The 56538-nt window shown below is 53.2% G+C and overlaps 2 protein-coding genes and 1 long non-coding RNA gene across 5 annotated transcripts; 1 reads left to right on the top strand and 2 right to left on the bottom strand.

Annotated features, from left to right (window-relative positions):
- Positions 1-11684: 11684 nt before the first annotated feature.
- LOC144720405 (uncharacterized) lies at positions 11685-28397 on the bottom strand. Of its 3 annotated transcripts, none has more exons than XM_078597162.1 (7): positions 28198-28397; positions 25477-25580; positions 22295-23894; positions 13898-14014; positions 12913-13138; positions 12313-12416; positions 11685-12155 (listed from the first exon to the last, which is right to left on the bottom strand). In XM_078597162.1, exons 3-7 carry the CDS (start codon positions 22559-22561, stop codon positions 12150-12152), a joined length of 720 nt encoding a protein of 239 aa, XP_078453288.1. In that variant the 5' UTR covers positions 22562-23894; positions 25477-25580; positions 28198-28397; the 3' UTR covers positions 11685-12149. The 3 variants fall into 3 exon arrangements, with proteins under 3 accessions (XP_078453288.1, XP_078453289.1, XP_078453287.1); XM_078597163.1 differs by lacking the exon at positions 25477-25580 and having other exon boundaries at positions 22295-22554; positions 23812-23894; XM_078597161.1 differs by lacking the exon at positions 25477-25580.
- On the top strand, positions 19735-24153 carry LOC144720406 (uncharacterized). Its single transcript, XR_013585756.1, has 2 exons — positions 19735-19919; positions 22272-24153. It is a non-coding gene; the product is annotated as an uncharacterized LOC144720406 (long non-coding RNA).
- A 12457-nt stretch (positions 28398-40854) lies between the features above and the next one.
- On the bottom strand, positions 40855-47696 carry LOC144720463 (guanylyl cyclase inhibitory protein-like). The gene is made up of 5 exons (XM_078597266.1): positions 47617-47696; positions 45596-45731; positions 42568-42717; positions 42186-42288; positions 40855-40964 (listed from the first exon to the last, which is right to left on the bottom strand). The coding sequence occupies exons 1-5, from the start codon at positions 47694-47696 to the stop codon at positions 40855-40857; spliced, it is 579 nt and encodes a 192-aa protein (XP_078453392.1).
- Positions 47697-56538: the final 8842 nt, after the last annotated feature.

Genomic DNA, 56538 nt, shown 5'->3' with positions numbered 1-56538 from the left:
AGGCTCGCGGAGTCCCTGGACTCCGTCTCACGTGGGTGTTTGGCCAATGCCGCGGTTCTGGGCGTGTTGCTGCGTCCGGGAGAAACCCCGCGGGGATCTGACGCCGATAAACACTCAACGATCGTCACAGCTGAGTTCACGAACCTGCTTGCTGTGCTGCCACATCACGGCCGCCATGCAGCAGGGCGAGATGGGAGTCTCAAGCTGACAGGCTGCGTGTGGCGCACGCGAGCCCAGACCCTCAGTCTCAACTTCTGGACGCAAGGTGGAGTGGAGGCGCAATGGTTCGTACGTTGCACTATGAGCCCGGCCACCTGAGTCGGATTCCCGGCGGCGGCTAACTTCATTGGCGAGTGATTTATGAATAAATCCTGAGCCCATACTTCTTCACTGACAGCGCCCTGAACAGTAGGTCAAACAACCCTCACGGCATTGGGAGGCCTTCATCCAACAGTAGTCTGATCATCGTCGACGATGATGATGATGATGACGAGGCATTGAGCACCAAGGCCACGCGAACCCATCCGCACGGGCACGGTGCCCGCGAATGTAAAGACGTGGGTGGGAGTTGGAGGGCGCCACCAGCGTGGCGTTGAGGGTGAGGCCGCTGGACTCAGCTGCGCTGGATGGGAATGGATGGGACGGAGCCGCAGGGTTCCAGATTAGGGCCCTGGCAAGAAACAGAACTCCCCCCCCTCCTGCCTCCCGCCAAGAGGGCGGAAGGTCCAGAGCGAGAGAAATCGAGCGGCGGTAATGAGGTACAGGTGTGCGTGTTAAAGATGAGGTGCGGTCGTATGGCGCCTACACTGAGGAAGTTGAGTAGGGGGCAGCGGGGGGGGGGGGCGGTGGGGCGGTGGGGGGCATTTGGAGTGCGGGGAGTCGGCGGTGTGGAGGCAATGTCTTTTGGCCTCAATCCAATCCCATCTCGCACCACGACACCATCACGGCGTGGTGGGGGGGGGGAGTTTCTTGTGCCATCACGAAGGTAACGCGCGCCTTGACTTCTCGCGGCGCTCGTCACCCCCCCCTCCCCCCACCGCCGCGTGACGACGCAGCGCGAGGTGCGGGCCCACGCCCGCGACGACACCGGAGAGCGGACAGAGACGTGGAGCGGCGGTCCCTCGCTCGTTTGGCACGAAGTTTTGCTTCAGGCGTGGCGACCGTGAATTCCACCACTGGCGCGGGGTTGTTTTAGATGTGGTGGAGTTAACACCGCGGGGTTGTTTTTGTTGTGGCTGTTCTCGCGAAAAACGAGTGCGGTTGTTCGGGAAGAGCGCGCGCGCTACGAAGCGAATCTCAACGGCGACTCCTCGTGCGCGGAAATCAAGTGACATTAAAATAAAAAAAATCAATCACTCTTGTTGAACATAACACAATACCGCACCGCACTCTACTACAGCAATTTCCCTGCAGAGAGCGTAGGCCCAGTCGATCGGGTTTGACACAACCGTGCCCATGGCATTCGCAGTAAACACCCGAGGAATTTTTTTCTTTCAGACTGACAAAGACAAACACCCCCATTAACCACGACACCACCGCTCCCAGGTGGTGGGGGAGCGGTGGTGCAGTGGTTAGCGCACTGCGCTATTAACTCGGTAATTCGAGTTTCGATTCCCGCTCACGGCCACCAACACCGGTGACGATTATCTGCACCGGTCCTGGGCCTCCCCTAGGTAGACTCGACCTCAAATTAGTGTCTCGTGGGGTGTGTAAACATCGCCACTCGGAAGACAAAGGTGGCCGGGCATGATACTAGCCACCCATTTTTTCGTGTGTTTTTCCGGCCTCATTGGTGTTACTCGCTAACAGCACTTGCCCCACACAGTCTATTGCGGCTATAAGGGGGATCGTTGTCTATTTAGACTGAACACACACAAACACGTGTGTGTACACACGCGCACACACGTGTGTGTGCGTACACACACACGTGCGTATGCGTACACACGCACGTGTGTGCGTACACAAGCGCGTTCACCAACAGATGGTCGCCCTCAGCGGCATTACGAGCTGTGGGCGACGTCTCCCCTCCTCGCCCCCTCTTCTGGCCGCATTTGAATTTTCTTGGTGGTCGAGAGGTGGTAGGAGGAGGTGGGAGGAGGTGGCAGGAGGTGGAGGTGGGAAGAGGTGGGAAGAGGTGGGAGGTGGTGGGAGGTTGAGGTGGGAGAAGATGGGAGGTTGAGGTGGGAGGAGGAGGTGGGAGGAGGAGGTGGGAGGAGGAGGTGGGAGGATGAGGTGGGAGGAGGAGGTGGTCACAGCGGGCAGGTTGCAGCTCCCATGCCAGTCGCCCCCCACCGCGCCCTGCGTGACGCCTCCACCATCCTAAGGGAGGGGAGGGAGGGGGTCGCACATCAGCGGGACGCTCAGCTTCCTTGCCACGCGCCGCACGCCAATCCCTTTGTGTTTTATTGCCACTTCTCTTCCACTTACCGCGCTGTCGGGAGAAGACGAATCTATACGCAACTGTTGCAGAGTGCTATCGACGTGCGGGCCTGAACGACGGACTCTTAAATCCCACGGAGGAGCAGAGGTTGTGTACCATGGAAAATGAAGATGATGATGATGATCAGACGGATCTCAGGGATGCGCAAGACTGCATCGGATGAGAAATGAAGAGAGGAGGAAGACGGTGGGAGCGCTGGTGCCCATCTCAGGCGAACTGAATGAAAGTCGACTCAGGTGGCAAGCGTGATGCGTCACAAGGAGAAGAGAGGAAATCCGCACGGGGTGAACGTGGGAGCGCCAGAGGCAGGGCTAAGCAGAGGGGATGTGAAGAGGTGAACCGGTATGTGAAGGATCGTGGAGTGGACGTGGGGATGGTGGCTGAGGACAGGACTGGGGATAATGCCAAGAAGCAGAAGCACAGCAGTCGTCGGGAACGGACTGTGGCGTAGGGTTGCAATTGAACTCAGTCCACTGTTCGTGCTATGAATGAGGGCCATTGTCCGAAACGTCGCCGATATTTTCATTAAAGGCCACAGCGTTATGGACGAACGTGTTGATTGCACTTCACATTCACACGCACCTTTCCGTTCATTGCGTTACAGCCAAACCGAATGCATTCGCTCTCGGGAGCTGACATTTTTCCAAATTAAATTCGGAAACCAAATTGAATGCGATGGTGTTAATGGTGACCAGCCTGAGACCGTCACCTCCCTACGGTTAGCTTATCCGGGAGCGCCTCACTGCGTCTCAATTCTCTGATTCGGGAGGACTCTGCTACATGAGTATGTTTGGCAATTTTGTATGTATGTTGAACTTATTTCGCACCGTACGTAGCCAGACGTGCTATTTGGAAGTGCTGGGGAAGGACAACAACTTCTGATTGAAGGTGCACCCCTGTGTACGAGAGGAAGCTGGAGTGCCTGGGGGAACCCCCCCCCACCCCCCACGTTAGCGAGCGGAAGACTCTCGAAGATCTGCACCGACCGGCTCACGAACCCATTCAATCGCAGACCAGTTCGGATTCGAACCCAGGTTTTCGGTTCGTGGCGGCTTGGTGCTCGATTTCCGGAGCCGCCCAGCGTCCTGCTTTAAAGAAATGATACCACGCGCTGTGGGTGAACAGGTGGCGCGGAGGTCTGCAGGTGGGATCTGCTCGCCAAGAGAGCTCGGCATTGCAGACAATTGATGGTTTGATTGTGGGAGCCACCTAATTACTGCAGGAAATGAACAAAGTGCAACCATCTGCTGCAATGAGGGTATGAATGATATAAATAAATAATGATGTAAACATCACGATTTGCAACTGGCCCAGAGAGTTTCGCCCGAATGTTCGGACGACGACCGTGCGCGGCTCGGGCGTGCAGGCAGCCTCACGGCCCCCCGCACCGCTCGTCGGCACAGCTCTCGCCTGCGGACACACCTCGAGAAACATGAAAGACGCTCCGGCGAGGCGAGCGAGCGTTGTGTGATGGCAGTCGCAATCAAAATCCCCAAAATTGCTCAGAAAAGAGCCAAACGACTCTTTGCTCTGACGAACACTGAGCAGTTCCCATCTCAATCGGTGGCTCTGAGGCGGTGGTGGAAATTCCACATTTCTATGACGGCGAGTTCATGGGACAACCGTTGACGACTTCCCAGAAAGTGGAACTTAATTTTCCAATTCTGGAAGATGTACAGTGCGCAGTGAAACTGTCCGTTTCTAACTACCATGAGCTGGCAGTCAGCTGAGTTTGGTTTTTGTCAATCACCTGGCCACCTGCTTAAAGCAAACCAGGGTCGCGATCTGCACTACGCGGTGCTGAAACACTTGGACAGCTCCGCCTAGGCTCAGTGTGCACCGTGCCACACCCCCCACTCCCCCCCCCACCACCAGTGTGCACCGTGCCACACCCCCCACTCCCCCACCACCACCAGTGTGCACCGTGCCACACCCCCCACTCCCCCCACCACCACCAGTGTGCACCGTGCCACACCCCCCCACTCCCCCCCCACCACCAGTGTGCACCGTGCCACACCCCCCACTCCCCCACCACCACCAGTGTGCACCGTGCCACACCCCCCACTCCCCCCCCCACCACCAGTGTGCACCGTGCCACACCCCCTACTCCCCCCCACCACCAGTGTGCACCGTGCCACACCCCCCACTCCCCCCCCCACCACCAGTGTGCACCGTGCCACACCCCCCACTCCCCCCCCACCACCAGTGTGCACCGTGCCACACCCCCCACTCCCCCCCCCACCACCAGTGTGCACCGTGCCACACCCCCCACTCCCCCCCACCACCAGTGTGCACCGTGCCACACCCCCCACTCCCCCACCACCACCACCAGTGTGCACCGTGCCACACCCCCCCACTCCCCCCCCACCACCAGTGTGCACCGTGCCACACCCCCCACTCCCCCCCACCACCAGTGTGCACCGTGCCACACCCCCCACTCCCCCCCCCCCACCACCAGTGTGCACCGTGCCACACCCCCCACTCCCCCCCCACCACCAGTGTGCACCGTGCCACACCCCCCACTCCCCCCCCACCACCAGTGTGCGTGCACTGCGCTTATGGGGTGCAGTAGTGTCGCGGTTAGCGCGTTGCGCTATGAAGCTGGCGACACGAGTTCGATTTCCACTCACGGCCAACATCAGTGACGATTATCTGAACCGGTCCTGGGCCTCCCCTAGGTCGACTCAGCCTCAAATGAGTACCTGGGGCGGTGTGTAAACATCGCCACTGGGGAGACAAAAGCGGCCGGGCGTGGTCCTGGCCACCCACCCCCTCGTGTGCCGTACCGGCCTTCATAGGTACTCGCTAACAGCACTTGCTCCAACAGTATGTTAAGGCTACACGGGGGGTCTTTGTGTTAGGGGGAGGGGAGGTATGTGTGCATGTATGAGAGACGGAGAGAGTGAGGGAGGGCGAGACGGCTGCATGATTGAGTGGGGTGTGTAATCAGATCATCACTCGGAAGGCAAATGCAGCTGGGCATGATGTTGGCTCTGCCACCCCTTCGTGCGCCGTGCCGGCCTTCACAGGTGCTGCTCGCTAACAGCACTGGTGCCAATGGTCCGTTCAGGCTGTCCCCTGGTCTAACACCGTGTTGAGACTAGGCTCCAAAGAAAGCTGTCTCTGGTGTGTCTCTGGTGGGACCAACCAGTGTCAAAGCCAATGCATATATTATCAGAGTGCGTTTTTTGTTTGCATTCTGACCACAAGTATTGTGGTTAATGCAGACATGATTCCTTGTAAAAGGTTTCATTTTGGTGTTTTAACATCTTAACACCTGTTTTGTTGCTAGATAAAAGGCGAAACTCTATTCTCATGTACGGGGGATCTTTGTCTTTGCTTGCACGTGCGTGTGTGCGTGTGTGCGTATGTGCGTGTGTGTGTGTACGTGTGTGTGCGTGTGTGTGTGTACGTGTGTGTACGTGTGTGTGTGTGCGTGTGTGTGTACGTGTGCGTGCGTGTGTGTGTACGTGTGTGTACGTGTGTGTATGTGCGTGTGTGTGTACGTGTGTGTGCGTGTGTGTGTGTGTGTACGTGTGTGTACGTGTGTGTATGTGCGTCTGTGTGTACGTGTGCGTGCGTGCGTGTGACGGGCCGTGTGCCTCCACCGCGAGACGCGTTCCTATTGGACGGCGGAGAGCGATTGCGCCAGACGGAGCGAGTCACCTGTAGCCAGCGCTTGGCTCCGGAGGGCGGTTGCCACGGTCCTGCTTCTGCAGCTGCTCACTCTTCTGCTGCTGCTCATGCTCCAGCTGCTGCTGCTTCTGCTTTAGCTGCTGCTGCTCATCCTTCTGCTGCTGCTGCTCATGCTTCTGCTGCTGCTCATGCTCCAGCTGCTGCTGCTTCTGCTTTAGCTGCTGCTGCTCATGCTTCTGCTGCTGCTGCTCATGCTTCTGCTGCTGCTGCTCATGCTTCTGCTGCTGCTCACTCTTTAGCTGCTGCTCATCCTTCTGCTGCTGCTGCTCATGCTTCTGCTGCTGCTCATCCTTCTGCTGCTGATGTTCATGCTTCTGCAATTCAGGACTGTGCAGATGCTCATGCTTCTGTTTCTGCTGCTTCTCCTGTAGCTGTTGCTCCTTCCTCTGCTGCTCCTGCTGCTTCTGTTTCTCCAGCTTCTGCTGCTGCTGCTCGTGCAGACGCCCATGCTTCTGGTGGTGCTTCTCTTGCTGTTTCTGTTGCTGCTTCCCCTGCTTGTGGTGCCGCTGCTGTTGCTGCTGCTGCTGCTGCTGCTGCATCTTCACCGCCACCCGGATGCACGGTGCCGCCCCATGAGAGGTCATGGAATGAAAACACAAACATTGGCATCGTGAAGTCAAAGAAACAAATTGAAGATGTCACGCGTTGAGGACACTGCACGTTTAGCGCGTCTTAAACATCCGATCCAGCCGTGAACAAAGGACGGCACCGCGTCATTGTCACGCACGCGTACTCATCATACAGGCGACGGCGGGCTTGGGGTCCTTGTCGGCACCACTGCACTACGAACTAAAGAACACCGAGTTTGAATCCCAGTCACGGCCAATATTCTTGTCGAGTGATGTCTGGACTGGGGTTGGGCGTCTCTGCCCGACCCCCGTTACCCCCCTCCGCCCCCACCCTCCTCCCCAGCCCCTAACACCTCCACCAACCCGCACTGACCATTACGGTGAAGTATGGTCAAACACACCCCCAAGACCGACAATGAATATTGGGCTGCCTTCATCCGCTAGTGGATGAACAAAAAGGCTAAAATATGATCGATTTGATTATGATATATCATCATCAGCGATCAATAATTAAACTGTCAGGACACAAATCGAAATGACAGCGTCGATATGCTAATTCATATGCAGGCTGTTTTTTATAACAGGATCTTCATAAGCGTTTGACGATGCAAATCACTTCGGTTGAATTCACTTGTGAACGCATCAACACCACCACCACCATTACCACCACGCAGCCAAACCTTCTCATCCAATGGCGTGAGCGGCAGGTGCAACGATGGTGCAAGTTCATTACCACCTCCCACCAGCCTCGTCCACGAGTAACCGACAACCACTCTCAGTCGATCGGCAGATCACGTGCGGTGGGGTCAAGTGTGGGCACTCCCACGTGTTGCAAGACGTCTGGTCAGCGAGCAAGACGAGTCCAATTAACCTGAAATACGCCCTAGAGGAGAGGCGCTCGAGAGCTGCCTCGAGTGGAGGCGCTTCTGTCATCAGTGGCGTGAGCAGGCACTTTCGGGGCTGTGCCCGTACCTTACTATTATTACAGCCGTCACAGCAGGCTACAGCAATTCCAACACAATCACGACAGCCCGCACACTCATCAGTTTGTCGTCCTTGTCCCGCCCCACCGATTGGAGTGGTTGGCTACGTACGGCGCTAAAGAAGTTCAACATACATACACCACTGCAGACAACAGTAAATGTATATAGTTCATCAAGGTCCTTAAGATGGTCTGATCTCCAACTGCTCAGCACTCCCAGGTCTGGGTTGCGCTCTTTTGGTGATGCGGGTGTGGAACCCAGGCTATGGAACGCCTTGCTACTTGAAATCAGGCAAATCGGAGTTGGTAGTATTATTATTAAAGTCTGCTATGAAACCCCATCTCTTCAAAGTGGCCTTCCCTCTTTAGTTTGGTCGGTTGCCCCCTGGTTCTGTTTATGTTGTCTGCTTTTCATGCGTTGCGCATTGGGATAATCGGATGGAATGCGCATTATACATTTGAATTATTGTTACTATTACAGATATCTTGGTGCAGTTTACACATGTGACGTTATGAAAGGATCGGCGTGAATCCCACGCGTTCCGCTTTGCGAAAGGAGAAAAAATGAAAAGAATTACGACGACGAGACGCGGGAAATACGGGTCTCTTCGTCGCTGATTAAAACGTCAGGCACGGGCATGCGGCTGTGAACGCGCATTCATCCACAGCGGCGTCAGCGTGAAGAGACACCCTCAATCACCGCGGTGTTTGATCGCCCACGCGTTAATCACCTTCACGCGGCTCTCATTTGCGGACTTTCTCTCTCTCTCACTGCAGATCGCAGATTCATCTCGAATCCATCTCGAATCCATCTCGAATCCATCTCTCCGAGGTTGTGGCACCTGGGCCGCTATCGCACCTGTCCCCCCCCCCCCCACCCACCGCGACTCCATCACTCCCCCTGGGCCCCCGTGAGTAACGTGGCCTCGGGGACCCTCGTGGCTGACGTCCCTGAGATATGAACGTCCCGCCGGAGGCACTCTCCGTGAATCATCTCTCCACCCCCCTCCTTCCTCCCCTGTGGCGTGCGCTCGCATCCACTGCGTGGGTCCCTGTGGCGCTCTCTCTTCGTGACCCGGTCATTTCGACAAGAATCCCTGGACGATGGCACTCGAGAGAGAGCCCTCGAAAGACATTCCGTGTCCACCACCCATTATTTATTTAAGGCCAGGACTCTGCTCAATATGAACATGCCATAGTTGTTGTTGTTATTGCTATTGTCAGCCAGTAACTTCCCACTGCTGGGGAAAGGCTTCGGACACTTCGCCATGTTCTCCCACCCCTCGCCTTGCTGAGTCGCTCCTGTACAGAAGCGGACTCCAAACGCAACCGGGGCCCAGCACCAACAACAAGCACGACAACAACAACAACAACAATATTAACCACCACAACAACAACCACGACAACAACGACAATACAAATAATAACAACGACGAGCCTCTGTGACATCCGGGGCATCGTCAACGAGTCTCAGGGCCTCCTCCTCGTCACCCTCATTTTGTTTCCTACATTCGCTCAAACCGATGCTGCCGCGTGACACTTCCAGCTCTCGAGTGAATCCCGCGACCAGCCCATCGCGCGAGTCTCCTCTCTCTTGCTGCCCCCCTCCCCCACTCACCCCCCTCCCCGACCGCGTCGTTCACGATGGAACTGCGTCGCCTCCCATCGCCCCCACAATCGTGATTTTTGTCCTCGCGACAAATTGCGGCCACCCTGTGCAGGCGGGAACAGTACGGATAATAATAATAATAATACGACTAACAATACACTCAGGAGTGGTTTATACAGCAGACTGTGTGCTACGGTAAAGCCCCAGCCTACTTACAATGTCAACTTGACACCGCAATGTACTTTCGTATTTTCTGCACACGGTCCCCGACAATAGCTTTGTGCACATATAGCTGCATTTGGAAATTAGACATGCTGATGGGTTCTAATGAGGATGATGAAACCGTTATGCAATTGGCTTACTGTGTTAGTGTTGCTGCTGCTGCATTGAATGAAGAGGCCGCACTGTTAGCTAAGAGGGGATCCAATGGCTGTCGTCTTGACATCAAACGCAGGTTGGGACTGTCTCTTGCGCCTTTTCTGCAGTCCCTAACGCCTCGCCGCGTGTGTTTATCGCGCAGTCTATTCAGCACCATGGACAGAGCCTATGAAATGGCTTCGTCTACATTACTTCTCGTAGGTTTGGATTAAATGTTCATCTACTAAATCCAATTTAAATATCTGGCTTAGAATCTGAAGTGCTCCAGGAAGCCATAATAGGCCTCGCTTCTCTGAGTGCTAAACTCTTGTATTTTACCAGGTAAAGCTCACTAAGCTATGAGCTCTTTTTCCGAGGCGACCTGGCCCCGTACGATAGCTGATATCATCACACTTGGGAATTTATATAAGCAACCAATAATTCTCTAAACGCGTGTTGTTTCTAAACGTGGAAGGCAAAATCGGAGGACATGGAGAAAAACAATCCACGCGACCACCACGGGGAGAGAGAGAACACGCGGACGCTAAATACACAACAAGCATCTTCAGGGTCAGTTATCGAACCCACAACCACCTGCGTCACAGGAGATGACATCTCCTCGCCATGACATCTCCTGCCTGTATCGTTTGTGCCGCCAGCCCCGTGCCTCTCTGCGTTTCACAGCACACGACGCGTCCTCTCGTACGGCGGTTTCATTCCAGCCTGGTCTGTCTACGCCAGCGAGTATCCCTACACCCCGTCACACGGCATCCTGGACGCCTCCACTCTCGCTACGACTGTGGCTCTTACTTGTCGGATATCACGTGCTCCAGTCTAGCGCCTACTCCAGACTCGGAACATCTCCTGTACATAAATTAAACCCAGTGCGGCACCATCGCTGCACCGTGGAGAAGAGAGAAACAAACACTTCGCACGCACGCACGCATGCACACAACTGCGCACGCACACAACTGCGCACGCACACAACTGTGCACGCACACAACTGCGTACACATGTTCGCTCGCACTCACACTCCAGAGATGACAGCAATTTCTCATCCCCCCCCGTCTCCTCTAGAGCACAGTGACGGGAGAGAGAACTAAAAACAAAAACAAGAAATTGACAGTGGCACTTTTCTCGCTCGCTCGCTCGCGCTCTGTCGCTCTCGCAAGAAAATTGCGGCGTTTTGAGGCAGCTGTTTTGGCGGTGGTGGCCGAGGCCCTGACGATTATGGAGCCGCCCTCTCAACGCCCGCCCGCCCGCTCCGTCGAGATCAATGTCGTCGCCAGCACGCGGCGTGGCGTTAGCGCTCATCCCCAAAGCCCCCCCCCCACTCCCCCTCCCGCTCCTCCAGCCTCCCTCGCCCCCCCCCCCGCCCCTTCAAAGTGACAGCGCTCGTTACCGAACCGGGGCGGCGATGCGCCGTGCCACAGGTTGGCCCCAACTCAACCTTTACAGCATCTTCTCAGGTTTTTTCGGTAAAGTCACGTAGGTAAAAACATTAAAATTAATGAAAGTAAAATAAAACAAAACAAAATAAAATTCACGACGTTTCGGAGGCAACACAAGTCTCCGTCATCAGGTGGGACCGTCACAGCCGAATTAGCTGCATCAAGTGAAGCAATGATTCAAGATGTAATCCCTTATAAGCAAGTTGAAGGGAGGTGGAGAGCATCACCGCGTTTGTTGGCTGGCGACTCGGATTTGACACAGACACAGCCCCCCCCCCCTCCCAGCCGCCGCCACTCTCGTTAACCGTGTCCAGAATTAATGAGTGGCGCCTCCAATTAGTCACGGCCCCGTCTTCTGCCTCCACGTGAGAGCGACTTCACGTTATAATCACATTCATTAAACGTAACGGAGTGATATTTTTTTTTGTTCGGCCAATTTCTGAAGTAATCGCAGGGGCAATACCACGGTAGGCTTTTCGCTTTTTGAAATCAAAGCGCCGATTTAAATCAGAGACGTAACATTATGGTAATGATTTTCGCACAAAGGGAGAAAGGGGCAATTTATGGATCCTGAACGTAATTTACGCTGCATAGGATTTGTGTAAGATCACAATGTTTTCATAGAACTGCCATTGCCTTCTTGCATCGCATTTTCGGAAATGTCGCGCACGCACCAACGCGTTCCAAATCTGCGTTCAAATGTAGCGAGCGGCGCCGCGTGGAGAAAGGATGGCCACGGCAGAGACGCAGCAATGCAATCAGATCCTGTGCATGATGGATGGATGTTTGGTAGCAGCAATGGACCGTGAGGAGTGGCAACAGCATGGGGGGGTCTTCATCCAGCAGTGGATAGAGAGTGGCTGATGATGACGATGGTGAGGGAGAGATGGTGAGGTAGTGGTGGCTCAATCGTCGGTACATTGCATCACAAACTCCGCGACCCCATTTTCGATTGCCAGTCGTGAACAGCCATCCGAATCTCTTCTGAGCCGCTCCTCGTCCGACTCAGCCACGGATCAGTACCCGGTGCGGTGCGAAAGCAGCATCAACACTGGAAAGACAAAGACGGCCTTGTGTGATGCCTCGCCTCTCCACCCCATCGTGTGCTGTGCCGGCCTTACTCGGCGCTTACAAGCAGCGCTTAACACCACGACGGTCTAAACGGCTACATGGGGGAGGGGGGGGGCAGAGTGGTAGTAGGTGGTCACCTTGTGGGCTTCAGGGGGGGCTGATTGGAGAGACCCCCTCAGAATCTCCGGGCTATGCTCCAGTCCGGGGCACGTGGTGTCAGCGGCGGGCCCGTCCCCTCCTCCTGCATAGACCGCCACCTTAACTGTCATCCCAGCTCATCACGTGACCCGGTACATCACCCAGCGGCACCCCACACACACACGTCGCGTCGTCCATCAACAAAGCAGGGGCGATGCTTATTGGGAGGTTTACACACTGCACCAGGTACTCATTCAACTTGGGGAAGGCGCAGGACCGGCTCATATATCACTCGCCACTGATGCTAGCTACTGCACCACCGCGGCCAATCCACGTGTACAACGACAAAGATCCTCCTGATGATCATAGCAACTCGTTGGTTAAGTGCTGTGAGCCAGAACCTATTGTCAGTCGCGAGAGCCGCAGTTTACCGACAAGTGGCAGTGACGTCACCCACCAGCGTTCAGGCTCTCAGGTGACGTCTCGCGGGCCGGGGGTCACGGGACAGACCCAGGTGCTGCGGGTCAGCCGGCTAAGATGATTGGCAGGTGCAGCACCCGTTGATCAACACACGCGCACGCGGCGGCGGCGCCACTCACTGTGCCGCTGCGGTCGCGCGCGCTCGGCGCCGGCGTCCTCCCGGCTGGGCCCCCGCTCGCGTTGGCCGGGGGGCGGCTGCGCTCGTCTCCGCGGCGGTGGCGGAGGCGACGCGGGGAAGACGTTCCTCCACACGCGGGGCGCGATGTCCCTGGCCGGCGACGGCTCCTCCAGGCCGCTGACGCACGCCATGAACTCAAAGAGAGGGTCCGAGGTCTGCACAACACCCTGACCCCAACACACACACACACACGCGCGTGCGCGACTTCGCATATTCAGCTGTTGATTAATTGAGCCAGAGTCTAAGTCCGGGAGATGACAGCCGTGGCCGAGTGTCACTCCGTCTGTGGGCTGCATGGAGTCATTCCCAGCTTAGTGTTGGACGACTAAAGCAGTCACGACGTCAGTCAGATGTCAGTCAGACGTCAGTCAGACGTCAGTCAAACGCTCCGAGTCATTCAGTGTTGGGTGTGCGGGGTGTGCGGGTTGTGCGGGGTGTGCACTTGCCCACCCCCCTCCACCCAAACTCAACGTCACTCTACCTCTCTGGCCACTCTCTGTGCTCTGAAGAAGGGAGCTTGCTCAAAACGTCGTTGACAAGATACTTTTTTGTATTTTAAGGCCACGGTGTTATTGATAAAAGTGTTGACCTTCAAATATCATACAAGACCGGCGGATCAGAAGGCCTCAGTAAATCTCTAAATAAATGTCTCTAAATAATAAGTGCGCTGCAGACGTCACAGTGACGCTAGGGAACGGTGGCGGTGCCGTACCCTGCCGAGGGCCCGCTCGGTCCGGCCCGTCACGGGCGGCCGCGCGTCGTCATCGTCCACGGTCTCGGGGTGACGTCATCGTCGCGCTGCGCGATCTCCAGGCCACCCTCGACCGCCGTCGGTCATCGGTGGCCGAAATCGAATCGAACAACTTTTGTCGACGAATACTGTCGACGTGAACCCCCACGAACAAAGTCAACACCGCACCACGCACCTGGCCGCCCTGGTCCTCCGCAATCTTCTCCTCCCCTTCCTCCTTCTCCTCAACCTCCATCTTCTTCTTCTCCTCCTGCTTCTCCTCCTGCGTCTCCTTCTGCCCTGGCGTTCGTCCCTGGTGGCACAACGCATTCCGTGCAGGCGGGCGGCGGTGGTGGTGGCTATGCCGCGCGAGGCTGCATGTGACCCAGCACTGTGGACGCGGGGGTTGTTGGATCACCGCAAAGATGTTTTGTTCGTAAAACTCCTTCACAGTGGGCGTCGAGGAGGTGCCGTTCCCAGGAGAAGGCGATACAGAAAGTGGACTAGTCGCCATCCGCTTCCATCTGTGCGGGAATAGAGCATTGCCCCCTCGCACAACGCGTGACTTTTCTCCGGTTTCCTCCCACGTGTACGATACAAATGAACTCGTCGTTGGTTGGCTGAAAACATCTTACAAATCAAAACGCAACGCAGGAGCCTCCTGAAAAAGAGTCCTGCTATTCAGCGCGGCCTTCCTGGACAAGTACGAGAACGCGAGTAATCGTGTGGCTAGGCCGCCAGCCCACGTGTTCGGTGAAACCGGCGTCGCCTCGTCGCTTTGTCGCCCGCTCGCCGGAGTCTCCACGACGGAGAGGTGTCTCCCGACCCAGTGGCATCAGAAGTTGTTCGTCGGTGTCAAAATACTCCGTGCGGGACAAGCATTTTGAACATGACGGGGGCACGATCAGGCAAAATAAGCAATGCATCTATCGTGAACGCACACACCGAGCTACAGGCTATGCACATGCCGTATTAACAACAACGAAGACGGCAATATAAATTTATATGGCGTGTAAACATAATTGCATCTCGCAACGCTTTCTAAAATGAATTATAAAAAAACACTCAATTCGCATAGCAGGGGGATTATGGTGGGGGGGGGGGGGTCATGGCAGGCAAACAGAGGAGAGAGCGAGAAGCAATAAACGCACCACAGCCTGGGACCGAGCAACCGGGGCCCAGCATCAACAACAACAACATTAAGAACATCACAACAACATCAGCAACAACATCAACAACAACATCAACAACAACATCAGTAACAACATCAGCAACAACATAAACAACATCAACAAAATCAGCAACAACATCAACAACGACATCAAAACATCAACAATAACCACCACGACGAGCCGTGGTGGTCCCAGCCACTGAACGAAGACAGCGACGTCTGCTCCCTGCCTCTCCGTTCCTCTCCGTCTCTCTCCCTCTCTATCTCTCCCTCTCTCTCCCTCTCTCTATCTCACTCTCTCTCACTCGAGAGAGAGGGAGAGAAAGCGAAGTGGCGTGTCCCACTAAACGCTCGTATTTCGCAGATCAAACGCAACGCGGCCTTTCTGTTTATTGTTGAGCGAGGGATGGAACATTGAGGCATTTGCTTATCCTCAACGAGTAAGCGCACGCATCGGAAAGACAACGCCCGGCTCGTGCCACTCTCATCACGATGCAAAGTGCTCCGGCGTGGTGGGGCTCGGGCAGACATTGAGAGACACTGAGAGACACTGAGAGACACTGAGAGACACTGAGAGACGTTGGATAGACACTGAGAGACACTGAGAGACACTGAGAGACGTTGGAGACACTGAGAGACACTGAGAGACACTGAGAGACACTGAGAGACGTTGGAGAGACACTGACAGACACTGAGAGACACTGAGAGACACTGAGAAAAACTGAGAGACACTGAGAGACGTTGGAGAGACACTGAGAGACACTGAGGGACACTGAGAGACGTTGGAGAGACACTGATAGACACTGAGAGACACTGAGAGACGTTGGGGATACACTGAGAGACACTGAGAGACACTGAGAGACACTGAGAGACGTTGGAGAGACACTGAGAGACACTGAGAGACACTGAGAGACGTTGGAGAGACACTGAGAGACACTGAGAGACGTTGGAGAGACACTGAGAGACGTTGGAGAGACACTGAGAGACACTGAGAGACACTGAGAGACACTAAGAGACATTGAGAGACACTGAGAGACACTGAGAGACATTGAGAGACACTGAGAGACACTGAGAGACGTTGGAGACACTGTGAGACGTTGGAGAGACACTGAGAGACACTGAGAGACACTGAGAGACGTTGGAGACACTGATAGACACTGAGAGACACTGAGAGACATCGGAGCCCCCCCCCCACACCGTGCGCGGCGCTCGCCCAAACGCTCTGCTCGATCAATCAATCACCGCCACGGCGGAAATATTTCGCGGGGAGATATTCTACGCCCAGGGATAGTTTTTCCGCAGCCCTCATCGGATCACAATCGCCTCTCTCTCCCGCCCCCGCGTTGTAAACGAAACCATTTATCATTTTCACTCTTTTCCCACTAAAAACTGGGGGGAGGGGGGGGGAATTGTCATTTTTGTGCAGTTGCAGTACTGCGTTAGGTCGGCGATGGAGAAACGTTCCAGGCGCTTGGAGTTTCGTTTCAGAGAATAGATTGTGGGGCTATGTTTCGTAAACAAATCACGAGTGTAAGATGTCTTTAATAATTCGCACTGTTACAAGATCGGGGTTGTTTTCCCATTTCAGTTCAGATTTCAAGGATGTTAGCTATAGCCATGGCCGGGAATCGAACGCGGGTGGTGAGTTTCGAGGTGCAGTGCGATCACCAATGCGGCACCGCTACGCAACCCACGTGCTCCCACGCCACCTTCACGAACCAGCACTGACCAGCGTGGTGAAGTATGGCCAAATAATTATCCCCGTGACCTGTACGGCGTGGGGAGGCCCCCATCCAGCAGTGGAATTCATTGCTGGAATGTTTAACGACTGAATTTTGACGAGTCGCGTTTCGAAAGCGTTCTCCGCAACGACGCATTTATGTGATCCCGAGTCTTTCCTGCATTTGAATTACATCTAACAAAAAATATAAAATTACTCTCACTAATTAAGGCACGCAACAACAAGAACAACCCCCCAACGCAACTTCGCCGTCGAGGCAGAGAGGATCCGTCGAGCACAGCTGCACTGAAGGGACAGAATGTACGCCGTCGTTGAGGATAATTTATAAAACCCCAAATTATCATCCTCGTAATTATCATCGCCAATTACGGCATTCAAACGCCGTGGGGTCGCGGGCAGGGAGGTGCGGGGGGGGATGTTTGCTGGGGAAAGGCATTACGAGGAGAGTTGGCTAGATTAGGGGGTCCGCACACCCCCACTACATGTCTATATGTAGCTAAGAGACACCACTACATGTCTAGATGTAGCTAAGAGACACTCACTACTTGTCTATATGTAGCTAAGAGACACCACTACATGTCTAGATGTAGCTAAGAGACACCACTACATGTCTAGATGTAGCTAAGAGACACCACTACATGACTAGATGTAGCTAAGAGACACCCACTACATGACTAGATGTAGCTAAGAGACACCACTACATGTCTAGATGTAGCTAAGAGACACCCACTACATGTCTAGATGTAGCTAAGAGACACCACTACATGTCTAGATGTAGCTAAGAGACACCACTACATGTCTAGATGTAGCTAAGAGACACCACTACATGTCTAGATGTAGCTAAGAGACACCACTACATGACTATATGTAGCTAAGAGACACCACTACATGACTAGATGTAGCTAGAGACACCCACTACATGTCTAGATGTAGCTAAGAGACACCACTACATGACTATATGTAGCTAAGAGACACCACTACATGACTAGATGTAGCTAAGAGACACCACTACATGTCTAGATGTGGCTGAGAGACCCCCACAACTTGTCGAGATGTGGCTAAGAGACCCCCACAACTTGTCTAGATGTGGCTGAGAGTCACCTAGGGATGCTGCCGCAGTGGCGTCATGGCATTACACCACTGGCCGATGGTTCCATCTCCCGGCGCGGCAGTTGCGAACCCATGAGAACGCCTCTCGAACCCCTCAGCCTGTGCTCATAGTTAGTTGATCGACAGGCCGCGTGTGATGGGGGTAGTGTGTCGGTACCCCCGCCTTTTCCGAGACGTCAGGCCGGTGTGGAAGAGGAGGCCAAGTACCTCTAGAGGACTCCCTCAAGTGGAGGCGATTCTGCTAGCAGTGGCTACTAGCCACGACGTTTGAGACTAATTTCCTGGTTCATATGCTTGGTTCTTTCGGTAAAGTCACGTAGAAGGGAAATAATAAAATGATAATAATTAAACAATACAATTCTCACGACGTTTTGATTGCAAAAAAGCAATCATCATCAGGTGTGAAAACCACAGCAAGAAAATTTCTGTGGTTTTCAGATCTGATGATGATTGCTACGTGACTTTACCGAAAGAACCAAGAATATGAATCCCTGCCGTCACGAACGCTTTAAATCGAAATTTAAATCGAAAAATCCCTGGTTCATGTTGAGTCTGCGCTGTTCCCCCATCAGCGTTTCGGCCGATTGCGTTGACAACGGAGCCCTTGAATACACGAAGGCGCACGAGCAGTCGGACAAGTACGGGAGTCAGTATCCAGGAGTTGCATTGAACACGATAAAATTACAGTGCCATCGGGTCGGATGAGTAAAACACAACGTTCAATCGGGGTTCGTCGCGACTACATCGAGCGTGGCCACAGTCCTGAAGCCAACAACCACCCCCAGCTGCCAAAGGGTGGCTTTCAAGGGGGTTGCCACCCGTCCTGGTTTTGCCAGAATCGTCCTCGTATTGAGCAGGCGGCAACTGTCCTGGGAAATCTGTCATTCATCCTTGGCAAATTAAAAGTGCCGGATTATTTCAGTTGCATAATCGTCGTTTCCAGGTCCTTTGACATTTTAAATCTGTCCCTTGACTGCTTCGTCGCCAGCCGTGCCAGATGCAAAACTCCCCACTGCCGTTTCACCTCCATTATTTTCAGTTCAGGTGATTAATCGTGATGTACGAATAATACCGGGGCTTCATCATGGTTACGTTTCATTTCGGCACACGACCGGCAATAAAACTCATAACGCAGCGATGGCTTCAATTAGCGAACCGCACGCGGCACGATGATTGACAACAGCGCCCACGGTGTTGCATCTCAGCTGCTCGCTATTAGTCGCTGTCTATTTACATTTTGGAGGGCCCTTGAAATCCGAAGCCCTGGGATGCAGCCCCTAAAGCCACTGCACTGACCCGGCCCTGCTCAAGGCAGCGCGTGTGCACACACGCAGTTCTCCCCTCTTCCACTGTTGCACAAATTGTCTTCCATCTTAAATTTCGATTTCAGACGCTGTCTTTCCGACAGCCCTGTTCTTCACCTGAGGACGGCTGCTTGCGTTGTGGCCGACACGTCGTGAGAATTGTATTTTATTATGTTTTATTTTTTTTATTGTATTATTTCCCTTCTACGTGACTTTACCGAAAGAACCAAGAAGGGGGGTCTTCCATCTTGTACGTATATGTATATGTTGGACTTTCTTTCGCACCGTACGTAGCCAATCGCGCTACTTGGAGGCGCGGGGGATGGATAACAAACTAAACGCAAAGAGCATTTGTCGAAAGAAATGAGTTTTCAATTTAGATGATTGAAAAGCGCAAAGCTCCAGCCACTTCCTAATATCGAAAGGAAGAGCGTTCCAGACGGTCGCAGAGGCGCGTCCGAAAGCGCGCGATGATGCGGTGACCGCCGCCTTTGTCCGATGGCCAGCAGCCAAAAGCCGCTGCGAGGATGTCTCAGTTTTTGGACTCCAGAAGTGGCAACCCGCCTGCGTTGCGTGTTTGCGATAGGTTTGCTCTGGTTGGCAAGTGCGCTTCGTGTTTGGTATTCGGGTCTGGTTGGCTGCTGTGTCTGGGGGAAAGGTTGGGCGGATGGTTGTTGCGACATATTCGTGTTGTGCCCGTGTGTGCGTCCCAGCGCTGTGTTCGCGTAGCCAAGAGGTGTGGCAACCCTCGCCGCTGCGCGCCTCGCCCGGGTCGCTCCCACGCGGGCGGCATCGGCCATGGGGAGGGAGACGTAGGCGATGCAAACCCCACGGGGCACCCCGACGCGGAAAGCGCGAGCGAGTGCTCGCGCGGTGACATTCACGTGCACATGTAAGTATGTTGAACCAGGGGGGGGGGGGGCGGGGGAGGGTGTGCTCGTGTCTGGCTGCCGCCACAGCCCCCGCTCTCTCAGGACGAGGATGTTGCACGAGACTCAGATGCCCAGAGACCCAGTTGGACTCCCTGCCGCGGCTATCGTCAGCGGGAAGAAAGACCGCGCACGAGACCGCGCGGCTCTCCGCTGTGCTTTTGGGTCGTGCCGCGCGTTGTTCGGAACGATGTCCGACGTTTCGCTCCGCACGCCGGAAGCCGAATTCAGTTTCTGCAGGAGCTCCCGGCACACGTCGGAACTGTCATCAGTGAGCGACATTTGAACAAGTCCGGGGCTCCCCATCTACCCCTGCAATGACCAGTGTGGTGAAGTATGGTCAAACAACCCCCATAGCTGACACAATAGTAGGAGACCTTCATCCAGTGGTGTATTCATATATATTATTTGCGATGCAACATAACAATCGATATGAATTAACAAATCGATGTTTGGCCACATATTTGGTCTACAGGTCTCAGTATGGAGCTATAGTAAAAATTTAGTCTTGTTTTTAGTTTCTCTCATGCAGCCCAGCAGTGCAATGACAAATCGCTGTGAATTGTAATTTATTTATTTCGTACGATCATCGGCCAGAAGGGCGGGCGCCTCGGCGCGGGCAGCGCGCCCGGCCCGGCAGACGCCGAACTCGGGCATGTGAACACAAATTGCGCAAATTACTGCCGACAAGATAATGGAAGTTTCCGTACGAGGGAGACATTCACTGGAGGGGGTCCCTCCCCTCCACCCACCCCCCCCCCCCCCCCGAGGAATAAGCGGCACGCAGCGATGCCTCAATTCATCAAATCGATTCCCACGCTCCTGACGCGCGAGATGAGAGAGACGCATTCGATGTCGCGACGCCCAATTAGGCCGCAGCACATCAGCAGGTCGTGTGTGATGGGGGTATCGTTTGGGTACTCCCACATGGATGTACGTACATATGTTGAACCTCTCTCGCACCGCACGGAGCCAACCGTGCTAATCGGAGCTGCGGGAAAGACGTCTGGCCGGCGTGGAAGAGTAGGCCAAAAGCTCTCCCTACAGGGACCCCCTAAATTAGAGCTCCGTGTCTAGGGGAGACCCTTCTGCCAGGCGTGGTGTGAGCGAGCAGTTGTTGGGCTGCGCCTTTATCTAAACCTGCATGACGAGTAGCTGCTGTTGCCAACTCTGCGTTTTTGTCGCTGGATCTGGCGGCTTTTTGGATTTCTCTAAGCGACGAAATTCATTGTCAAAGCGACGAGTGACAGATCTCGGGACTCTCAGTGCAGGCAACATCCTGCAGAGTCGGGAGTGGTTTCCACGTGTCGATTGAGGACCCTGTATCAGTTCTAGCGACTCAGGCAGGAAACATCCTGGTTTCCATGTGTCGATTGAGGACCCTGTATCAGTTCACTTTGTCCATTAATTGGTTGTCTCGTGACATTGGCACAACCTTAGAAGCCGATCTCGAGACTTTTCGGGGATCGTTTGGCAACTTTCCGCTTCATGGAGCTGGCAACGCTGCCCAGCGCGCGTCTGTCTGGTCCTTAGTAGGCATCGAGTGATTCGTTCACCCTCCAGGCTTCCACGAATTGATACAATAATCAAAGGTCGCACATTTGATTGCAGAATGCAACCCGCTACATATATGTATTCTATTGGTGGTGGATGTGGCGCCTCTCATGGCCGTAGGGCGCTCCGTGAACGAATTACCCAGAACGGACTGGAATAATAGAATAACGTATGCTTTACACGCGCTAAGTGTCACGTGCATTCGTGAGTGTAACAGTCAACGTGGTGGATTGATGCATCGTCACGTGCTTATTATTCAAGAGAAACCTCCGCGATTCTCCGATGGAGATTTCAATTACCTTGTCGGCTGCAATAACAATTACGTTGTCTGCACTGACGTGATTCGTGATTTTGTGAGATCTTCACTTTGGCTCGTTGATCCGTAGGCACTTACAATAAATCCTGACAATTTATATAATGCCATTTTATTCGTTTTCATTTTTTTTACCTAGGAAAGCCCCACTGAGTTTCAAGACTGTTTTTTTCAGGAGGGTCCTGCCCTGTGCAATCCCCGTTCTATAATTTTTATTGCCATTTTCTTTTTGTTTACATTGTGATGTTTGGTCAATAGCAGTTACATTTTCGTTTTACTATGGGAGGAAACTGGAGAACCCAGAGTAAGCCCACGCACAACAGGTGGAGAGAACACAAAACCCTGCACGGAGAGACGCCTGAGTGCTACCACACTGAGTGACCCTGCCGCCCAAATATTACCAGGAAGTGTGGTATACATTCTAAAATCATGGTGGTGATGATGACAGACTGGAGGCTTGCTGACACTCACCTGGTGAGGAGGAGGAGGGTCCATGGGCAAAAGCTGCTCCAGGACCAGAGCCCCGACCAGGGTAGCTTCACTCTCCTCGTACGCGCATCTGGGGCCTTCTCCGGGGTCGGCTGGAATTCGCTGTGACCCTTGACCCGCGTCGCGGCGCGAGGGGCCGCCTGCACGAGGGGGCGCGTTCATCCTGCTTCGGCGCAGCGGCACGGTCAGCGTGACGTCAGGCGGCGTAGACCCTACCATTGTGACGTCAGCCGGCGTCGACCCTACCATTGTTGTTGTCGTTAGTATGATGATGCTCGTTTACTCAGGAAAGCCTCGCTGAGTCTTAAGATTATTTTTCAGGAGGGTGCTTCCACGCTATTATTTGTTTTGAGGAGGAGGGGATGTTGCTCTTAGTAAGGCCTATTTCACCTGTATGAGCTACGTCAAGCGTTTCACAGTGTTAACATTATATCTTAGCGTGGCAGGGTAGCAGAGGAGTGGCATTTATACTTCGCAGAAAAACGTTTGATTGCTGACTCGGGCACATTTCTGAGTGGAAAATGTATATTCTCAAGCTGATATCCTGGTTTGGCTGAAAAAACAGCAATGTAATTGGCGTTGGCCAGAAAATCCCAATAAAAATAGAATGAGTCTTGGGACTCAGTGTGGCGTTCCTGAGTACACAAGTGCAGTACAATGTTTTCAGACTTTCTAAGCAGACACAATTCAATGCGGGAATCATCTCAGGAAGATGCCTGCTGGCAGACCTGGGCCAAATATATCCAACATTCAAATGACAAATCACCAGAGGAAATGTAATTAGATATAAATGACCAATTAATCACGTCTCGTGTAGTTTAAGATTTCAATTACATGTTACAAATGTACTGGTATTACACATTTAAATTAAGTGCAATTTAGATACTCACCATCTATGCAATCATACATTTCAAAGCAGACAGGTAATATAATGCTACTGTTTAGTGGCATACACAACAGCGTCGTCATCACTCAAGCAAATTGCATCTCTCACAGACGAGCGGCAAGATAGCAGCCAGGCAGCGAGCTGGCGCGACCAACAATTGCCCAAGTTCTATGCTCCTCTGTATATTAAAATGCTTTCAGCCAATCAATGAGCGCTCATACAAACGCGAGGAAACCGGTTGCAAGTGCAAAACCCAGGCGTGCAAGGGGGCAACACTCTATCCCGTACAGAGGGGGACAGATGACATTCGTCTCCGCACGTTGCTGTGTACTTCGATCTCCTAGCGAACCAAAGTTTGACTCCTCGACGACCCACTGGCAGCGAGTATCGCAACAGCGCTGGATTTGAGGCAGCCACGCGCAGAGCCACAACCGTCCGGCTAGGGTTGCCAAAATACAAAAAAACTGGGACACATCATGGGAAGATCATCTCACAATTCAAGAAGATCTACACGTAAATGCATCGTCTTGAGCGGTACATCTTCATTATTGTTATGATCACGACTGCACAACTGACAAACACCGTGGATTTCAATCCCCAGAACATCAGCTACCTCGATACGGCCTGTCCTGTCCTGCCCGCTGCAGAGCTTCCAGCCACGGGGAGTCACAGACACTCACAGCCCGGGCAGGGCTTCTGCAGGCCCAGCACAAACACAAAATCGATGGCGTAATTATATTTCAGCAAAGATTCAATTCCCAAAATAACGCGTGGGGAGAGAGGGGGGGGGGGGAGGGCCCACTCCCCACCGCCGCTGGGCCCTGCTGGACTCACGAACACGCGGAGGGGAGCGGTTGGGAGTTGGCGCTACCGTGACCTCGGGCACTCCACCAACACCACGACACGAGCCAGAACCGCGAAGAAATAAATATTTGATGAAGCAATTATTCTCTAATGGAAATGTGTTTTGCCGTTTTTTTTGTTTAAATTTCTCGGTCTCCTAACTGCAGCGGCAACCTCTCTCTCTCTCTTTTTCCGGATCAATATCATTTATTAAATACATACCCATATTCCCATCACCATTAATCATTCTAAACAGTCCGTGCGTGCGTGTGTGTGTGTGTTTCCTCCTGTATCTGTGCACGAGCAGCCAGGCGGTCGCCCGGGTTAATGTCGGCGCTGCCCGGGAATTGGGAAATAAGGTTGGGGGGAGGGGGGCGCGGGGGCGAGTGGGGGGGGGGGGGGGGGGGCGCGGGGGGTGGGGCGCGGGGGCGGGGGGGCTCCCATTAAACGCGGCCAAATTAATCAGCAGTGACCAGGTGCTGCCAGCGATAACAAGTATCCGTATTCGCGCGCGCGCCTTATCGCCGCCGCACTCCCTTTATGAGCCATTACGGGGTTCTAAAAGTGTGAATTAATGGCTTCTCCCGCTCTCACCCTGCACAATGTTGGTTCGTGACTACGGTCAAGCTCGCAAACATCTCCGTTTGCAGCGGTCGACTCCGCGTGGCTCGATGCAGAGGAGGATGAGCAAGAGGCTACGAAAGTCCACCTATGGTTTTCCGGTCTCGGGTGACGACGCGTTCAGGTGGGGACGAATTTGTTAATTGGACCGTAATGGTGCCGATGCCGTGCGGTGGGGGTGGTGGTGGTGGTGCGGATTAGGGAGCGGTGTGTCTTTTTATGTTAATGACAATCGCCAGGAATTTTCTGAATTGCCCCGGTGAGGATGTTAATCACACAAACGCACAGATGCCTTGGGGCTTTTTTTTTCTCTCCACAGCGAGGTCGAATGACTCGACGAGAGACCAAACTGCGTCTGTACTTGTTAAATGCCAACCTATGGCAGGAGCGTGGTTGGCGTGGGGGGACTCCCCCTTTCCAATGCCAGACCCCCTCTTCAGCGCCTGGGTCCACTCCCGGCCCATGAGCTCGGTGCAATAGCACCGCTTACACACGCAATGTAAGTGTATTGTCGTCAGTGGGTCTTAATGTAAGCATACGGCTCTCTATGTGAGACGATGGCTTTCAATGGAAATCTATGGGCCTCTATTTCAGTCGATGCGTCTCTATGCAAGTGTACGAGTTTCTGTGTAAATCAGTGGGCTGACGTGGGCCCGCCCTAATATATCTCCCACCTCGGCAGCCCCGCTCCCGCACGTAGGCCCGCGGCGCAGTCGCACCGCCTGCGCACTCAATAACGTCCACAACCTCCCCCCAACACCAGAGATTAGCGCGGGCCATTGTGGGACGCGTGGGATGTCACCGTGAGATGTACCGTGAGATGTCACATTGAGATGTCACCCTGAGATGTCACCGGCAGATTCAACATCTCACGGTGGCCCCCACTGAGCGACGAGTTTTTTTTGCCGGTTGCCAGCACTGTTCATGAACACACACATACAAGTTCAACATAAACACAAAGACAATGATCCCCAGTATAGCCTTAGCAGACTGATGGTGCAAGTTTTGTTAACGCAAGAGGGGGTGCGAGGCCAGCAACACACCCGGCCGTCTTTGTCTCCCCAGCGGCGATGTTTACACACCGCCGCACCGGCTACTCATCTGATGCTGAGTGGCGACACACACACACAGACACACGACTCCACAACCAATGGTACCGCGCTTCCTGCAACATGAAGGCAAGAAGCACCGAACCCACTCCCTACCAAGGACAGGGCCGGCGGCTTCACACGGCCAGGTGAGTGGGGGGCCTTTAGGGGCTGCAGCCGGTGGACCTCGAGTGTTGAGGTTTGAATCGTAAATCGTGACACTGAAGCGCAATGGTAAATACTCCCGTGTCATTTCGCAAAACCGTGGCGTCGTTATGTCTATCACTGCCGGTTAACGTGTTAGAATTATAATTGGTGTGTTCCCCTTTGAGGTCCGATTGAGCTTTGAAAGTCGTACTGCATATCACATTTAAAAGTCAATAACCAAAGTTAAAAAAAAAACAATGCGGTGGTGTTTAACATCGGGCATGGGTGGCGATATATCTCGCCAGTGTCAATCACCACACGCCTGGCACCGCACGCGGCCCATTCTCACTGCCAAGGACCCACCACCCATTCTCACTGCCACAGACTCACCACTCATTATCACTGCCAAGGACTCACCACTCATTCTCACTGCCAAGGACCCACCACCCATTCTCACTGCCACAGACTCACCACTCATTATCACTGCCACGGACTCACCACTCATTCTCACTGCCACAGACTCACCACCCATACTCACTGCCAAGGACCCACCACCCATTCTCACTGCCACAGACTCACCACCCATTCTCACTGCTACAGACTCACCACCCATTCTCACTGCCACAGACTCACCACTCATTATCACTGCCACAGACTCACCACCCATCCTCACAGCCACGGACTCACCACCCATTCTCACTGTCACGGACTCACCACCCATCCTCACTGCCACAGACTCACCACCCATTCTCACTGTCACGGACTCACCACCCATCCTCACTGCCACAGACTCACCACCCATTCTCACTGCCAAGGACTCACCACCCATTCTCACTGTCACAGACTCACCACCCATTTTCACTGCCACAGACTCACCACTCATTCTCACTGCCACGGACTCACCACTCATTCTCACTGCCGCAGACTCACCACCCATTCTCACTGCCACAGACTCACCACCCATTCTCACTGCCAAGGACTCACCACTCATTCTCACTGCCACGGACTCACCACCCATTCTCACTGCCACAGACTCACCACCCATTCTCACTGCCACAGACTCACCACCCATTCTCACTGCCACAGACTCACCACCCATTCTCACTGCCACAGACTCACCACTCATTCTCACTGCCACAGACTCACCACCCATTCTCACTGCCACAGACTCACCACTCATTCTCACTGCCACGGACTCACCACTCATTCTCACTGCCAAGGACTCACCACCCATTCTCACTGCCACGGACTCACCACCCATTCTCACTGCCACAGACTCACCACTCATTCTCACTGCCACGGACTCACCACTCATTCTCACTGTCACGGACTCACCACCCATCCTCACTGCCACAGACTCACCACCCATTCTCACTGCCACGGACTCACCACCCATTCTCACTGCCACAAACTCACCACTCATTATCACTGCCACAGACTCACCACCCATTCTCACTGCCACAGACTCACCACCCATTCTCACTGCCACAGACTCACCACCCATTCTCACTGCCACAGACTCACCACCCGTTCTCACTGCCACAGACTCACCACCCATTCTCACTGCCACAGACTCACCACCCATTCTCACTGCCACAGACTCACCACTTATTCTCACTGCCACAGACTCACCACCCATTATCACTGCCACGGACTCACCACTCATTCTCACTGCCACAGACTCACCACTCATTATCACTGCCACGGACTCACCACCCATTCTCACTGCCACAGACTCACCACTCATTATCACTGCCACGGACTCACCACTCATTATCACTGCCACAGACTCACCACCCATTCTCACTGCCACGGACTCACCACCCGTTCTCACTGCCACAGACTCACCACCCATTCTCACTGCCACGGACTCACCACCCATTCTCACTGCCACAGACTCACCACCCGTTCTCACTGCCACAGACTCACCACCCATTCTCACTGCCACAGACTCACCACCCATTCTCACTGCCACAGACTCACCACCCGTTCTCACTGCCACAGACTCACCACCCATTCTCACTGCCACAGACTCACCACCCATTCTCACTGCCACAGACTCACCACCCATTATCACTGCCACGGACTCACCACTCATTCTCACTGCCACAGACTCACCACCCATTCTCACTGCCACAGACTCACCACCCATTATCACTGCCACGGACTCACCACCCATTCTCACTGCCACAGACTCACCACCCATTCTCACTGCCACAGACTCACCACTCATTCTCACTGCCACATACTCACCACTCATTATCACTGCCACAGACTCATTCTCACTGCCACGGACTCACCACCGATGTTTGTCCAGCGCTCTTGTGAAGGTGGCACTGTAGAAATGACTACGAACGTCAAGAAGGTAAAGGGAGGTACAGCGAGTGAACCCTCATAAACAATAACAGCTCTGGGCAGCCCATCAAACTGAAAGCGCCCTCTGATCACGGGCGCGCCGGTAACCACAACAGACGCGCACGTGGCACACACACGGACAGTGTTCGGGAAACAATGACAACATAACAGAACAAACTCAACACATTGCCCAGTAACGCAGTAGCCTTCACAATAACGGCATATAATAGGTGACGTTTCAGGCAATGGGCCTTCATCATAGCTAATAGATGCACCGGATGGGCGGTATTTCATGGGACGAGTGGGAATGTGTTCCCGCGTGCATCTAGCACCTCTGCTGCCCTTCGTGCCACCGACGAATCTCCATTCTTGCTGAATTTTAAGAGAGCGTGGCACAGCTAGAGCCAGTCCAAGCTCAGAGGCAGTGCCGGATTATCTAAGTAGTAGCTACATGTGTAACTACTTGTGTAGTAGCTACATATGTAGCTACTTATGAAGTAGCTACATATGATGCTACGGCCCCGTACTTTCAAGGGCCCCGCGATAAATGCTTTCAAGCTATCAATTCCGGTTCAGTGATGCTGCACTTGCTCTATTACTATAGTACTATACTGTCTTAAACTTTTATGAACGACTGGGTGTTTAAGGTTAGCGATTTGTCATATTATTTGGCTGTATATTAAATGAAAAAATACAATTACTTTACTATGCAAGTAATTAATTTGTGTTTTAATATTTATGTGTTTTAATATTATAATATGTTTTTTAGGGCCCCTTTATAACATCTGCTACGGGCCCCGCATTATCTGAATCCGGCACTGCTCAGGGCACAGCTGAAGCAGCTCGCACGTCGCATCGTACGAGCAGCCATCGCACCTCCGATCAGCACGGCTGGCTACATACGGTGCGAAAAAAGTCCAACATACGTACACGCAATTTAATGATGAACGCGTACGACCCGTGCACAATCTAAGCTGGGTTGAGATTGAAAATCATGAGACGCCTTTTATAACCATTGTCTAAAAGACGCCGTTCATAGAAAGGATGAAGATAATAAATAAATAAATAATATTCTGCCAAATAAAGGAGCCAGAGAGGAGCAAAACTCGTTAGAGGAAAATAATGATTTCTATTTATTTATTTATTTTTCATCTACGTGACTTTACCGAAAGAACCAAAGAGTATGGATCCTTGCAGTCACGAAAACTTCTAATCTAGAATTAAAGAGATCAGTCGTGTAAGGGGGGGGGGGGGGCACCAGTAGGGAGTTCCACAACCGGGGGGGGGCACCAGTAGGGAGGGGGGCCACCGCGGAAGCCCCCCACTGCCGGGTCCGCCAGCGCTCTGGAAGCGCGTGTACAATGTTTCTAACTAAATACTACAATCGTGGCCGTTACACCCCTAGATAAGCAAAGATCGAGGATACCAACAATAATAATAACAATAATCACTGATAATAATCGGCTTGAGTCGTGACAATTTCTCAAATTGCTGCTGAATGAGATTTGTTCTTACAGCCATGCGGACCCAACCGACCCCTCTCCACAGCGCCAGCAGACGCGCTGGGGGCGAGCGACGGCACCCGGCCACGTGCCACGTGCCGCGTGCCGCTGGAGCCGCGGCTCGAGAGAGCCACGCGCAATCTCCGCCACCGGGAGCCACTCAATTAGCCCGCCGTTAGCGGGGGTGGCGGGGCAAGTGCGTGGTCTGTGTGTATAGGGTGTGTGTGTGTGTGGGGTGTGTGTGGGGTGTGTGTGTGTGGGGTGTGTGTGGGGTGTGTGTGTGGGGTGAGTGTGTGTGTGGGGGGTGTGTGTGTGGAGTGTGTGTGGGGTGTGTGTGGGGTGTGGGTGTGGGGTGTGTGTGGGGTGTGTGGTGTGTGTGTGTGGGGTGTGTGTGGTGTGTGTGTGGGGTGTGTGTGTGTGTGGGGTGTGTGTGTGTATGTGGGGTGTGTGTGTGGGGTGTGAGTGGGGTGTGTGTGTGTGGGGTGTGTGTGGGGTGTGTGTGGGGTGTGTTTGTGGGGGGTGTGTGTGGGGTATGTGTGTGGGGTGTGTGTGGGGTGTGTGTGGGGTGTGTGTGGGGTGTGTGTGGGGGGTGTGTGTGTGGGGTGTGTGTGGGGTTTGTGTGTGTGGGGTGCGTGTGGTGTGTGTGGGGTGTGTGGGGTGTGTGTGTGGGGTGTGTGTGGGGTGTGTGTGGGGTGTGTGTGGGGTGTGTGTGTGTGGGGTATGTGTGTGGGGTGTGTGTGGGGTGTGTGTGGGGTTTGTGTGTGTGGGGTGCGTGTGGTGTGTGTGGGGTGTGTGGGGTGTGTGTGTGTGTAGAGGGTTAAAGGGGGGTAGTGGGGGATATAAACTTTGCGGTGCTCGTTACTACGGTCACGGACAAAACAAACTATGAGTGACAGGAAGGCGAGGGGGGTGCAACTGGGGGGGGGGGGGGGCTGAGTGAACGAAAGGGGGGTAGCGATGACGAGTGTGACGCCTGCGTGTGCGTGCCGGGGTGACTCACTAACAACTCCGCCGAGCGGAGAGAGGGGGCACAGTGGTGGGGGGGGGGGGTGAACCCAGTCTCAGGGAGGCTGGGGGTGAGGAGGAGGGGAGGCAGATTCCCTGCCCCCCGCCCACACACACCCCACACACACCCCACACACACACCCCACACACACCCCACACACACCCCACACACAACCCCACACCACCCTACACACACACACACCAAACACACACACACACCACACACACATCACACACACCCCACACACACACACACCACACACACCCCACACACACCCCACACACACCCCACACACCCCCCCCCCACACACACACACACCACACACACACACCACACACACACCACACACACCACACACACACACCACACACACACACCCCACACACACCCCGCACACACACACACCCCACGCACACACACACCCCACACACACACACCCCACACACACCCCACACACACCACACACAAACCCTACACACACACACCTCCCACACACACACACACCCCACACACACAAACCCCACACACACACACCCCACACACACACACCCCACACACACCCCGCACACACACACACCCCACACACACCACACACACCACACACACCACATACACACCCCACACACACACACCCACACACACCCCGCACACACACCCCACACACACAAACCCCACACACACACACCCCACACACACCCCGCACACACACACACCCCACACACACCACACACACCACACACACCACATACACACCCCACACACACACACCCACACACACCCCGCACACACACACCCCACACACACAAACCCCACACACACATATCTAAATGCTGGCCCCCAGGGATTGTTAGCCCACTCCCCCCCGTGGCTAAGCGACCTGGGACACTGTGTGGCTAAGTAAACCACCACCTCCAATGTGCAAATAATTCCCGATTGCCCGGGATTTGTAAAAAATTGCGTTAATAATTAGCCCAGACTAAGGCCCTAGAAAACGTGGGCAGAACATGCCACTGTTGTACTGCACTAAGCTCCCACGTCTATGCTCCGGGCCTTCCGCAGATTCGCGCTGAGATCTGACGAGATCGCACGCATTCTGGGTCACTTCGTCAGGAGTTCTCGAAATCTGTAACAGCACATGATGTTTATTTTCGGGGCAAGAAAATGATCATTTACGATGTAGACATTTGGTTACTAATGGATTTTACCAAACACGCATACAAAAAAGACAATTCATCAACATTGTCCAATTTATCCTAAATGTTTTCAAATCAATATAATTCAAGGCCGGATAAACACTGTGTTGTTGCCATGGCCTTGAGAGGGGGACACGCTTGTTCCAAAGGGAGGTAATATCTCGTTTTCTGTTATGACCTATTCAGTTTCCAATTTCTCTTCACTCGATTGCAAAACACTTACGCGAACAAAAAACGAAAGCAAATCGAGAAGGCGGCCACGGAATAGGAATAGGGACTCACGCACACACACACACAGATTGAATTGGAATAGAGACTCACACACAAATAATGTGTTCCGTATGAACGCCGTAATTGTGCCTCTTGCTTCGTATGTGAAGCCAGCGAAGGCTGCCTGTCTATTAGCCTCGTCTCTTTGTGCATCCTCATTGGGTTCTGCCCAAGACCATATGACCCGGAACGAGCTAAGAAGCTAAGCAGGTTGAGCCTGGATACTGCTGGGATGGTTGATGAGGATGTATGAAAGAGGGGTTGGTTTCGGCTGATGCTGCTGCAGCTGCTACTTGGAAGCAGAGGGCAATGCAGCGTCACCCTCATCGTTAAACAAGAGAGATACGTGGCCTCCGCCTTGGCAGCGGTGGGTGCATAAGCACACAGAGCAAAGACAACGTTACACATTCGCCAATAACACTGACCCTAAAATGAAACTAAATCTATTACAGGCGCCGTTTCTAGAAATAGCCGTCCTGCATAGCGCACTGATGGGAATCCAGTAATACCGTACGCGTTTGCACAGTTGGCTACGTACGAAGCGAAGGGAGCTCAACATACACACCCAGACTGACAGCATGGCGAGATTCGTGGTCTGAGTTGACCCGAACCGGTTAAAACAATCGTCACTCGTGTTGGTGGCTGTGAGCCACCAATCAGTTCAAAGCGTGGCATGCGCTAACCGCTGCGCCACCGCTCCCCATGCACAACCTGCTGGACATCTGTGAACAATAAGAGCTTCGTAGTGCAACGGATTCCTCCGGGAGTCTCAAATGAAGAATTTGATCGCGACAGTCAGACACACAATGCCTTGGGCGTGGCGTCCAACCAGGCAGGCTGCGTACAACGAACAGAGGTCAACTACGGGCCCAGGGTTCGCCTGGCATTTCAGGACCCCCCGCCCCCCCCCCCCACTATTGCAATTAAACTCACACCGCCAGCAGCAAAGGCGAGGGGGGGGGGTTGTTGGTGCCTCTTTCTGTTCCAGTGTCCCGTGGCGACGTTGCCGCGAGAGGCGAGGTTGATGAACCAGGTCGGCGTGGACGCGGTCGAAGGGAAGCGCTCACGGAGGCGCGCAATAAAAACCCCGGGCCGGCTCCCCCCCACCCCGCACAGCTCCCTGGCGGCACGGCGAGAGGAGAGGCGAGCCGCCTGATTGCGGAACCCGCCCGCTAATTAATCCGCAGCCGAGGGGTAATTAATAAACCTTCCCGCCGTGTTGGGGGACACGAGACGTCGCCAGATGATCAACGATGGGCTGAGGGGGCGTTCGGGTACGCTGGTGGGATATCGCGCACCAACTCCACATTCTCACGTCACCACTGGTCCTCCAAGGACGTCGCTCATGCAAGCACGTGGCTCAAACACCTCCGCGTACGACTCGACATCGTCATCAGTTGTGATCTATCCACTGCTAGATGAAGGCCTCCACACGCCGTGTCGGTCATGGGGGTGGTTTAACCATGCTTCACCACGTGTGCGCAGTGCCGGTTGGTGAATAAGAGAGTGGTGCGGGGGTGACATCGGTTCAGATATCACTCGCCACTGATGTTAGTCGTGGCCGGGAGTTGAACTCAGGTCGGCAGGCTTCACAGCACGCGCGGTGCGCGACATCACTGCGCCATCTCCATGAAGGTGTCCGTCGCTTCTGCCGTGGCGTGGCATCGCGGCCAATGTGGGTCAGACGCCCATGGGGAAATGCAACGCCGATGCCGAATGCGTCCACGGTTAATCCTCGGTTATTTAAATGCAATCGTTCCATTATGTGGGGTCATGAATAAATTAAACCTCTGCGCCTGATGCGGCCCTTCATCTCGACGAGTCTCCCAAATGAGGAACGCAATTAAAGGCGAGAGGCAGTCGCATGGCGACTCATCACTCGCTACGCCCCGTGCCAAGGCAGCGCCCGAAGAAAAAGTCCTGGAGGTGAGCAGACAACGAGAGGTGAGGCTCTTCTCGTGGGGGTGGAGGGGGTGGGGGTATGGATAGAGGGAGCGATGAGGGTGGGGAGGGAGAATGGGGGGGGGGGGGGCGGAGATGGGGCTGGGGAGAGGGAGGGTTGTTGATGGGGGGGAGGATGGATGGAGGGAGCATGAAAAGATATGATATGTTTATATAAATAATATATTCACATAAATAATGTTTATATTTATAATTCCGATTTTTTTTGGTTTTGTTTTATCCAGGAAACTCTCGCTGTGGCTCATGCCGTTTTCAGGAGGGCCCTACCAAGTTTTCACAGTAGGTGGGGGGGGGGTGGGTGAATATTGCTGTGTATAATTCAAATTGATTTGCGGAGGGAGACAAGGAAGATGGGATAGGGTGGACGAATGGATAGCGGAGGATGGAGAGAAATAGGAATGAGGATAGGTAGTGGATGGAAGGAGGGAGAGATTCATGGCGATGGGGTGGGGGGGTTAGAGAAATGAGGGGGGTAGAGGGGGAGGCTGGATATGGGGTGGAGGCGTGAGGAGACTGGGCTTGAAGGAAGGGTCTGCTCTGCCCGGTCACCCCGGGGCCCCGGTGATGAAGGGAGCCGTCAGCACCAAGGACGCGGGTTCCTCCAGGCCACTCAACTCTCTTCATCACGCGCAGCGCTCCGATGAGACGCGCGGCCAACAGTGAAATGAGAGCAACGCCACATGCAGCAGGCAGCGAGCAGCCGCGTGTACGTGTGTTTAACTTCTTTCGCACCCTACGTAGCCAACCGTGCTGATCGTAGATGCGTGCGCGGCGGTACAGAGACACTTGGCTTACAGCAGGACAGGGAGACCACGTGGACATCAAGACGCGGTGACGACACCACGTGGACACCAGCACACCACGTGGACAATATGACAAGGACACCGCGTGGACATCAGAACAAAGAGGCACGACCCACCACTAATCCTATATCACCGCGTTGTGGATGAGTCCGCGCCAGGTGTAAAACTTGGACAAAGGTGGGGATCAGTGCTGCTCACGGAAAGACGCGGCACTGTGGGCCAAATAACTCTTTCTCCGGTGGAAAATTCAGCCCAAACACTGCCACGTACGCACGCGCGCGCACATGCAGGGATGGGCTGGACGAAGAAGAATTGGGGCATCTACTTTAGAATTCTCGGCATGCATCCCGTTGGAGATGGGCATTTCATGTTGGGACGCGAGAGCCGTCATCTCATCCATCTCAAGGTCGCGCGCGCCCGAGGAGGCCGGCTGCCTCGGGCGCTCCATAACGGCCTCGTCAGACACGATCAGTTGCCTCTTCTGAGAAATAGATGCTCGAGTTCGAATTCGGGTTTCAGCCGCCAGGCATTAAAACTGGTTCGTGATTGTAGCGAGTTGATGGTCTCAGCCCCGCTATCCAGGGACTGCATACCAAAACATAATTAAGTACTTTTTCACTAAAATCGGCAAATTCACATTCTTAAACTTTAAAGAAACAAACGTGTTGCCGGCTGGCTGGCTGGAGGGAACGACGGATTGATGGACGATCACGTCCAAAGAACGTGGGCTGCTCTATTACGAAAATGTTTGCTGACTGATTGGCTGGTAGGATGGAGAGAGGGAGGGATGGAGAGACATTCAAGAACGTGTGGGCTGCCAAGAAAACTAACATCAAATTGGCCTGACTGCCAAGCGACGAACACCTCGACATCAGGGGCATGTGGATAGGAAGAGCACCCCCACCTAGCGTGGATAGAAGGTAATTGAAGGCAATTAGGAAGTAGCTCTGTGACAGCATTTTCCAAGGGGAGACGATGTCACGATGCTCACTGTGACAAAGATGAATGGATATTCTCTCATCTCATGGCAACGCGACGCCGAGATGTGCATGGCACAGCCCCCTCTGTCCATCCACGAAGGGACGTGAGGCACTCCGCCCCCACGCCATTCGGATAGCGGGGGCCGTTTGGCCATACTTCACCACGTTGGTCAACGCGGATCGGTGACGGCTGGGCAGCACAGGAATCACGGCAGCGGCTTATTTTCTGCACTTCCCTTTTGCCGCTCACCGCGTAGCGCCGCAGGAGCAGCGGCCGACGACTCCCGCTGTGCTCCTTGCGACAACGGGAATGGAATAGGCGCCCTCTGAATCTCCTTTTGAAAGTTCACTTTGTGCGCGCTCAACACGTTTGCCGACGAACCGACGAATGAGAACGGGGGAGAGGAGAGGCCACCGCGCGCAACCCTCCGTGAGGGTCGCTTGGTCGGAGGGAATTCACTCAGCGAGTGCGGAATCACCGAGCCAAGCGCTCGCGCCCTCGGTGGCCACACGCAGCGCTCGCAGGCGCTCCGCTGAACTTAGCCAGCGGACAGTCATCAAGGATGCGCGACGTGATTCGTCCGGTGCCGCAGCTGCAGTGCGGGTTGTCACGAAGACCCCGACGGTGGAGGTTGGCATCACAGAGACCTTGGCACGTCCGGAACCTGCCCAGCAGGGCCCGATAACGCAACGAGAGCAAAGCTCAGACGCGGCGCCTCCATCTGACCCGTTGGTGAAGCCCGCGACACTCGCCCCGGTGAGCCTCCCCAGTCGGGGCTAACGCCACGGGAGGCGTCGTGTTGTCGGCTTCTTCTCGTGGGATGTTTCCGCTCGGTGGAGCCATCACCAACGATTCAGTCGGCGAGCCCAGCCTACTTGTCACGGTGGCATAACTGCAGCGGTCCCAGTAGTTCAAAGTGGCCAAATATCAGTTAATTAATTATACAATAAGCATTGGGAATGAGTGGGTTTATTAATTCATTAACTATTATTATTAGCCGCGTACGTCGCTGCGAGTACATTTTAGATATCTTACTTGGGTGGTGCCAATATCTGCTCTGACCCATTGGATTAATTTTGTTTGGCAAATCCAACCGCGCGCTATGCACCGCGGCATGTTGGCGGTTACAGTCAGCACCGTGAACGCGCGAGGCTCCTTCACGCAGACGACGACTCCCCAGCCAGAGACGCCGGTCGCATTCCGCTCACACAAGGGATGGTGGTTTATTGGCGTTCATAGCTAACACACGTTCACTAACACGAGGTGAGCAACTCGGAGTCGATAGAGACATTTAAATGCCAGCTGAAGGCCCCACCAACTGTTTACAATTTGCCTCCTCCCGAGGTCTTTATTGTGTCTCAGTAGACTCCCCCCCCCCCCCCGCTTTCCCCCAATGTATTCTCACTTGTTTTTTTCTCTTTGCGGGCATGGTGCTCTCGGATCCATTGTTTAAGGACAACTTATACATCTAAATAATTGTATTATTATTTATCAGTCTACTTCATCGAACAGTGGATTGAAAAATTACGGTATGGGTGAATATTGAACCTGTCAGTCCAGCAGTGGACACTGCCTGTAATGTAATGTTTAAAATTTATGTTTAATCGATTGATATTTAAAGGCATTTGTCGTTCCACTGATGAAGGTCTCCACCATGCCATGTTGTTCATGGGGATATGTTTGACCATACTTCACCATTCTGGTCAATGCGGGACGGTGAAAAACGGAACCAGGACCGGCCCAGATATTACTCGCCACAGATGTTAGCCGTGGTGAGAACCCAAGAGACCAGGGTGAATGCCATTTGCAAGAGTGATCCTGGGCCACCAATATGACAAGAGCAAGAACAAATAAAACTCAACAACAGCAATAAAGCAAATATAAATCAGGACAAAAACAAGCGTGCCCAAATAAAAAATGTAAAAATATTCCGCAGGGGTTCACATAGCGCAGTGCACAAACCACCTAGCCACTACTCCCACCACGTATTGCGGCATTGATGTGTGACGAATATTGCTGTAGCCGAGGCGGGCGCAGGCGACAGTGGGGGGGGGGGGGGCGCAAGGGGCAGGGGGTGGATGGTGAACACAGCAGAGCCCCGCTCACCCCTCACCTGTTCGCCCCCCCCCCCACCCCCACCCCCACCCACCTTGGACTGGCGGATGAAGACCGCGCGGCTGCTGGAGGCCCTGGTGAGTGACCCGTGACGTGCTGGCAGCTACATCACCAATAATTCATGACCACAAATGAGGAGGATTTGCAGGGTGGGCGGGGAGGGTTGGGTGGGGGGGGAACTCCTAACCGCCCTCAATGCCACGTGGCCGTGATCCACACGGGATTGAGTCTCACGTTCGCGTCATTATTTGTAACGTTCCTGACGTGCACCTAAATTCATTCCCACTTGGGAAATCAAACCTGTGCCTTGTCAGTTGATACAAAACAAATGTATTTTATACAGTTCGGGTTCTTGATGATGAGAATTATTTGTGATAATGGATGATGTTTTATGGTGCATTGGGTGATGGTTTTTGATGATGGACGATAATTATTATGCTTCTTGTTTTCCCATGTAAGCCTCGCCGAGTCTCATGCCTCTCTTTTAGGAAGGTTCTGTCAATTTTGTTTTGCAGGAGGCGGCGATGATTGCCGTGTATTCGTTATTCCAATTGAGTAATTTGCAGCGTCATTTTTAAAATTAGGGAAATTTGAACCATGGACGCCGGCACATAATGGACAACTTGTCACGGAATCTTCAACGTAAACTGTGAAAGAGACGGTGCTTATGATTATCATTCATACCGAGCACCACCGCAGTAATAACCAGGGCTGCCGCTGGGTGCCGAACAGCGAACCTTTGCAACCAGTGGCCAAACTGCTGGCCACTGCGTCACTGCTCAACATGCTTTTTGATGTGGAAAGATTTAAGATGAAGATGATATTGATTTTTAACTGCTGATATTTTACGATGAATAATAATAATAATGTGTGTCGATTCCGATGATGATAACATATTATATTGAAGATTCTGATTGTGTAAGATGTTCGCGATGAAGACCCGTGCTGGTCATCCTTCACGTTTGCCAAACTCTGTGAGATCCACCTCGCCGAGGTGAGCGAGCCGTGAGGAATCTCGCCACCGCGACCGCCACCACACCCCCACGCGTCGAGAGATGTAATGAAGGAAGACGTCGCCATCATTTCCCTTTCAAAAACATCCGCCAATTACGCATCGCCGGGGGCAGCGACGGGGGAATTGTGCGGAAGGAGGAGGGTGAGGAGGCAGCTCTGAGCTGAGTTCCCCGCGTGTTTCGAAATTAAATAACGAACGTTTAAATGTCAGGCATGGGGGGGGGGTGGTGGTGGAGGGGGGGTGAGGAGGAAGGCTGTGAAGACAACTCGAGGAACAGACTTAGGATTTGCATTTGTCGGATGCGTAAATGCCTCGGCATCTGAACGCACCTGACATAACATCCCGGCTAAACCGTTCCTTTCCATGTGGAAGACAAGCCTAGGGGACCACCAGTGGCAACACCGGCCTGCAAGTGGGTATCGTTGGCCGATGGGAAGAGGTGTTGCTATCTCGTTATTACAATTCGGTCACATTCGGGTCATATTTTTCCAACTGCACATACATTTGGACGATGCGAGTTAGTACACGATTGCCTTCTCTCTTTCTCTCCAAGAACGTTATGGGATATTTAATAGCTACTTCGAAGCGGACGGTGCACAATTCATAGTCACTAGGGCGGCCTGCTTGGTTCGAGCTGCGATATTCTGCACCAAGTAGTCAACACGCTACCGATTGGGCCATGTCAGGGGCAGGAACTCCAGGTCACACGAGTTCCTGCAGTGGGCACTTGACACACGGCTCACTCTAGCTGTGACTCTGTGATATAATTCACAAGAGTATGCGACTGTGTGCTGGTAACAAAGTTTTGAAAACAGAACAAAATAAATTACCGAGCAAGCTAAATTGATATTTAATAAATTGGCTCACTCCTTGCTGAACAGAGCATCGAGATCTATCCGTGAGATATGTAACAAGGGTGGTATTTCAGAGAAATCTGTCCTGTGAATATTCATTGTACAACTTCTGGGAATATGCAAGCACAGGCAGGACCAGCCTCTAAGCGATGTGGCCTCGACAGCAAGGGCCAGATCGTAATAAAGGGCACGCCCTGAGCACGTGGCGGTGTCAAACGAGACCTCTTGCTCATCATTGTCTATCCATGTTGCCACCAGATGCCCTTGAGATTTAAAAATAATAATAATAATAATAAAACGCATGGTTGATTCATATCCATCTGTTTTAATCCGGATTGTTCTCACTGATTGATTCTGCTGGGGTGTTTAGCCAATTGATTATTTAGGATTTAAATTTCTTACGAACCAGTTGTTAACCGTAATACGATGAATATATAACAAACAAAAAAATCCGTTCATCAAAGCCACACACGATAACAAACCTTCAACTATTCACCAACGTGCCCCTATAATTCTCGTGAATAACAACGTTCTAATTGATTCAAGCAAAGCAAGCACACACCGTGTCTCAGGCCCCTTGGGCAGGAGGATCCTGCCCTGGCACACTAATCTAAAACTCGAATTAATGTGTTGACGTGGCCGTAGAACGGACGTCGGATTCAACTCTTTGCACCTCGATAGGACTCCTCCACGCACCGCTGTAAGGAGTGGATAATCGCGCGACCACGTGGACCCTCTGCCAGAGCAGAGGGCTCAATAGACCCCGACTGGCAATGCCCCTACCCCTCAACTCTCTCCCTAACACCCGGCTCGGGTGGAGGAGCGGGAGAACGAGGGGGAGAGGGGAGGAGGCGTGTGGGGGGGGGGGGGGGGTGGGGTGCCCCCTCCCCTCGACTTCGACTCAGCAGGATTTGGGTTGGACGCGCATGCGAGCCGGGTCGCACTGCAGGGTGCTGAGGAGCCACGCATCCGCCAAGGCGCCCTCCGTGAACTCCTCCAGGGTGATGAGCGCTGCACGGTCAAGGTCAGGGTGAAGGTCAGGGTGAAGGTCAGGGTGAAGGTCAAGGTCGCACGTGGCACGACGCGCGAGGAGGGTCCTCGTGTCTTCGTTATCTACTGAGAGCTGGGAAGGTGCCCATCTCGGTTGTGGAAATTCCACATTCATGTGACAAAAACACAAGTCTGTACATAGAACGGCTGCGCGCTTCCTTTATGCGGTTGTTTAGATTTTACCGACCCTGGAGAAATGATGATTGACTAAGTTGATCTCTTCCATTCGGGATTTTAACTCGCAACTCCGGTATTGGAGAGAATAAAACTAAAACTCAAACCTGTATGAATAATAATCCTACTTGCTGTACTGTCACCACCGGACACCGAAGCCCTGAAATGTGTGTGTCTGACACACAACGATCTTTGCGCGATTCACCAACCCTCCGCCACCTCCAATGCATCGCAATGACAGGCGTGGTCCATCATGGCCAACACGCGCATGGGTCAACGCGAGGGTGTGAGCCCGTGTGTCCCAAGTCTGCGGCCTCCTCCGTCGAGTTCATGAAATCAGAGCAACCGCTCAGGCACGCGGCCAGTGGCCAATCAATCCCGACCATGGGCCGCGCCTGCTGTGAAACACGCGCGGAATGACTGTGGCCGAGTGAAGAGTGGGATACGTAAAATGATTAAATGATGCATTGTCCCATTGAATGTGTATATGTGATAAGGGGACAGACCCAAAACAAATCGAGTTTGATTCCCGCTCACAGCCAACACCGGTGACTTTTATCTAAACCGGTCCTGGGCCTGCCCTAGGTCGACTCAGTCTCAAAATGTGTACCTGGTAAGGTGTGTAATCATCGCCACTTGGGAGACAAAGGCGGTCGTGCGTGGTGCTGGCCACCCACCCACCCCCCTCGTGTGCCGTGCCTGCTTTCATAGGTGCTCGCTAACAGCACTTGCCCTAACAGTATGTGAAGGCTATAGGGCGATCTTTGTCTTTGTCGTGAAGGACACTACTGGGCCAGTTGGAGGCAGTTGCCCTCCAAAAGCAACGGAGAGTGGAGGAGCGACGCTCACAACATCGAGCCGAGTGCCGGGTGGATAAAACGCAGCCAAGTGGCACAGTGGGGAGCACAGCTGCCAGTCATCTCAGTCGGCCAACCGACGGCGCCCGTGTCTGTGCAGCCAATTCGTGCCACGCTGGTCGCGCGCACGGGGACATCAGCTGTCGCGTACCGTCGTGATCCTTGTCGAGGCCGGCAAAGATGCGCTCCGTGCACTCCACAGGGCCCAGGGAGCCGTCTCCGCCACCCAGGGCCACGTCGATCCGGCACACGGCCTGCGTGGTACGGGCGTTGGGGGGCGGGGGGTGGGGGCAGTGCGATGGGAACAGGTGGCGATGAGTTCACTTGCTGTGCTGCCTTCTCCTGGCAAGCCAGGGTATGGCCACCTCCTCCTCGAGGAGGTGGCCATACGCCCGCGTGCAGGCCGCTGGCGCGTCCACCTTGCACCGCACAGGGCCACGTGGCACGTCGAGGTCTCCGCCGCAGGGCGCCTCGGGATAAACATGAAGCGATGGTGGTGGTGGTGGTGGTGGTGGTGCAGGCAAGATTCTCACGTTCATGATCTCCAACATCTCGGCTCTGGTGATGGCCCCATCGCTGTCCCGGTCGCACAGCTGGAAGGACCAGTGGAGCCTCTGCTGGGGCGAGCCCTCGAGCAGGAGGCTGAGCGCCGTCACGAACTCCAGGAAATCCACGGCGCCGTCCTGCGTGTGCAAAGTGGTACTCGATTTATGCACCTCCCGGCAGGATGATGGGTTGAGTGTCTGGCGGCACCACGCTGCGCGGCGTGACGCTGTGATGGTTGACGTAGCGCAGTGAGACGCCACGTGACGGCAACATCTTGGACCTCTGGTTCTTAACTCGGGGTGCACGCTGGGGGTGCGAGACGTGGCAACTGTTTGTAGAAGGTAAATTGTCGAAACAAATTACGCACGGGCATGTAAGTACAAATACTTTGTTTCATCAGACCTACGTGTTCATGAACATTATACTTTTTTTTTACGATAGAGTAGCAAAGGGATGCAAGGCTGCAGTAAATGTTGAGAGCCACTGCCTTAAACGTGGGGACGGTAGAACGGAATAGCGTGACAGCACCAAGTGGCACACCCGAACTTGTCACAACCCGCTCTGGATAATCGTGGTGAAGTATGGTCAAATCACGACGGCGTGAGGTGAGGGCATCCAGCAGTGGACTGATAAGTGGGCGGCACGCGGCATGTCCCTCACCAGACAGCCCCCTGGCACACAGCGCCCACCGAGAGCCTGCAGCTCGTGCCGCGTCTGCTTCTGACCCGCAGAGTGACGGCACAACGCAGCGTTCCGTGACAGACAGAGCCAGTGGATTAATCGGCTTGATGTCGACTCAAAATGGCAATAGGCTACAATTTCCGTGCTCAATTACTCGGGTACCCAGCAGCACACATTGGAGTAATCGAACCGCTACATCGGTAGAGTGATCGATTACGTAAATAAGCAAATATCCCAGCTCTGATACAGCGCTTACTCGCACTTTTGATGATCACGGTTGGCTACGTACGGTGCGAAAGAAGTTAAACACACGCACTCGACACACATCGCACCCCAACCCCCACACCCCGCCCCGACCCCTCGCCACGGGCCAGGATTCGCGAATGACAAACAGCCAAATGAAATTATTTCCAATTAACGTCCAATTAAAGATCTGAAGCTCAGATCTCGACCCTTGGCAGCAGCGTCTGCCGCTCCCCCCCGCTGCCCCCCCCCCCCCCCCCCCCGTTGAGGGCAGGGGCCGTGATTAGCATTTGAAGTGGATGGGGTGGGGATCGGGAGAAGACTTTGAAGCTGCGCCCATTACATTTCACATCGATGATTAACAAGCCAAAAAAAATGATGATTGTAGATCTGGCAAACTTACACAGATACACACACACACACACGTGTAACACACACACACACACACGTGTAATACACACACACACACACACACGTGTAATACACACACACACACACGTGTAATACACACACACACACACGTGTAATACACACACACACACACGTGTAATACACACACACACACACGTGTAATACACACACACACACACGTGTAATACACACACACACACACACGTGTAATACACACACACACACACGTGTAACACACACACACACACGTGTAACACACACACACACACACGTGTAATACACACACACACACACGTGTAATACACACACACACACACGTGTAATACACACACACACACACGTGTAATACACACACACACACACGTGTAATACACACACACACACACGTGTAATACACACACACACACACGTGTAATACACACACACACACACACGTGTAATACACACACACACACACGTGTAACACACACACACACACGTGTAACACACACACACACACACGTGTAACACACACACACACACACGAAGACCTCCCCTTAACAGACTCGCTGGTCAAGTGCTGTTAGCGGACACCGATGAAGGCCGGAACGACACACGAGTGGGTGGGTGGTGACTTCCTTAACAAACACCACGCCCGGTCGCCTTTGTCTCCCCAGTGCTGATATTTCACACAGCGCGCCAAGTGCTCACTCGAGGCTGAGTCGACCTAGGGGAGGCCCAGGACCGGTTAAGATAATTGTCACTGGTGTTTGGCTGTGAGCGTGAATCGAACTCGGGTTGCCGGGTTCGGAGCGCAGTGCACTAACCACACCACCACCGCTCCCCTCCACACACACAGATACACACACACACATGCACCAGCTGTACACATAGTTATATACTAAGGCACTAATTAAAGTGAAAGGAGGTGATTATTCCATGTAAACCCATAATTTGCATATCCTTGACCCACGCATGCAGTATGTATACTGTATTATTTTCAATTTCCTGTAGCCCACACTTGACAGTCAATGTCTGATTCACCAAACATAATATTCGCCTTCTTACATGGGTACTGCGTCAGTGTGAACACATAAATGGTTTAATTCTCGCACACAAACACACAATTACAATTGCAAACACACAGATACAAACACAAAAAGACAAATATTCCCCGTATAGCCTTTAACAGACTGTTGGGGTCAGTAGAGTCAGCGCGCACCTACGATGGTCGGCACGGCACACGGGAGGTTTGGTGGCCAGCACCACACCTGGCCACATATACCCACAATGCTGATGTTTAGACAACACACCAGGTGCTCGATTAAGGCTGGGTCGACATAGGAGAGGGCCTCTAGATATTTCGTCATCGATGTTGCTCGTGAGCGGGAAGCGAACTCAGGTCGCCGGGTTCGCAGCGCAGCGCGCTAACCGCTACACTAGACACACGCACACAGACACACGTGTAATACACACACACACACAGACACACGTGTAATACATACACATACACACGTGTAATACACACACACACATACACACGTGTAATACACACACACAGACATACGTGTAATACACACACACACACATACGTGTAATACACACACAGAAAGACACACGCGTAATACACACACACACAGACACACGCATAATACATATATACATACACACAGACACACACTCGCTTGCTGGCGCACCCACCGCGTTGGTGTCCATGGTGCTGAAGAGGCGCTCCGCGTACTCGGCCGAGCCGGGGCCCAGCGCCCCCGCGGCGCACACGTGGCGCCTGAACTCGTGCTGCGTGATCATTCCGCTCGGACACTCGCGCATGAACTTCCTGGGGGCAGCCGCATACAGGGGCACGGCCAGGGGTGACCGCAGGCATGGCCAGAGGGAGGCGGGGGCCATGGCCAGGAAAGGCGGGGACACGAATAGTGGAGAGGTCAGGGCACGGTTATTGGACGTCGACGGGCGATCAGGGGAGGTCGGCTCATGGCCAAGGGCAGTAGTGCCAAGGCCGAAGGAGGTCAGGGCGATGTCACTGGAGGTCGTAGAAGGGCCAGGGGAGGTCGGGGCGTCGTCAAACGAGGGCGAAGTACGACCGGAGGAGGTGGGGGCGTGGCTGGAGGCAATATCGGTATGGTCAGCTGGAAGCGGGGGGCTTGTGAAGTGGAGGAGGCGGTGGTCACGGGCAGGGGATGTGATAGGGGTGGGACAATGGAGACCGGAACATGACAAGAGTTGTAAATGCCACATTCGTGAGGATGGAACAGGTGGGTGCATATTCGAAAACAAACACACGAGTCGCTTCCTGCAAAATTGTGTTGATTCATATTTATCCTGGATTTGCAATGAGATAAAACAAAAATCCATACATTCACCGCGCGACTTATGAACACCGCCTTCATTATATTCATGATGCATTGCAATTGTGTAGGCTTCACCACACCTTGTCGGTCACGTGGGGGTTGTTTGACCATACTTCACCACTCTTTTCAATGCGGAGCGCAACACTGGTTCACATTTTACTCGCCACTGACGTCAGCCGTGGCCGGGGAATCTAAAGTCAGATCGGCAAGGTTCATTTCCCGGTGCGCTAACAACTGCTAGCGCCGACGGTTCGGGCAGTGGCCCTTCTTTAAACAGATGAGCGAGAAGGCAGGGGGATGGTGGATTGCTTGAATCCATCTGTACGGCACTAGACGGGAGGGTGACTGCTGCTGCTGCTGCTGCTGCTATAATCTACTGTCTGGAGAGGCAGGGAGGCGGTGTCTCCGGTCGTTATCTCGCTCTCACATTCTTCGGGGGCAATTCCCGGCAGCGCGTTGTTTTTTTCGGAGACTTTTCATCATCGCTGCTCTTGAAATCCCTTTACGCATCTAATGACCTCCGCCGTTATCGTTTTGTCTCCGTAATGAAAACAGTTTCATCTCCCCGATCTCGCCGCGTGTGGTGGATCGTACGAGTGGAAGAAGTCCTGGGAATTAATTCATTCGCTCACTTCTGCATTCTCCTCTGGGATGTACCAGAGTGCGTGCGTGTCTGTGTGTGCGTGTCTGTGCGTGCGTGTCTGTGCGTGCGTGTCTGTGCGTGCGTGTCTGTGCGTGCGTGTCTGTGCGTGCGTGTCTGTGCGTGCGTGTCTGTGCGTGCGTGTCTGTGCGCCACCTGTGTTCCCCACTGTGTCACGCACACACAGACTAGAAACAACTACACAGATCCACCGTATAGCATGTTACAAGCTGTTGGAGCAAGTGTTGTTTGCGAGCACATATGAAGGCCGACACCAGCACAAAAGGGTGGCTAATATCACGCCCAACCACTTTTGTATCCCCAAAGCTGATTACACACCCCACCATGTACTCATTTTAAGGCTGAGTCGACATGAAGGAGGCACAGGACAGGTTCAGATATTCTCCAACGATGTGAACCGTAGTCGGGAATTGTACCCTCGTGGCCGGGTTCAAAGTTCAGCGGCGCTAACCACTGCGCCATGGCTCCTCCTCCGCGCGTGCACACACACATACTGACACGCGTGGACACACACATGCACACACACACACGTGCCCACACACACGCGTGCACACACACATACACGGACACGCGCGCACACAAACACGGACGCACACACGGACACGCGTGCCCACACACGGGGACACACACACGCGCACACACGCACACACGCACACACGCACGGACACACGGACACGCGTGCACCCTCGCACCTGTACCACTCGTGAAGGTGATGGGCCACGCTGCGCTCGCTACCCGCTCGCTCGCCGCTGCCGCTGCTCGCCAGCCCCATCGCGACAGTGATCAGTGCGCTGCGGCTGAGCCTGCACGATGTACACAAGACAAATGTCCACCGTATAGCCTTAACAGACTTTTGTGGCAAGTGTTGTTAGCGAGTAAGCAGGACTTATGAAGGCCGGAACGGCCCACTAGGGGGGGTGGTGTGGCCACCACCACCGCCCTCGTTTCTCGAGTAGCGATGTTTACTCATTTGGAGATGCGTCGACCCAGTGGAGCCCCAGGACCGGTTCAAATACAAGGAATCGTAACTGGTGTTGGTAGTGAGCGGGAAATCGAACTGGGTCGTCGGCTTTGTCGCGCAGAGTGCTAACCGCTGCGCCACCGCTCCCCACATGGTACATGTACACACACAGGGTACACACACAGGGTACATGTACACACACAGGGTACAACCGATGCAATAATATTTGACAATGGATGATGATGACAATGATGATACATTATAAAATGTAATGATGAAGAAATGATTTTAGTGATGACGAAATTAGGATGATTGGATGATCACGTTGATTGCATGATAATTAGACTATGATAAAACGTTTCGCTCCACGTGCTCGGAGCGGGACACATACCTGTCAACCCCTTATCAGTGCCCCTACCTTATAACATACAATTTCAGATCTTATTGGTCACCCCGTGCCCTTATAAATCTCAACGTTCATCCTACAAAGTCCCATCACAAGGGAGGAACACACAAACAAATAGTCCCAAAAAAATGTTGCCCGTATTGAAACGGCTGTACGCCGTATGGACCTGAAAAACTCGATTTCCCTGCACAAGAAGACGGAGTGAACCGTGTGGTATGACAGCTGTGGGAACGTCGGACATCGTGTGCCGAGCCACACGCGGTAGCCGACCCGAGAGCACCGCGAGAGAGCCGCCAAACGTCGCTTTAGTCTGAGACGAGCGTCGAATACCTGTGCCGAGAGCGTCCTCTACAGATGGCGATGCGCAGGTGATAGCACGTGCGGTCTAGAGTATTATATATATACACGCGTGTCGTGGGGGGGGGGGGGTAGGGAGCTGCTGGTGGGAGGAGTGGGGTGAGAAGTGTCCACTAAAGAGGGGGTGGGTCCCCCTGCTAAATCAGAGGCAGGCGTCAAATCGTCTGCCCGCCCGCCCTTCCACGCGTGCGCAAGCCTCCAAACCCCGCGGCTGACTCGTGCGCTCGACGCCGAGTGGATTTGACAATTAGCGAAATGAAGATCGGATCGCGCGTCAGAGCCGGGCTGACACGCAGCTTCGTGTAATCATCTCCGCATGAGTCGCGCACACACACAAACACACACACACACAAAGACACACACACAAAGACACACACACACACATAAAGACACAGATGGCCTTAATAGACGGTTGGAGAAAGTGCTGTTAGTGAGCACCTATGAAGGCTGGCACGGCATACGAGGGGGTGGGTGGCTAGCACCACGCCCGGCCGTCTTTGTCTCCCTCGTGGCGATTTTGACACAACGCACCAGGTAATAATTTGAGACTGAGTCGACCTAGGGGAGGCCCAAGACCGGTTTAAATACTCGCCACTGTAATTGGTCGTGAGCGGAGATCGAACTCGAATCGCCCGATTCGTAGCGCAGTACGCTAACCAATACACTGTGTAACAATTTTTTATTCTATTTTTGTTCCTGGCTAGTATTATTTCCTAATTGCGTATTCCTCAAAAGTACAGAGAATGGCTATTATTCACCACAAGCTTTGCTTTGTGACCAGGACAGTGATATTTTGAAATTTACCTATTTTCCAGAACATTCCAGATAGATTCAGTGCTGAGTAAAAATTGAGTTACTTCTAGAACATTCTAGAACTTTCCAATAATATAAATAGTAGTATAAATACAGGGGCCTTAAGCCCACCAGTTCAGTTTAGTTCCAGCTGCCTAAGTGGATACATATCTGCATTTTTCTGAGATGGCAGAAAAATGCAGATAGAGGCTGCAAGCATCCGGCAGACGCATTTTGCTATGTCTGCGGCCAATTTATCAAGACAAGAGCGAAAAATTACTCCGTGGAAGCATCTGCTAAGATGTGTGAGGCCGACAAGGCATATTTCGACATGCCTGTCGGGGATCAAGACAAACCCTGGGCACCTCATTTCACCTGCGAGCAATCCAAAAAAACTCTGGAAGGTAAGATGGACAATTGTTGCTCACAATTTTACGTTGTAAAATTTGTTACAATGTTTAAAATTGTAAAAGTTTTAAATTTTAAATTAATTTTAAAATGTTTTACACTTTTCAATGTTATTGAAAAAATACATCATATATGAAAAATGTCGCGAGAATCTCTTACACATTAGTCATGGGTGAAATAAATGTGTTTTTGTAGGATGGTATAGAGGGGAAAAGAGAGCCATGAAGCTCGCTATCTCAAGCATTTTGCGGGAACTCACTGACCACTCAAGCAACTGATACTTGTGCATGGTGGACCCTTCCATACGTCGGACTGGCAAGAATGCACCTGCTATCACGTATCCGGACCTTCTTTCATCCATTGCCCCGGTGTCACACTGCCATGAGCTCCCCGTACCCACTCCTCCGAAGAAAGAGCAGCCGTCTTTAGAAGAGAGCAGCAAGTCAGAGAGCGAGTAAGACGTTGTAGATCCAGATGACAATTTGAGAGGTGGAGCTGAGGAGAGATACCCATACTGCCCCAACCAAAAAGACCTCAACGACTTGATCAGAGATATTGGTCTCACCAAGTCCAATGCCGAGCTTTTGACGTCTAGGCTCAAGCAGTGGAACTTGTTGGATGAAAGTGTGCAAGTCGCAGATCAGAGGAAGCGTCACCAACCTTGTTGCAGCTTCTTCACCCGTCAAGATGGGCTCTGCTTCTGCCACAATGTGACCAGTCTGTTCAAGGCAATCGGAATCGCCTGTAACCAGAATGAGTGGCGCCTCTTCATTGACAGCTCATCAAGGAGCCTCAAAGCCGTGCTGCTCCATAATGGTAACAAGTACCCGTCTCTTCCCCTGGCTCACTCGGTGCACCTCAAAGAGGATTACAACAGCATCAAGACCTTGCTGGACGCCTTGAAGTATGATGAGTATGGCTGGGAGGTCAACAGAGACTTCACAATGGTGGCATTCCTGATGACTCTCCAAGGCGGTTTTACCAAGTTTTCCTGCTATCTTTGCCTTTGGGACAACAGGGACACCAAGGCGCACTACCACAGGCGGGACTGGCCACAGCAGACCGAGTTCTCTGTGGGGAGGAACAACGTCAAGTGGGAGCCACTGGTGGACCCCCGGAAGGTGCTGATGCCACCGCTGCACATCAAATTGGGCCTTATGAAACAATCTGTTAAAGCTGTAGATAAGGAGTCGGCAGCCTTCAAGTACCTTCAAGACTTCTTCCGACCCTAAGCTGTCTGAGGCAAAGGTCAAAGCCGGTGTCTTTGTCGGACCACAGATAAAGAAGATCCTGGAGTGCAATGAATTCCCCAAGAAGCTCACTAGTAAGGAGAAAGCGACTTGGAACAGCTTTGTCGCAGTGGTTCGTGGCTTCCTGGGCAATCACAAAATCGAAAACTACGTGGAGCTGGTTGAGATTCTGGTGAAAAACTACAGCACAATGGGTTGTAGGATGTCCCTTAAAGTCCATATCCTTGATGATGATTTTGATAAATTCAAGGAGAACATGGGAGCGTACTCGGAGGAGCAAGGCGAGCGCTTCCACCAGGATATACTGGACTTGGAACGCCGCTACCAAGGACAGTATAACGAGAACATGATGGGAGACTACATTTGGGGGCTGATTTGTGAAAGTGATTTACAGTATCATGAGACCTCCTTTGCCAGTACCAAAATATAAGAATAGGTTTTCCCCTTTTTTCTGGCAACAAAACTTAAACCTTTTTACGAGGAATAATGTCTGCATTAACCACAATACTTGTGGTCAGAATGCAAAAAAAAAACATACTCTAATAATATATGCATTGTCCTTGAAACTGATTGGTCCACACCAGAGACAGCTGGTGTGGACCTATCAGAAAGCTGTCTCTGGTGTGGACCAATCAGTTTCAAAGACAATACATATATTATCAGAGTATGTGTTTTTGGCTTTCTGACCACAAGCATTGTGGTTAATGCAGACATGATTCCTTGTAAAAAGGTTTCAGTTTTGTTGCCAGAAAAAAAGGGAAAACCCTATTCTTATGATTTACAGTATAATCGAAAAATCTCGACAAACTACTCATTTATAAATCTGGTTGTTGTTTTCTTCTGACTTTGTGTGAACGAAAAGACACAGATTCGCCCGTTTTCTCATTGAAAATAGGTACACTTCAAAATATCACTGTCCTGGTCACAAAAGCAAAGTTTGCGGGGAATAATAGTCATTTTCTATACTTTTTAGGCATAAGCAATTACGAAATAACACTTACTAGCCAGGCACAAAAATGGTGTTACATAGTGTTATGCGCACACACACGCGCGCACACACACGCACAGTCACATACGCGCCCAGGGAATGTCAACTAAGCTCTTTTACTGCCCCCCCCACCACCACCACCCACCATCATCCCTTACCCCCCACACACCATCATCCCTTACCCCCCACACACCATCATCCCTTACCCCCCACGCAGCCTTTCTGCTCATTACGCATTTTCCTAATGAATGCTGGGGTGTGCGCTTCGGCGGATTGAGGGTGCGTGGACGAAATTAAACTATGCAATTACAACGTGGATTTTCTATGTATAATGCGCGCACGTGTGACCGCGTCTCGATATGCTGTACAGAGACAGTCGAAGTATTTGCTTTAGAGAAAGAGAGAGAGGCGGTCATAGGCAGAAGAGGTCTTGAGCCTGGACTTGAACATTGACGGGGAGTCTACAGGATGGATGGCTGGGGATGGGTGGAAAGTTCCAGACCGTAGGGGCAGCAGAGGGGAATGAACGACCTCCAACTGAGCAACAAACGTTGGTTCTGAGCATAAAACACCATGGACACACCACCAGGCGTGTGTCCATGGACACAGTGCGACGCGGGGATGCGTGGTCAGCAGTGGAACTGCAGGGTACGCGAGGTCGATTCGCTGCGTAGAAGTGTGCAGAATATCAATGAGGATGGTGATGATGATGGTGAGATGGATCTCAGGGATTACCAGATTGGATCGGGACAGAAATGGTGCCCACATCAGACGAGCTGAACGAATGTCGACTCTATGCGTTCTGTGAAGGGGCATTGCCCGGAACGTCGCAGTGCCATTTACGAATGTGTTGTTGTTGTTGTTGTTTTCTTGTGTTATGTGTGCTTGTGCACCACCACTGCCAATACAGCAGGAGCATCACCAGGGGATTCGCTAGGGACAGGGAGCGGGGCTCGGGCTGGCGAGACGGGGTGATGACCTTGACCCAGCAGTGGCACCACACACGGTGATACACATCGACAATGTCACTCACTCTGCTCGATGTAAATAGATGCATATAGGTCAGGACATCTGAGAGCGCCTGTCACAACGTGCGCCGTATCGGTGACCAATATCTGAAAAGACCCTGGGGCTCCCCTAGGTCGACTCGGCCTCAAATTAGTACCTGGTGTGTTGTGTACACATCGCCACTGGGGAGACAAAGGCGTCCGGTCGTGGTGATGGCTGACCACCCCTCGTGTGCCGTTACCGGCCTTCATAGATTCTGGCTCACAGCACTTGCCCCAACAGTACGTTAGGGCTATACGGGGGATATGTGTCTTTGGTGTGCGTCAAAATTGTTATTCTCCCGTGTCCCGTGAAATTTGTGTAATTGACGTCTCAGCTGCTGCGAGTTTTGCGTTGTTGTTGTAAATAAAATGAACTACACGTGACAATGAATAGTAGCTCTTGACACTGCTGGATGAAGGCCTCCCCACGCCGTGTAAATCATGGGGGTTTGTTTGACCATACTTCACCGCGCTGGTCAGTACGGATTAATTAAAGGGGGGAGGGATGGGGGCAGGACCTGGTCACATACGACTTGCCACCGATTGTGAGCCATTGGGGACCGGAATCAAACTCAAATCAAGATCAGGTGGACAGGTTCATAGCCGAGTGCGCTAACCAATGCGCCACCGCTCCCCCTCGCTTCGGCGTAAAAGTCTGCACGACGAATGACAGCACTCGCATTGCTTTATGTACAGCACCCTTGTGTAACCTGGACAGGTTGTGAGTACTTTACACTCGTGGTGCCTTATGGACACGTACACGGAGCACTCAATCACGGCGAACGCAACGCCCGCGCAGAGCCTCAGGACTCCCGGAGGATCCTGCGAGGTGAGGGACGTTCGGCTTCTATCTCAACGCGCCGTAATCCCACGGCGCCTCAGACTCCGTCGCCTGCTGCTGGAGACAGTGGGGATTCGCGAGAGCCGAGCGTCGTTTTCCGATGGGACATTATGAAGGCGACGCGCTCCTTCGACGCAGATCGTGCTCCCCCGAGGACAGTATTCTCAGGATTATAAGACGCCCCGGAAAGTAAGACGCACACCCCAGGTCGGACTCGATGTCAACGGCGCGATTTAAATCTGGCCGCATTCACGTCCTCTATTCCCTATAGGATTATACGACACACGCTGAACATTGGCGGTGAGAAAAAAAACCCCACACAGACGGGACATGCAGGCTTCTTATAATCGGGACGATACGGTAACTGTCGACCTAAATAATGAGCTTCATTTGTCAAGACAAAATGCTGCGTTAACTGAATGAGAGAAAGGCGCAGTCTGCAACAAAGAGATTAGCGCCGCTCCACACCGCCGCACTGTGCGTGGTGGAGACCGTGGAGTGATTATTGAATGAGCCACCAATCCCCCCCGCCCCCACCTCCCTTGCCCTAAACCCTCTTCACCTCCTCATCACTAAAAATCCTCTCACCCGGCCCCCAATTCACAGTTCACAACGCTGTAAAAAAATGAGAATGGCATTATTTTGGTGATGTTGTGGCTGCCACTGAAATGGAACAACGATCTTGACGCTTCCTGAAGAAGGCCAGTCGACCGAAACGTCGAGATAGTTATTTTCAGCGACTGCAACCGTTCTACCGCCATACATCTGCATATTCAGTGAACCTGTTAATCTTTCCACCGGTGTGTTCAAGATCCAGATTGGGAACCCACGTTGTTACACAAACCCCAACGCACATTTTTTCGTAAATCCACTGCTGGATAAACGCCTTTCCGCGCCTCTTGGCCACAGGGGTTGCTTGACCATACTTCACCACGCTGGTGAGCGCGGGTTTGTGAAGTTGGTGGGGGGGGGGGAGAAGTGGGAGGGTTGAGACTGTTAAGCTATTACCTCGCCACTGATGTCAGCCCTAACCAGGAATGGAACTCCGGTTTGTTTTGGATTTCTCATTAGCTCCCTGGATTCTGTGTGCGTCTAAACCTCTCTAAACCTCGGGTCTCTATGTAAGTCTAATGCTCTCTGTGTACAAATGTGGTTGTCTAGGTAAGTCTAAGGCACCTCCAGATACGCCGATGTTGTTTTGCTGAATTTATTCAAACCCAGGTCTCCCTTGAAGGATACCTCTCTCTCCGTCTCTCTCCGTCTTGCTTGATACAAGACCACGGATGACAGCTTCTTTGTGCTCAACAAATTACATTCACCAGCCTCCACTCGCTCAATTAACCAATCAGCGCCGCACATCTCAATGAGCGCTGCGTGTATGAGGAGGTGAGTTCGCCTTAGCTGCAGGGCAGACGAATTGGCACGAACCGCCTGGGTCTTGTTCCAGCGCGCCCCGTGTGTTGGGGGGGGTGGTGCAGGTGCCCACTGACCCACCCCCTCTCTGTCCCACCTGCCACCACTCACCTGGCCCTCTGCCTGCGCGCAGCTCCACCGCATGATCTCTTCTCTCAGCACGTGGGGCCCGTGTCGTTTGCAAGTGATAATCCGTGTGATAATAATAATGATGCACAGCCCTTCGTCAATCCACTGCTGGATGAAGGCCTCCTTCATCCAGCAGTTCACCAGGCTGGTCGGTAGAGGTTTGTGAAATGACCGCTTGGGATATCATCGGGCACTGATGTTTGTCGTCCGAGACATCGAACTCAGCTCGGCGGGTTTGTATCGCTGGGCGCTCACCGCTAACCCTGCCGCTCCCCCACAAATGTAGCTCGCACACAACACACAAGCGTCCCCCCTCAAGGGCGAACAGCACCTTGCGTCGTGCTGATTGCGGACTTTGCAGCGAGCCGAACACGGGGACTCAGGATCAAGACCCCGAGGGATTGGGGGTGCGGGGGATATAAGAATCGTTGTGACCCCTCCCCCCTTCCTCCTATGCCTTTCTCCAATGCTCTGTTCAGGTGACGCCAATTCCACCACAGCGGCACCGGCGAACACGGACCCGCAAACAGCGTCCGCAGGTGAGTGGCGAGGGGCCATCCATTTAGTAGGTACGATGTCAGACTCGCTGCGTGATAGCGAGCAGCCAGGGGCAAGGCGGCATACACGTGGCACCTCTCACACTTGTCCCGCTAGTGCTTGTTGTCTCGCAGCTGAAGACACTGAACTGTGGCTCATTTGAAGGCCGATGTAGACAAATTATTATCGAGGCTTCACCCCCCCCCCGTTTCCTATGCGTACGCACATTGTTAGTGGACCCCCCCCCATACGCAAGCTACGCATTTGGGTTAACCCCCCCTCCCCCCTCAATTCGTACCTACTCAATGGATGGCCCCTGATGGGGCCGAGGGGTGATGGAGAGCTGGGTGTGATGATGGGTAGGGGGGAGGTGAGAGGGGGAGGTGAGGGGGGAGAGATGAGTGGGGGAGGTGAGTGGGGGGGGGGGGAAATGAGTGGGGGGAGGAGATGAGTGCGGGGGGGGGGGAGATGAGTGGGGGGAGG

This window comes from Lampetra planeri, chromosome 8 (genome assembly GCF_965212315.1).
Source record: "Lampetra planeri chromosome 8, kcLamPlan1.2.h2, whole genome shotgun sequence".
Taxonomy (NCBI): Eukaryota; Metazoa; Chordata; class Hyperoartia; order Petromyzontiformes; family Petromyzontidae; genus Lampetra; species Lampetra planeri.
The sequence above is the reverse complement of the archived record's forward strand: the minus strand, read 5'-3'. Positions and strand labels throughout refer to the sequence as shown.

Bases quoted from the DNA above. Each gene is read 5' to 3' on its own strand.
- LOC144720463 (XM_078597266.1), bottom strand. From the start codon at position 47,696: ATGGGGCTGGCGAGCAGCGGCAGCGGCGAGCGAGCGGGTAGCGAGCGC. The intron at 42,718-45,595 runs GTGGGTGCGCCA...TTGCACACGCAG, and splicing joins GCACCATGGACACCAACGCG to GACGGCGCCGTGGATTTCCT. The intron at 40,965-42,185 runs GTACGCGACAGC...TTGACCGTGCAG, and splicing joins CCTCGACAAGGATCACGACG to CGCTCATCACCCTGGAGGAG.
- LOC144720405 (XM_078597162.1), bottom strand. From the start codon at position 22,561: ATGGTAGGGTCGACGCCGGCTGACGTCACAATGGTAGGGTCTACGCCG. The intron at 14,015-22,294 runs GTGAGTGTCAGC...TTGTGCCACCAG, and splicing joins ACCCTCCTCCTCCTCACCAG to GGACGAACGCCAGGGCAGAA. The intron at 13,139-13,897 runs GTGCGTGGTGCG...TGTTGGGGTCAG, and splicing joins CGGAGGACCAGGGCGGCCAG to GGTGTTGTGCAGACCTCGGA.